At 47.0% G+C, this 60,948-nt stretch overlaps 3 protein-coding genes across 3 annotated transcripts in view; 1 reads left to right on the top strand and 2 right to left on the bottom strand.

Annotated features, from left to right (window-relative positions):
• The first annotated feature begins 5,671 nt into the window (after positions 1-5,671).
• Positions 5,672-36,208, top strand: LOC119433118 (uncharacterized). The gene is made up of 6 exons (XM_037700260.2): positions 5,672-5,785; positions 28,332-28,735; positions 29,720-29,791; positions 32,008-32,111; positions 35,185-35,405; positions 36,052-36,208. The coding sequence occupies exons 2-6, from the start codon at positions 28,549-28,551 to the stop codon at positions 36,161-36,163; spliced, it is 696 nt and encodes a 231-aa protein (XP_037556188.1). The 5' UTR covers positions 5,672-5,785; positions 28,332-28,548; the 3' UTR covers positions 36,164-36,208.
• Positions 36,209-46,130: 9,922 nt separating this feature from the next.
• Positions 46,131-55,367, bottom strand: LOC125941365 (uncharacterized). Its single transcript, XM_049658461.1, has 4 exons — positions 54,914-55,367; positions 50,238-50,580; positions 47,469-47,676; positions 46,131-46,574 (listed from the first exon to the last, which is right to left on the bottom strand). Exons 1-4 carry the CDS (start codon positions 55,136-55,138, stop codon positions 46,280-46,282), a joined length of 1,071 nt encoding a protein of 356 aa, XP_049514418.1. The 5' UTR covers positions 55,139-55,367; the 3' UTR covers positions 46,131-46,279.
• Positions 55,368-59,784: 4,417 nt separating this feature from the next.
• Positions 59,785-60,948, bottom strand: part of LOC125941366 (uncharacterized) — an 8,711-nt gene continuing 7,547 nt past the window's right edge. Inside the window, exon 4 of the mRNA XM_049658462.1 lies at positions 59,785-60,245. Coding sequence (XP_049514419.1) covers positions 59,957-60,245 — 289 coding nt within the window. The 3' untranslated portion in view covers positions 59,785-59,956. The remainder of the gene's footprint in view (positions 60,246-60,948) is intronic.

The raw sequence follows: 60,948 nt of genomic DNA, 5'->3' as shown, positions 1-60,948 counted from the left end.
ACCTGCGGCGCCTTGAAACAGTTCTTCAAGCAATCAAAACCTCCGGACTCACGTTAAAGCCAGAAAAGTGCCGCTTCGCATATGAGGAGCTCTTGTTTTTGGGCCACGTCATCAACAAGTCTGGAGTGCGCCCCGACCCTCAGAAAACTGCGGCCATCTCTAACTTTCCTCCGCCCGATGACAAGAAGGCAGTGCGTAGATTTCTTGGACTGTGCGCCTATTACAGGCGCTTCGTCAAGAATTTTTCACGGATCGCCGAGCCACTGACGTACCTCACGAAGGCCGACGTCGAGTTCAAGTGGGAGACGCCGCAAATCGAAGCATTTGAAGAACTGAAGCGACGCCTGCAATCGCCGCCCATTCTTGCGCATTTCGACGAAAACGCCGACACCGAAGTCCACACCGACGCAAGCAGCGTAGGACTCGGCGCCGTGCTTGTGCAGAGGACTGACGGACTAGAAAGGGTTGTAAGTTACGCTAGCCGGTCGCTATCGAAGGCGGAATCAAATTATTCCACAACAGAAAAGGAGTGCCTCGCCATCATCTGGGCTACATCAAAGTTTCGCCCCTACCTCTATGGCAGGCCCTTCAAAGTCGTCAGCGACCACCACGCCTTGTGTTGGCTAGCTAACTTGAAGGATCCTTCAGGTCGCCTCGCACGATGGAGTCTGAGACTTCAAGCATTCGACATCACCGTCGTTTACAAGTCCGGCCGAAAGCACTCTGACGCCGACTGCTTGTCTCGCGCCCCCGTCGAACCGCCGCCACAGGACGACCAGGATGACGACACTTTCTTGGGACCCATCAGTGCCGACGATTTCGCCGAACAACAGCGAGCCGACCCGGACCTAAGGAGCCTTGTAGACTACCTGGAAGGCAAGACCATCACTGTGCCGAAGGTGTTCAGGCGAGGATTGGCGTCGTTTTTCTTGCAAAACGACATTCTCCTAAAGAAGAACTTTTCGCCTCTCCGAGCCAACTACCTCCTCGTGGTACCCTCAGCATTGCGTCCAGAGGTTCTGCAAGCTCTCCATGACGACCCAACGGCTGGACACCTCGGTTTTTCCCGCACGCTCTCGAGGATACAAGAAAAATACTACTGGCCTCACCTCTCTACCGACGTCGCCCATTACGTAAGGACATGCCGAGACTGTCAACGACGCAAAACACCGCCGACAAGGCCAGCCGGACTTCTACAGCCAATCGAACCACCTCGCCGACCGTTCCAGCAGATCGGGATGGACTTACTGGGGCCTTTTCCGACGTCGACGTCCGGAAATAAATGGATCGTCGTAGCTACTGACTACCTCACCCGCTACGCCGAAACAAAAGCCTTACCCAAAGGCAGTGCCGCCGAGGTAGCCCGATTCTTCGTTGAGAACATTCTCCTGCGTCACGGTGCTCCAGAAGTCCTCATCACCGACAGAGGCACGGCCTTTACGGCAGAACTAACTCAAGCCATCCTGCGATACAGCCACACAAGCCATCGCCGGACCACCGCCTACCACCCGCAGACGAATGGCCTCACCGAGCGGCTAAATAAGACCATCGCCGACATGCTGGCAATGTACGTCGACGTCGAACACAAGACTTGGGATGCCATCCTTCCGTACGTGACCTTCGCATACAACACGGCCGTGCAAGAAACGACGCACATGGCGCCGTTCAACCTGGTCTACGGAAGGAGCCCAGCAACGACGCTTGATGCCATGCTACCGGACGTCACCGACGAAGAAAATCTCGACGTTGCCACCTATTTGCAGCGTGCCGAAGAAGGTCGACAACTCGCCCGGCTGCGCATCAAGAACCAGCAGAGAACCGACAGCCGACACTACAATCTTCGACGACGCTACGTCGAGTACCAGCCCGGCGACCGTGTTTGGGTCTGGACTCCGATACGCCGGCGAGGACTTAGCGAGAAACTATTACGACGCTATTTCGGACCCTACAAGGTTATCCGACGGATTGGCGCACTGGCCTACGAGGTCGTGCCAGACGGCATTTCGCAATCACAGCGGCGCCGCGCACGACCCGAAGTCATCCACGTGGTGCGTCTTAAGCCTTTCTACGCCCGCTAACGAACTTAGGTACTTCGTTGCTTTGTTATTTTTTTGTCTTTATTACACGTGGTTTATGTTTTCGGACTCGTGTTTGTTAGTAGCATCGGGACGATGTTTTTTTAAGGGGAGGGTAATGCCACGTGTACTTGTTTATCTTTTACCGGTGACCGCTCTTCACCGGCTCACAAACGTTAAACGTTATCGCTCGGCGCAGGACGCGCCTGTTTCTAGAACGTTATCGATGCTTCTTTCCGTTGCCTGTCTTCACTGACGCTTATGTTATCTGATTGTATGACCGACGCGAATTGTCTAGAACTTTCTGGAAGACACGCGGGCGTCAGGGATTAATCTGGAACCTTCGATGACTCAGGTATAAAAGCCGACGCGTTTCGCCGCTAATCAGATTTCGACGATCGCCGACTGTGTTCGCCGCTATCGTTGTGCTTCGAGTGTAGCTTTCTTTTGTGGGCACAGGTTCGCCCAATAAAGAATCAGTTTCGTCACACACAGTTTTACGACTGTTTTCTTCACCGTCACTACTACGTGACAATATACTCCGGCTTTCTTTATGCAAGTATAAATATTATTTGAAAGTCTTCTATTTTATTGCGATAGCAGTTATATACTCCAGGCACATTTCTGCCATTGGGGTCGCCGTCGCCGTGAGGTTCCGTATAAAGTCCATGGGCGATAAAATCGTTGCCTCTCGCCGTGGGCTCTGTGTGCCAGTGAAAGCGTGCGAGGGACGCCGCGCGCCTCGGCCCGGCGGCTGTGTCTTGAAAGCCATCTGTGGCGGGGGCAGAGTCCTTCCTCCATGCGCTGTGTTCTCGCGGCTTAGTTCGTGTTGATTTGAGCGGCGGGCCGAAGGTCAATTCGCTCGCTGCTGTTGCGAACCAGATGTCGATGACTGGCGTTCGCTGAAAGGCCGATCTCACCGCGGCCATCCAGTTTGTTGAGACTCGGGTAGCGTTTGGGCCGCTGATCCCCCAGCCAAAGGGATGAGTACATCCGGGAGTAAGAGCGAGAGAAAAAAAAAGGGTTTATTTCACATATTTACAGTGGCTCCAAATATCGACGCCCACTCCATGGGGGAGCAATTTGAAAGTCTCAGCTCACTACATGTCTGAGCACATATCAGAACACGTCAGGGCACACCACTGCACTCAAGGTGTCTCCTTATAAAACATTGTCTTCCCTAGTTGACCCGACTAGGAAATCTGACGACCTTGGTGCGGCCAATCAGAGGGGTCGTATTGTTTACAGAACTCCGCCTCTAATGATGCAGCTTCGAAGCAAGGACGAGGCAATGTGGAAACAGGGGATTCACTCTCCTCCTACGAAAGTCGTCTCCTTGGTTTCTATCTCTCAGTGACGTTCGTCTTGCCAGGGTCGGGAGAGTGACCTTCGCGCTGGTCCCCGATTCCACGAAATCTGGCGGTTGTGGTCGCTTCGTGAACTTCTTTGTCATCGCGTCCCAGCCGGTGTCGCGCCGCGTCGCCGAGTAGGAGGCCGCTGATCAAGGGGGTGGCATCGGGGGAACACACAAACGATGCGCACTGCCGATTTGGGGCGCTTGTTTGCCTGTCAACGTCGGTGTCGGGCACTGTCGCCGTCTGGGTGACGCTGATGAAAGGGCCTGCCTCGATGAATGCGCCCGGTCGACTCGGGATGCAACACTGCTGCAGCCGCGCTTACTTACTACAGCGTTTTGACAGCCAGTTGCCGCGGTCATCGAGTGAGATGTGTTCATGTTTGCTTGTGTGGGCGCGACACCAACCTTTTTAATTTTGTTAGTATGCCTATGTTTACAAGTTTATACGGCCGATAAAGGTATTATCTTTACTTCGTATAGCTGTCGACTAGTTTGCTATCGCAATCGATGCTTCGCCTCTAGGGCGAAGCTGTGACTTTTTTTTTCAGCAACTGCTCAATCAATTTCAACGACCTAAGTTTACCTTTCCACAAAGATGTGCTGTTCCAACGCTCATGTTGAATTCTATGTGTAGCGAAGCTTAGTGAAGGTGGTCGTTAACTGCTACATAAGAAACTTCGATGCGTACAATCGTCAACATTCTAATCATATGCAATGCATCCTCTACGGAATGTTTTCGTTTAAGAACTGTCCAGGGGTGAGAACCTTAATTTCGTGCAAACAAATGTTTTTTGTTTATGCGTGGCACCACTGGAAAGCTGAGCCGGAACGTAAACGCCGAGTCAGGCTGGTGCACAGTGTAGGACGTGTACGAGTGCCCGAACACTGGAAATACGCGATCCATGTTCGACCCCTCCCCACCAATATGTCCCATGAGTCACACACTGGTCGCCGGGAGGCGCGGGCTCTTGCCCTCCGACGCCACTACGGCTCCAAACAAAGCGTATTTTACACGGACATCGCCGGCCCTTACCATGGGGGTTGGTATACGGCCGCCGTAGTCCACCAAGACAGGCAGGTGGATGGTCTCTCCTTCCGTGCACCCAATGCTACCCATGCTGAAGAGGTGGCCATAGCCCTAGCTATCTCACATGACGCTTCCAAAACCATCATATCTGACTCCAGAGGAGCCTGTCGAAATTTCCAGCTGGGATGGATCTCACCCCTAGCTGCTCAAATTCTTCGACCTTGCCCGCGGGTAGGTGACCCCTCTCCCCGCTCACTAATCTGGACCCCCGGCCATCAGGAACTCACAGGCAATGAGGCAGCCCATGCTGCCGCCCGCGCACTCATTCCCCGGGCAACTGCCTCCTCCACCGATGACCACTCTGATCCAGAATATAATCCTCCTCTTCTCACTTTTAAAGACATAAGTACCCATTATCGGGACTCTCACCGCCGCTTTCCTGCTTTATGCGTGGCACCACTGGAAAGCTGAGCCGGAACGTAAACGCCGAGTCAGGCTGGTGCACAGTGTAGGACGTGGACGCCGCATTGTCAGGAGGACGAAGTCGATGTGTGATGCTTGCCGAGGGGGGAAAAATAAATAAATGATGAGGAGAGGTGATCAGGTGCAAGGAAGTGTGACACACGTGCAAACATATCCAGTCCCTCTATACCGATTGCTTCACCGTGTCACTGCCCAATGTTTCCAAAGAATGAGGCAACCAGAATATAGAAAATTTCCGAAAATAAAGGAAGCAATGTGAGCTACGCATACCGAGCAGACGCTGTAAAATGAAGTCAACCGCCGCACTGACGAAAGGAAATTCTGTTGTGAAAACGTTGGCTCCGGCGACTCTTCTCGTTTGACGGGTGTGATTACGAAGCCTCCAGTCATCCTGCAGTTGGCTCCTCCCTCTTGATTTTGTTCATCACTGAAGCTTCTATTCCCGCAGCAGTCGATAGCGATTGATCCTTGCTGATACTGAGCTCAAGCAGTATTCTAAAATCAATCCATGGAATGGCCTATATTTTATGGAAAAATGAGCTGTCATTACTTTGCTCTTTCATTTTGCATTGTCTTCGATTAAACCTTATTCGTCTGGAGATACCCCCAACAATGCTTGCTTGCTTCTAACTACCAATACCAGTTTTGGTTTTTTTTTAAGTCAGAGTTAACCACTTTTTTTTAGTGAACGTGAGGTCTTACTTCAAAGGGTCTTTTTTTTTCGTTCAGAATCCTCGAAACGCCAAAGCGCTGCGGCAACTAAGGTTTCAAGGCCGCAAAGTAGACAACAGAGAGCTCGAAATCAACAAACAAGTTCTCAAGGAACGCAGCAAGGACGTGTGGGTGAGTTTAACGAGCTTCTATTTAACGCTTAATTTATCGCTTAATGATTTAACTTTTCATCAAGAGTGATGCCACTTGCAGGGAAGTATACAGTGAGATCGCAACGACAACAATTAACAAAAATACCACAAGCTTCGTCGCGCATTTTCTTAATAGGGGCGTTCGAATCGCGTATAGTTTTCGATTGAATTCAACACGAAAACTTGAAAAACACTGACCGGAGATATAAAATTGAATGCCTAAGGTTTTCCTGCTTTCGAAAGCAAACCCAAAGAATATAAAACGCAACATCAATTTTTCCGCCAATGGTTTACTTTGAACCAATAACTTGTCGGCAACGTGTAGCTGCGTATTTGATCAATCTTTCTCGTCGCCTAGGAGGTTTTACTCAATAATTAGCATGCATGCATACCAACGTTCCTCAGAAGATATGCTGGCAGTCTGATCGCTTGCTCATCAACACTGTCAGTGCAACGACCTGTTACCTATTACTGCACAGTACTGCCCATTATTATACAGTACTTTATAAATACAGTAACTCGCGGTGAATGCTTAGTGGTTATGATCTTGGGCTGCTAAGCACGACGTCGCGGGATCGAATCCTGGCCACGGCGGCCGCATTTTGATGGTGGCGAGATGCAGAAAGCACCCGTGTATACGTAGATTTTGGTGCACGTTAAAAAACACCAGGTGGTGTAAGTTAATCCGGAGTCCCCCACTACGGCGTGCCTAATAATCAGATGGTGGTTTTGGCGCGTAAAACCCCATAATTAAATAATTTTAATTTCCAAATACAGCGCAATGCTCGCGAAGGCACCAGCGTCAATTCTGGTGCATGTCTAGGCCAGCTTTCCTTGAAGAAAGAAACCGATTCTGCATGATAATTCAGTCTCAGATGGCTAATGGGTGCTTCCCAACGTCACAAACACTGTTGCAAGAGCCTAAAGAATGCAAAAAGAAAGCAACAAGGCGCTCGCGGCAGTCAGTGAAAACAATCGCTCCCTACACATCAGGCGCATATCCGTTCTTACATTTGCAAGGGCACGGCTTTCCCTCATAACTTGGGCGTCACTAATATTCATGCCAACAAGTCTGCATATTATTTATCTTTTTTTTTCTGCCTCGTCTTACTTAGAAAAGTTGTACACCAGGAACAACGCATATAGTTTGCATGCTCCAGATTTTTATCTCTCGGCATACTTACAGTATAAAATTCTAATTATTGTTTTTATTTCGAGAGCATTACTCGCCTCAATGTGCGACCACGCCATCATCAGAACACCGTGGCAGAAAGCTGTAGCAAGAATGATACGGCACACAAATTGTGTCATCTTCATCCAAGTAAAAAAACAAAAAAGAAAGCCATGGTGAGGATTCGATCCTCTTCTCCACCGCCATTGCTAATTCGCCATTACCTAGCGCGCTAACCACTGCGCCATTATTGCTTTGCGCCACCGTTGCAACAGCTGACAGTGATGAATATCTTCGAGGCCACAGAGTTTCTCACTATATTACCTAGAGGGAAAACTGGCGCTGCTGCACTGTGGTGTCCATGGGAATGCCGGTATATTGTGACTTCGGATTGACATCGTTCTCGGAGAGCCAGAAAGCCTTGAAGACGCGCCTGCCTAGCACCGTTCCGTCTGTCACAATGATTCATTTGCTGCTAAAACAGCACGTAAAAAGCTGCTTTAGCTTTATTGTTACACAAAAACATGTTTTGCTTAATTTTGAGGACTTACTATTGGATGTACAATCATAGAAAACCTAAAAAGTATCAGCTGGCAGCTAAAGTTGGGGGGCAGGCGACAACATTATCGCTCGCTTTGGAACAACTTGTCGTCTGTTCTTGCTTTTCTTCGCTTGAAGCTGCATTGTAGGTGAGTGAACTTTATTGAGAGATGTAATATGGGTGAATGAAAGCCTTTTATGCAGATTTTATATTAGGAACACATTATTTGTGTAGCCATATCCACGTTTTAGACGAAGCCTCGTTCAACACCAGCCAACACAAGCCTCGCAGACACATATCCCATCATTCCCATGAGGGCACGGTGCCCTTTAAGAAACTCGCATAGACGGTGGCGCCAGTTTACCCTCTAGGTGGAATAATGAGAAACTCTATGTTCGAGGCTATGCACGTGTTGGGGCTCTGCCTGGTGGGCGATTTACTAGGGGCATCATAGGAGTAGTGAAAGGACTACACATCGGTGTAGTACTCCGATCGCAAGGCCCTGCTGTATACTGTCGATCAACTTGGACCCGCAGACGCCGTCGCCGGAGCCCATGGTTGACGACAAATAAGATGCAACGTGCTTCGGCTATCGTCGGCACACGACTACGACTTCGCGCCAGAGTATGAGGTGCAGTTCGCCTGCGACCCCGATGAAAGAATGTAGTGCCACCACTGTGGTGTCGCTCGGAAAAGTGCTGTCGTCACTCGGCGAACTGGTGTCATTGTGCTGAAAAGTGGTGTCATTGAGAAAGAACGCTGAATGCAATGTGCGTGAGACGCAACTTTAATGAGGACTAACATATAAAACGGAGCTGAGAGATCGCAGTATGGTCGCCTTGCGTTGTTGCGACCTCATAAGCAGCAACATTAGACTCGGGAATATAACGCAGCAGCACTAAACTCAGCAACATTTTGGCGCAACACTAAACTCAGCGACACACTCGGCGACAAGTAATGCTCTCGCATTTACACATCATAAGAATTGCTTACGTGCCCCCTATAGTGTTTTGTTCATGTTTATTGGTGTGCTTCTTTGAATTTTCACATATTAAGTTTACATAATTTATCTGAGCAGTTATTTCTGCCTTTACGTCCATTCAGTACAAAAGTTAATACGTTAGCAAGTTTCGATTAATATGCCATCAAATAAAAAAAACATTAAAATGTAAAAGCAACGAGAGCGGGGATATTTTTTTCTGTAAGGAAAGAGTAAAATATTCACAGCCTGTCTGAAATGACCAGGCGCACTTCACTGAAGAAGATAGATAGCAACGCAATTTCGTGGAGGTTCATATAAAACTAGCAGCGCGTCGAAGACGAGCAGCGACGCAAATTAGATGCAAACGAGCGCTGACAAGCTAACAGTGGTTCATTCCTTCAAACGTTTGCATGTGTGCACGTTACTGTGTGCATGTGTGCACGCAAGGCAACGAAGCGAACATAAAAACGAACATAAAAAAACACACACAATAATTGCACAAAAAAAGCAACAAAATATAGCGAATGAACATGTCATGCTTGCATCGTTGCTTTGCTGGCGCATACGCGCTATGATGTACATATGTACCCGCTCTCCAGAATAACGCTCTAGGTAACGGTGGTGTGTCGCTCTTCTTGTTGTGAGCGTATCACATCGTCAAACTGCAGTGGTGCCGGGAGCGAGTGTCCAGCTAGGCTGTGGGATGACGTAGGAACAAAAACAAAACCATGCCGCCACCACGGCTTACCCACCCGTTACCCAAATGGGCCCAGGCGTGCCCCAACCCTGAAATCGGCTGTCTTTTTGGGTGAACTATCCTTGGAAGCAGCGCGTGGCATGCAAATGCCGTGGAACCGTGCGGGCACCACATTACCCTGTAAATGGAGCTGGGGGACTCCCATGGTGGCAGTTTCCCTTGTGGCAACCATAAGCATTTTTTTAGGTTGTAAATTCCTCTGGTTGGTGAAATAAACCCATTTCGAAGCATTGAGGTCCCGTAATGGCCGAGCAGTCGTTCTGGAGTACACGTATACATATATTACCGCAAGGTACCCTGGGTAACTATATTACCGCAAGGTCAGCGGCCCCCAAGTTTAAAATGTTTTATAGGGCACCTGGGCTGATGAGGTTCCTCCGTTAAATGCACTAAACGCATCCGAGGTGCTGCCTCGCTATAAATGTGATAAGACCGGATGTAAAACGTACAAACTAGAATAACTTCATGCACGGAACATTTCCAGCGTGTCGAATCATGCAGAACTCCCGCGCATGTTTGCCACTACTGGTATATGTTTGAGAAGTTTGACATAATTCGCATTGAACAGTGTTGTGTGTACCGTATATTAACCAGTTTCCATTTCTGTGAAAAGAAAATTTGGTTTTTATAGCTTTAACTGGACACTCTCTGTATTCATCGAAAATGGCCTCCAAGTAAACATTCTTTTGTGCCCTCACAACTTTCTGCACCAGCCGCTGTCCGAAACCACAATGTGCAGGCAACATACAACTGCAGGGTTTATCCTTGCGAAGTCTGTCGCTACCACTTCGACGTCAGCCTAGAGCGACAGCAGGTACGGCAATATTGATATACACTTGAAAAGCATGAAAATGTTACTCTACAGAGCTAGATGACTCTTCCGAAAATGTTGTTGAAATTCTGAAACGTCATTTGATTGCAAACAAGCAGAATGAATAAAGGCCCAGCATATCCTTAAACTGTCTCCGACACGTAAATACTGAAGACATCTTTGTGACGTTATTGACATCATTATTATTTTTTTTCGGATGTTCGAATTACGTATGTTACCAAAAAAAGCTTACAATCAGAGTTACAATCTGTAGCAGCTTTCGTGTATCTTGAATTTCTTTGTAATCCTTCCTCATTAAGCCGCTATTCGCATACCATCTGCAGACGATGTCAATGTCAGGAATGTCCGGAAGAGCTGGTGCGCAAATTTCAATTGCACATCACCACCTTTCATGAGCTAACCAACGGTGACGTTAAGACTTAGCTGTCGCGTAATTTACATAAGCCTGTCTCCTTTTACCTCAGTTTTGCTCCGTGTGTTTGCAGACTAAGGCGTTTTGAAATAAATGACTGCGTTTATGGGCTAAAACTCGCTGATGCAGGAGTGAGTGCTTTCGAGAAGGGAAGCGCTTTTCTTTGCTTCTCTGATATGTATGATTACTTTTGATTGTGGTAATCAAACGTTTTTTGAGCCAGAAGGATAGAAGGATCCGAGGTGCTAAATTGTTGTCGGTAACAAGCGTACGAGGGAAGCTGACAAATGAAGCCAGGTAATATGAATGGGAAAGTAACTGTTATGTTTATTTGAGATGTAGAAGCAATAATCAAAAAAGAAATGCTAGTGAACGAAAACACAACTTGCCGCAGTTTGGAGCCGAACCCGACATTTTGCGCCTTACGCCTGCCATGCTTTGCCATTGAGCTACCAAGGCGGCCGCCATCTCGATCACATTCTTAGGTATTTGTGCATCTGTATACAAGCTTTGCCCTGGGAGTGTTAGCCGTGCCATTTACGGCCAGCTTTGATGCCATAACATAGCATAAAATGTTTATTAGCCGGTTGCGTCTTCCTAAGTTCACGTACTACCGCATAAACCGAAATATAGGCCAACCTATAGCTGAGTTGACCGGACGAAGACACAATGTTCTTAAGGCCGCTATGTAAGACAAAGTATGATTTCAGGTATTTTCTTTTTTCTTTCTGGGAAGAAATCTCAATCTGTATATCGGTTTAAATGACAGGTGACGCCTGCGCTCGGAAGGACGTTCCATATCCACCACCAACTCCGTAGATAGAGGTCGCTGACACTTCCAATGCTAATCTTGCGCACATTCACAAATAATGAAACAAGTGAAGGGAGGAATACAGTTACAGTAGCTAAAAATGTTAATTAAAGCACCGCATGCGTAATGTGAAATATGTAGGTTCGACTCCGATACATGGCAAGTTGTCTTCACGTATGCTTTCATTTTCCTTTTAATAGGTGTTCATACATTTCCGTTAAAAAAAGCCGGCAGATCCCACGGTGTGTGGGAATCGATGTTATGCGAAGCACTGTGTGGGAAGCCTGCCAAGTTAACGAAACGATTATGAGAGAACCAAGATGTAGGCGGCTCTTTCATGACCTACATGACACGTATGTTATGACATTCATGCCCTGAGTCCTCAGGAGTCCCTTTAGCTACAGCTAAGAGACCTTAAGGCCAAAGCCTTAGTTATGCTCATGACAATGATTTGGACCATCCACCTTTAGCCTTTTCCTTCACTTAGTACCACATCCAAACCAATTCAATTGGTTTTTGAGTGTTTCTTTTTCTGAGTGTTTTTTTTTAGTATATATTTTTTCGTTGCGTCATGCTCATGACTATGGCTTCTGCCATCATCCTTTAGTGTTTACTTCACTTAGTACCCACATCAGAACCCACTGCAGTGGTTTTTGGGTGCTGAGCTTCTTTCGCTGAGCCATTGTCATTTTTTCTGTGCCATGCTGATGACTATGCCTTCTACCACAATCCTTGCGTGTTTCCTTCACTTAGTACCCACGTCCGAATTCATTTCTGTGGTTATTGAGTCTTATTTTTTTTGTTGAGTTATTGTCATTTTTGCTGAGTCATGCTCATGACTATGACTTCTACCAGCATACTGCTGTGTTTCCTTCACTTAGTACCCATGTCCGAACCCATTTCAGTGGTTTTTGAGTGTTAATCTTTTAAATGCGAAGCATTTCCAGACGAAGATTTGCTACTTTGGCAGTATCTATCTATCTATCTATCTATCTATCTATCTATCTATCTATCTATCTATCTATCTCTCTATCCGCCTACGCATTTGTGCTCTCATGGTCGTTGCGTTAACTTGGTATGTACCAAAATTGGCATACTGTGACAAGAGTATATGACGAACATAGATAGATAGATAGATAGATAGATAGATAGATAGATAGATAGATAGATAGATAGATAGATAGATAGATAGATAGATAGATAGATAGATAGATAGATAGATAGATAGATAGATAGATAGATAGATAGATAGATAGATAGATAGATAGATAGATAGATAGATAGATAGATAGATAGATAATGTCAAAGTAGCAAATTTTTGGAAGAAATGCTTCGCATTTAAAAACACATAGACGCAAACACGCCCGTGTACCGTACATTCAGTGCAGGTTTAAGAACCACAGGGGGTCAATATAATCCGTAGTCCATCACTACGGCGTGCGTCGTAGTGAAATCATGATTTTGGCACGTAAAACTAGTGAATTTATTTTTTTAAGAAAATAGACACGAAACCTTTCTGCACATGATTATTAATGGCCGCGGTGCCTATTAAAGTTGACTACGCAAGCTCAAGAGAGGTAGCGCAAGCCTTCTATTGAGGTCACGCGTCGGTCTGCACGAAAGATAACTGTTTAGGCAGGACATTTCTTCCTTGTGTAAGATAAGATAATTGAAGGCCGGCTAGCCCACGCACTCCCACTATTGTTTATATGCCAAGCCTCGACCATAAGGCGCCGTCCTTCGTTCTTATACGTGATTTTATGCTGCCATCAAATTTTGGAGCGCATTTACAATCTCTATTGTGCGACGAAAGCTGAGACGGTGTTCCTCCGGTTAAGGACCTTTTACACACAAATTATCTTATTCGGTCTACATAAAAACGGCCGCAGGGGAGGGCATTCTGCAAACTTGTTGGTGTGTCCTGCATAACACCTGCCGGGCCTTTTTTGTGCCGTTCACCTATTTTTCTTTCTTTGCATGGTGGCACATAACCTCCCTAACCTATTGGCAGCCGTAAACATCGTAAACACAGCGTTAACACAGCGTAAACACAGCCGTAAACACAGTATTAACATCGTATATATCGCCTACTTTCTTTAGTCTGCGCGCCAAGGTATGTATGCAGGGAATATCCACGAACCTCTGAACAGTATTATCATTGCTTCTGCAACCGCTTGAGAACTCGAAGAAATGATGAACTTCTTCAAGCGTTCCGAAATAGCAACTATTGCAAATCAATGATAACCTGCGTATAATAAACGCACAAGCGTGTTAAGCCTGCCGCTCATATTGTGCACAAACGACTCCGTGAGAGTGTACTTAGGATAAGGCAGGTCATATTGCTTTTTTAGAAATTTAGAGTGTATGCATGGTTACCCATGTTTTCCGGGACGTCCAGGTAATGTCTGGAAATCGTATTATTTTATGCACAGACTATAGTTTAGTGAACCTGAACCCCTTACTATTACTATAAAATCTTCAGTTACCGAGGCAATAGCATTACCAAATTGATCTTTAGAAGAAAACACCAAGTAATCGACTGCAGATAAAATGCATAGAATAGTTTTGCGTCTTCCTTCTTTTCCGCCACTGTTCGAACTTCCAGTTGATATTCGGCATTTGGGTTGTGTGTTTACCTTGGCTTGTGCCCGTTTCAGCATGTGTACCCTTTTCTGGCATGAATTTCTGAGCTATACTAAGACATATTGGACCTGCCGCTATTTACCGCTTTATTTACTATTGTGTTGATTGGACACCAACATTGATAACGCTTTTTACGTTGCCAAATCTGGCCTCCCCTGATAATTATGTATCACCTATGTTGTGCCGTAGTACACTGACGTTACAGACTTCTGGATCTATACTTAGAAATTTATCATCCGATTATGATAAATGTCATTCATTCATTCATTCATTCACACAGGCCTTGGTGAACTGGTTCAGAGACAGCAATAACATAGAGCACCACCTCTCATTTCTGTGTGGCCTGATCTTCACCATCAGCCTGTCGATGTTGTTAACGTTCTTCTGGTTGGAATACGCCCGTCGTACAGCCAACGTGTCCTGGTTGCTGGCCATGCCATTGAGAATTGCTTTCGCCGTCCATAGCTTCGTGTGGGTGTCCACAGCTCTATTCTTCCTATGGTAGGTGATGAGGTGTCTAGGTCGAATCACTAAGTGTATAACGTGTAGTGAAGTGTAGGTTCGGGTTTCTGAGCACGATTTAAACGCATTTAACAAGGTTACGAACTTGTTTGAAAATGTCCTCATGTTTTGTTTGACAAATCTGTTTTTCGCGCTACCAAATAATATTTAGCCGAGCGCCACCGATTTCCATGCCATTTGCTCCCTCTGCTAACCAAAACAATATCATGAATCAATTTAGTAGTGAGTATTTCAAAACACAGGTATAGCATAAGAGGTGCCCTGTAACTTTTCAGTATAAGTTCGACATATTGCTCCGCATCAGTTCTGTAGTCTTCTTCATCACAAGGCCCTCAACTCAATATTAGCCAGTGCATATTCTTTGAACAAATATTTCTTACAGCACAATATAATACAATATAATATAATACAATATAATACAATGCAATACAATGCAATAGAACCTTTATTGTGCATAAAGCAAAACAAAGTACAGATAGCAGGCCTACCAAAACCTCAGAGGGCCTGACTTGCAGTGCCTGGCTGTCAGGTCACAGAAAATTACACAGGGTTATTAGCTTGTTCTAATGACACAACGCGTCATCTATAACAGGTCGCAATCCACAATGACAGAATCTTGAAGTTATGACCACCTGGCCAGATGTGGCCTAAATATTTATGCTACGGATTCAAAACTTTCTTCTGCGAAACTTGCGCCTTGTTTTAAAAGAAATATATAGAAGTATAGAGGACATAAGACCACTCATTCGCAATTCGCGACTAAAGAAGTTAGAGGCAGTGGCTAAAGTATACGCTGTCCTGTCGCCTTATCGATGCGCTTGTCACTGTTACCCAGGCTGTACCCGAAGGAGTTTTGGACATGGAAGAACCAGACGCTGCCTGACATATCACGGACTCTCATCCATTTAGCGACCGGATCAGATTCGGTGGCTGCCGAAGTGCCGTAGCAGCACGAAGCTCGTTACCATCGTCGCTAGCACCGTGGCCAAAGGATACGCATCAACTCTTTTAATAATATTTATCGCAAATTGACACTCGCATTCGTCGGTGCCTTTTCCTGCCTCCATTCGTCTTTCACAGATCTCTCCTTTACCCTTCAGACGCCAATGAGTTATGCGCAAAGAAAGTTTAGTTTCTTTTTACATCGTAAGAATCTTGAAAGGCTCACTGCTGCAGAATCAATTAACAGTTTTGAAATTATTCAGTGGGTATTGTCAAGTTTACAGAATGTAGGCTCGGAGCGACATGTTTTGACAGAAACATCCAGCTATGTGGACATCGACTATTCGGTGTACAGTTCACTAGGAAAACAACCATCCAGCCAGTAGAAACAGCTGTCCCTGTGAAAAAAAATGGTAAAGGAATCAATGCACGGAATCATTACATACTGATTGATACCTAGAGAAAACCCCGAGAAGCCTAACGCCCAAATAGTTTTACATAAAAACGTTGCCTAATTGTTGCAGCTTGCAGCGCAGGTACACTCAGAAGCTTTTTTTTAGAAATGTCAGTGACACATTTTAAACATAATTGTTTTAATCAGTGCTTTTGCGTTTGATGCGCTATTGTGGCGTGCACAATTGTGCGTATAGCACTGGAAGGGACTATTATCAATTGAACTGGTATCTTATTTTAGCAAAGAGCGTGAATTCAGGAAGTAGAACGACATACCATTGAAAGGACAAAGGCAAACGCTATTCTTACAAGCTATGTTTACTCCACGCCTGCGAGTTTCCATACGTCACCGTATTATAAAAAAAATCTTTAAAAAGTGAGATAAAAGATACGACAGAGAAAGTACAATGAAACTACTCAGAAATGCCCGTGTCACATCGTCGGGGTGGGTTTGTGGCCTGATTGTTTCTTTCAGGGGCTTGCTCAAAAGTTAAACAATCGGACCACAAGCAAATCGGAAAGATTTACGCAGGTGAACGATTTCCGTGAAAATTACTGCATACAGTGAAGCTTTACATGTGGCTGCAGATTGTGAATTGACTCCGTCTTCATTCCTATATAAAGTAGCACGTCTATAAACTGTAAATATTTTCTTTAAGATTTTTCCAAGCGTTGTCATACAGTGTAGTAGAAATGCCTGTACATAATATACGTCTGTCCGCGACGACTCGGTTCACGCAGTTTGAAACACAGTTTGCCTTGTCCCAAAACAAACTGTGTCTCAAAATTCGGAAACAAAACTAACTTGTGCGAAGCGAAGACATGGTTCCAGCCTCACCGCTAAACACAGACCCGTTTATAGTGTGAATACCAAGTGGCCCCTCGACCATGTATCCGGCTTTCCATGGATGCGTTGCATGAGACAGGGTCGCCCAGACCACTGTGCTTGCTCTGCAAGAACTGAGCCCAGCAAGAAGCCAGTCAACTTTTGCACCACGCAGCAACATTTCACTGTTCTCGCCACAGAACAGTGCTGTCAGGACGCCCACTGTTCAGCACTGTCAGAACTGACCCTAATTTGTCGTTTCCCATACGCCAACAGCATGATTGCATCACTTGTTCTCGTGGCTCTTGGAGTTTCAGCTTTGTTACGAATTTGCCGTGCCACAAATGTAGTTTGCATAGGTGTAGCGCTTAAGCCACAAGCAACGAGTGAATTCACCAACTGTCAAGAGCACCGGCGTGACAGTTGGACAGTTATACAATGCCACTCGCGAAACACGGGATTTAGTGAGCGTTCAGCAATCAACACGCACATGCTGGAGATGCCAGTAACAGCTCTTTTGACACACTCCTACGCCTAGAGCGGTACTATCTGCCGCTCCCCCTCCGTGAAGCTCGCAAGTAAAACAACGTTATTAAGTCGCGCCAGTGAATTCGCCCTTTGGCTACCCGCAAACACGTGCTAATAAGCCTTCGTGGGCTCTGAAGTTGAAAAGCCTCCGGCAACTCAATGGTCTCACTTTTGTAACCCAGTTCGGTTTGTTCCCTACCCGGCTGAATGAGACGTATAAGACAACAAATTTTGTCGGGGCACTGTGCAAGTCCGCATTGCGCCAACAGATGAGTACAAAGGCGGCTACAACCAATGCATCCCGGCTCGGTCTCAGCTCTTGTCTCGTTTTGTTCACACTAAGTGTGCTTTGCACTGACGTAGGGCAACCCGAAGCGGCGAATTTCAGTTACGGTCATGTTTTTCATGACGACTAAACTAATTAGTCTGAATTCGAATTCTTCTTGAGTTTTCTGTAAGCGCCCACACGTTATATAAAACAACGAATTGTGAAGGTGGTGGTGGTGGCGGTGCATGCAGATGCGTTGAGCCTGACGATCGAGGCCCACGTTTACTTCACCGCCAGGCCACTTACAATGCCACGAGGCATGTCTCAAACGTTGAACAAAGTGGTGTTTCACTTTATAGTGGAAGCGGGAGACAGGACGTTTCTTTGTAGAATGTGATGGGTTAGTTTCGAAAATACTGTGAGCTCGCGTTTCGTAGGGCCTTTATTTGGCCAATAAGAAGCGCTTTCATTGAGCACCCCAGGGCGAATACGTCAAAAAAAATTTTTTTTTTCGTATCCAGCCTTGTTAAACAAAGAAACTTGCTTTTCTTACGCTAGTCTTCTTTGTTTTATTGATGTGGAATAATACGGGCTAAAGTTCACCCAATTTGTAACTATTGAGATAACAGTCATTGTGTCAAGAGCCTTTCAAAGCGTGCACTTATTTCATGATGAACCCTACTTCAATGCACCAATGCAAGCAAATGGCTGCAATTCCTCTGCTTCGTGAAATTCTGAGCAATTTTCAGTTTTCTGGCGTGCATAAGTGCACGTGCTCTGGTACAGCTGTATACGTAGACGCTGGGAGTTGATGCCCTCTGAAAAGCAGACAATATGCAAACACTGCAGAAAGAGGAGTGGCGCGTTGGCTTTATTCGCATGACAACCAGGATTTTATCCTTTATTTGAACCAGACTGTAGCTCTTGTAAGAACAAGAAAAATAAAAAGAATGTGCACGTCGTGATGTCATCGCCAATGATGCTCATGTTTACTAAAACGAAATTGAGGAGAAGGCGGAAACGGGAATAGAAAGGACCTTGTGCAAGGGACAGCAACGAGGGCTGCATATAGTTCTTGGTTTCTACGCATCGTTCTGTTGTAACACATTAAATACCTTTCAGAGACAGGGTAAACTCAAGAAAACAAACTCTAGTGGAGCAGACAGGAGCGCCTGTAAAAAGAAGCCCAGTATCCGTGTGCCACACAGATTCACAGGCAGACTGTGTTTCCGAAAAAAAGAAGACACAGCATCCGAGTCTCCAAGTTCCAGAGTGAAACTTTGAGCTAGAAGAGAAAGGGCTGTGCCCCAGCGTTTGAAGGAAAAGCCCAAGGTCATGCCGTATATTGGCATCAGATTTCGCACAACCTAATGAAGTTTGGCGGCAAGCACGACGGTCCCTCTCATACTCTCAGCCCTTAACAAATTGTTAAAGCTCTGTCTTCACATTTATGCTGAAAAAGGAGGGTCGCAAAAGAATTAAAGCTCCATCGGAGTTTCCTCTTTACCCACGACGGGTGGGAAAGTTGAAATCGACTACACGAAAGGACGCGTAAACGGCCACCTCGGGGAGCCTAATCTAAATGTGAAAGAGAAAGAAGATAAGAACGCGCGTTTGGCTGTGTACGTTACGGAATGTGGTTGCGAGCGGACAGTTTCCTACAAAAATTACCGGAGGGAACCCTGGTCTTACGTGCTTAAGCTGGGCACTACGGGACCTGCAACTATGGCGGTTTAGCCGGCGTGAGAATAATGGGAAGTACGTGGGTTGTTCAAACTTGGACCTTTTGTCTTCAAACGGCTTCTGACTTTGAAAATTGATAATGTTAAACAAAATTGGAGCGCGCTTAAGCTTCGCCTTTAGGAGTGAAACGTGATAGCGTGATCGGGCTCCGTTCGTATCGCATTTTAGATGCGAAGCATCTTATGCTCGGGGCTATGCCACTCTCTCCCTACCTCCCTCCATCCATCCAACCGCCGTGCGTCCACACCCCTACTGCGCATGCGCATCCTTCTCCCTCCCTCTCCTTATCTCATCTCCTCTCCTCTCGGGATTCATGCACATCCTCCTCCCCCTCCTCGCCTTTCCTTGTCTCATCCCCTCTCCTCTCGGCATTCCTCCTCTCCTCTCAGACGCTCCTCTCCTCTCCGGATTGCGCAACGAATGGCAACACGTGCGGCTCCGCGCGCGATTATGCGAAGCAGCTCAGGTTAGAGACGCAACGGTAGGCGCCCCAGAGGCACCGGCAACAGTCACCAACGCCGCGCGCGTTCGGTGCGAACGCGGGCAAAACGCCGACGGCGTCGACAACAGTTCTGCGCGTTACTGGTGCTGCTCCATGTCCAAGTTTATACAGCTGATAAAACTACCTTGAGTCGACCCCATGGCTGCTTCGCATACTACTCAGGGTTCCCCTACGGGAAGATGGTGTAATTTTTTCATTATGAGTAGGCTTCACTGCAACACAAAACGTGGGAAAAGCCAGCTGACAAAGACCAAGCTTACACCGTTCCCCTTAATGTCGGCTTCACTTTTAAACAAGAATGCATTGATGGGAAGACATTTTTTCAGGGGCAATACGTATAAGCCGTCTTATATCAAAATGTGAAGGCCGTAGGGCCTTTTTTATTATTTTGATAATTGTTTCCTGTTAGTCCGAGGCGCGCGCGTGTCCACAACGCATCGACAGGCTAAGTCCCAGTTTGAGCTGCCGTAGGGAGCCTACATGCAACAGCGCTTGCATGTCGGCTCCCTAAGCTGCCGAGGACGCGAGCGCCTGCTGGATGGCGTTTCAGCAAGTAACCTACCCGGGCGTGCCACTGTTGCATGGTAGAAATGCTGGGAAAAAGGGGTTTGTGTTTGAGTTTCCTCGTAACAGAGTTACGTTTTCTCGTACATTTAAATTACAGTCGGACGCTATCATGTCGGCAGGTTGTGGTGAAGTCGTACTTTACGATTTTCTGACGGATATTACTTTGAGAAATTCAATTTTTGTTCAGTAACACATTGCGCCACACGGAGGGACTGCGCGGTCGGGGTGGTTCGGAATGATTTTCTTGGCCGGGCAACGCCCCCGTCACCAACACCAGATTTTCTGCGACGCGGGGCCCTTAAAGCTGTCGCGTTAAAATATGCCGCTATAAATGAAACAATTGGCAATGATCGCGCATGCGGGCAGAGACTAACCCTCGTATTCCGCAGCGTTTCTCCCCTCTATCTACACTTCCACCTCGATTCGGGAAAGTGGGTGGCAGCGCCATCCCTCGACAGCAGCGGTCACTGCGTTTCAATGAAACTCCACAGTAATTCTTGAGAAGCGTAGCGTTTTCGTCAGTAGAGGGGTTGCGCTTTGGTCAACTCGGTGGAGTGAACGAAGAGCTTCGAGTCGAGGATCGTTTGAGAACACGGAGGTAATTCTCTTGCTGCGTTTAGAATACCATGAGTGCATCAGAAGTTAGAAATATAAAGCGTAAAAAGATAACGTCACTAGAACGTGGGAAGCCCGAATAAAGATTAGACAAATCGATGAAGAAGCCATCATTCCCAAGGTGACAAGAGTGATCGCAGCTGCAGAGTTTCCTCTAGTGATTTTTGTAGGGAACACTATAGTTGCGAGGCGCGACATCAGCTGGCAAAGGTTCTAGGCAAGAGCAACAGGAACACAACTCGATTGGCTATGGGGCATTTCTTAAATAAGTTGTCAGTCACTTAAGTATGCTTACGCGATGTAAGACGAAAGCATGAGGACTTGTCTAAGTTATCACCTTAAAGTAAAGCTCCACATTAATCCACGTTGCTCTAATTTTTACCAACGTTAATATTCCTTAATCCTCTTTATTCCACCTTAATCCGCTTTTTTGCGACCTAATTCACTTTATTCCACCTCAATTCAATTTTGGGAGTGAGCCAGGTCGTTTTCTTGGGTGTGGGTCACGGCGTCCGGCCGATGCCGTGGTTGTTCATTGTGGGATTTCGCAGCGCGAGCCGCAGCAGGTCCAGCGGAGGAAAGCGTGACGTCATCACTTGGTCACGTGAGTTTTTTTGTCGTCCGATGTTAACGCCGGACGCCGGATTTTTCGCTTCATGGGGCATACAAGGCTTTGGCCATTGAAGAAATCCATCTGTATCAGCGGGGCATCGACAAGCTTGCGCACTTCTCACTATGAATTTACGAATGCAGCTATTTGAGTAGCGTGATCTTTATGAGGTAGTTATTGCGCGGTCACGCCAAGTTGAGAGGCGGAGCATTGCTACAGATACTACGTAAATGTAAATATTACGGCGGGGTGTGTGCTATTATTAAACAAATGATTGGCAGCGCTCGTGCTTATCTGTTTTGTGTTTGTGCCCGTCCAACGTTTTCCGCTGCCATACTCTGTTATAGCGCAAGTTCAACAAGCCAAACAGTCAGTCCTGAACCATAATTTGACTCGAAGACAACAGGCGGAATTCACTAAAGGCTTGACCCCCCTTTGCCAGTGTTCGAGTAAAGCTGAAGCTGCCGAGACATAAAGCAGGTTAGGCTAAGAGGGATAACTGATTCTTGTTAGGCGCAGACGGGACGTTGTAATATTGGGTGGACTAAGACAGTAATAAGCTTTAATAGACGTTAGAAAGTAACGAAGTTCTGTGCGATATGTTCCGAGAAGCGGTATGCATGACCGCTATACAATAGCTATGTTTGTATTTCTTTTCTGTGCGAAAGGCTTCTGGTTCGCCTGTGAAAAGATTTGCGATGTACGTGCGTGTTTGTGTCGGTACTGTTTGTGCTCATGGTGTCTGTCACCTCAACTTTCGCCCGACATCTGGAGTAGCAAACTTTGGCGCCAGCCACGCTGTCACTTGCAATTTCTCGTTAATATATATATATATATATATATATATATATATATATATATATACAGTAGGATGTTTCTTAGTAATCATCGAATGCAGGCATGGTGTTGCAAGTGAATAGACAGAATAGCTCATTCTTTAGTACCCGTCAGTGGTCGCTAGGTGCGGACGCAGGCAGAAGTGACAAACAAGAGCTTGTCTCCAACTCTCGTGCAAGCACAAGTACAGGTGGCACGATGACGTTGGGCAAACAAGAGCACTTTCTTCTTGCACTTTTTCATGTACGTAGGGACAAAAAGAGAGCCTGACAGATACGACAAATGGGGTGTGGCACAGGAAAGGATAGCAGAAAGACATGTGCAGTAAAAGGTAAGGCAAGTGTGCAAAGCAAACAAATACGGGAAAGGAAAACGACAGAGCAAGCGTCACGCTAGAATACAATGTACCCGTTCAGTAATGCGTTCGCGGGAGTCTGGTCGAACAAGTTGAGCGTGCGCAGACACGGAAAGAGAAAGGTCAAATGTCAATCGACGAGATGGTAACGGGCCTTTCGCACTCCTTGACAAGTGCTCGTGCGTTGTACAGGGCGTGATCACTTTTTTTTTTTTTTTTGTATGGGCACTTGTCAATTCTACATCTCTTCTGTCTTTGTCTTTCTTGCTGCACGTGTGATTTTTACCATCGGATTATGCGACCCGCTGCGTAGTGTTACTCCGGACTAATTTTCCTTACCTGGGGCTCTTTAACAGACACCGAAATCGAAGTACAGGGGTCTATGGAAATTCGTTCGGCATAGACGAGACTCGAACTCACGACTTCGATCTCGGCAAAACTATGCCATAGTCACTGAGCTGGCGTGGCGGATAGACAGTACGTAAGCTGAGGTGTGGGCTTGTGGATGATTTATATACTGCCTTTTAAATGGATTTACAAAATGGGTGCCAATGAAAATGAAACGCAGTCGAAGATTGCAGGGAATTAAACGGAGTGATGAAATTAGGAAATTTGCAGGCATAAGATGGTGTCAGCTGGTTCAAGAAAGGGCTAATTGGAGGTCGTTAGGAGAGGCTTTCGTCTTGCAGGGAACATAATATAGGATGCTGAAGATTATAATGATGATGAAGATAATAATGGTCTTCTCTGGACTTCTGCGGCCTCGGCCATAGGAAACAAGTAGGTGCCGTCTAAAACATGGCATCCATGAGGAGTACCATGCTCGGCAATCACTTCTGGCGAATGCAGCCCGAAAAAGCATAAACCTTGAGTTCTCTTTCTGTTAACAGTGATTTCCCCTGCACACTCCCTAAGGGCAGGGGGGGGGGGGAGAGGGAATGAACAAACCCTCTAGTTTTTCTGAAGGCACCCTCTTAATGTGTACGGATTTCTTTCAGACGAGGTGAAATTGCGTTAAATAGCGTCGGAAGAAGTGCATGTACGCGAAGGGACACATATTCTTCAGCTGGCTTGTGGTGGAAGAAACCACGAAATCGCGAAAGAAAGGTATGGCGAATACGACGACCGCCCGGGATTCAAATCGCCAGGGATAGGACACAAACACGAGTACCTGGTAAATTCATTTCTAGATGTGTCAGTGTCTGGAAATCATCGTGGCTGATACCAAAGCTCCGACATAAACCTTCAGCGTGTATGAAAATTGTTTATCATGGATTCTACTTCCTTGTGGTTATGCGGGGGACTCATTTTATGTAGGCCTTGCTCGTTAGTTTTGTCCGTTCATAACTAGAAGTTCGTCCCAGTGTAAAGTGAATTGCTCACAATTTGTGTCATGAATGTTGGAGTAATTAACGTGGCTAGTCCTGCTTGACACATCAACGAGACTAATCAAAGATTAATGATGACTACCGCATAATAAATGACTTAAGTCGATAGAATGGCTACCCTTAACAGCCCCCTCCCCCCCCCCTCCGCCCGTAGAAATTAAGACACCCACTTATCTTCAATTCCTGAGGAAACCCCTATCTGTTACTCAGAAGCATCCATGCCTGGGGCGTGGATTTTTACGCCACCTATAATCGTCCTTGGGCTTAACGCCAGGACGCCATTGAGCCATCGCGTCTGGATCAATAAAAGAACTCGAAAGCGAAATAAAATTGTTGTTTCGCCCATGATGCGAAGCCGTAACACGATAGTTCGTATTATATGATGTGCAATATTATAGTCGTGCATTGTTTACGACAGCATCACTTGGAGTAGACATGCGCTGATGCCTGCCACCAGTCTCTATTCTTGTTTCTTAATGAAATGGCACAATCCACTTTGAAGGATAGGCCATCAATCGGGCGGTGAAACGACTGTTATTATCGTGTTTTAAGGAAAGTAAAGTGAAATAAGTACCTTGTAAATCTTAAATAAAATATCTGCTGTTACAAATACGAAGGCTTAAATAGGAATTGGCTAGCACAAGACAGGGGTAATTGGACATCGTAGGGAGAGGCCTTCATCGTGCAGTGGATATAAATATAGGCTAATGATGATGATAATGAAACGGAGTATTAGAAACAGGGGGCCCAATGTCACTGGACCAAGTGCACAAAAGATCCCAATGAGGGTACAAAAAAACTCGCAGTTTCGCCCGAAAGGCCAAGCATCGATTGTGATAGCAAATTAGTAGAGAGCTATCCGAAGCAAGGATAGTAGTTTAATGGGCCGTATAAAGTTCTAAACATTCGCTTACTAACTAAATAGACAAGCACGGTGTCACGCGCGCACAAGTAAACATGAACACATCTCGCTTGATGACCCGGAAACTCGGTGTGAAAACACCGCAGTGAGAAAGCGCGCCAGCAGCCGGGGCACATTGACCTTCGCGCAGTCTCTCGTCTCGCTTCAACGCGAAATAAACGCCAAAAGCACAGCGCATACGACGCTACCGGCACTAGGCGCATGCACTTTGTCCCCATCGCGGATCGCCTTGAAGATGAGGCCCGCGCGGCCGCGCTGAGAGCAGCAGCAGCAGTCGACCGAGCAGAGCGCACCCCCGCTCCCTCTCCGTCGCCTAGCCCCCGTGCCTCGCGCGCGAAAGAAGACCGCGCGCTTCCGGCCTACCTTCCTCCCTCGCGTGCACTACACTGAGCCGCGATTGCCAGCTCAACTTCGTAAGCTTTCACTCTCACACACAGCGCATGGTGGGCGGCGGCGATTGTATCGCCGTTGGACTTCATACGGAACCTCACGGCGACGGCGACGACGGTGGCGCAGCCGATGGCCGGAATGCGCTTGTAGTGTCCATATATCGCAATAAAAAATCAGTAGCCCCTCCCCTGTCGAGGAGATGGGGGTAAGCGAAGCTTGTCGTGTGTTTCTCCGGTGTTCCTCCGAACCAAATGCACTGATGAGTACCACGTTGTGCTCGAACCACAGCCGGTCAAACGCACTGCAGCTGGCTTCGATGTTCCGGTTGAGAAACTCACTGAAACCTGGCCGTCGCACCGAGGAAGTCGGCGCGAGCGTTGCCGAGGCATGCACCACCGTTGTCGGGTTCCTGGAGGGCAAGACGACGCTGACGTTTGACCTCAACATCGCGCTCCCACAACTTGGGGTCCGCGGCTCTTCGCTGACTTTTCGCCTTGGCTTCGGAAGCCCTCACGCTAGAATCGGCACGTCGACGACGAGCCCTTTCTCGAGCGCGTTCAATCTTTAATGGATTTCCATAAAATTTCTTCAAAATTAAATCTGTCCGTTATGTAAGACAATGAATGGCTCATACCCCCGTTAACTCGGCTTTCCCATTACGACGGCAGAAGAAAAGTGAAATCCTACGCTAGAATGATTAGCGACAACGCAGCCAGCAGTGGAAGCAGACGATGCCGACGAACGTGGGAGCAGTGGCACGAGCGCGTGCCGAGCACGAGCCACCTGTGCAGCTCTGAGAGCAGGTGGTTTTTTTAGCGTTGCATCGCCGGCGTAGGACAGCGCATACAAGCTTCGCTTGAAAAATTGCAACAGGCGTACAGAGGAATTTGAGCCTTTCGGTATACAACGGCGCTTGGTGGCGCTATTTCTAAACTTCCCTATGGTGCACTTCCCAATCGGGATCGATCGTGATCGAAAGCGCCCCGTGTGGCACCTGTATAAGAGGCAGCGACATCGCGCTCGGTGCATTTGGCTTCATTTCTGTTTCCTACTACATGCTGATCAATTTGCACTTACATCTGAGCTGTTAAGGGGAGTTCCACAGCGGTTCTCAGGGGCGGTGACAACAGCTGACCAAAGAGTGCCGCGGCGTAGTCGCTATCCAATGTAAATCAAAGGACAGCTAGCACACAGCCTGCGTCGAAGTCCCGAAGTGGCCGTATATGGTCAGGGCACTGGCGAGAAAGTGCAACAGGACACTCGCGTCACCATAGAGGTGACACAGCTGCACACGGTAATGAGACACGAGTGACCTAAAAGCCAGAGCAAAAGAAAGTATTTCGTAATTCCATTCCGACAATCAGTTGCTTTTTCTGCAAATGCTCAGGATATTCTCTCCTTCAAGGCCTCTGCGTTGGGCTTCAGCCACAGGAACGTATTCACGACCTTTTGCGAATGCTTCTGTGACACGAGGAGAATGGCTGGTTAATTTCAAGAATATGTGGATGTTTCACAATATTTACAGTCGAATTTGTAAATCATACGTTTCCTTCCACACAATAAAAGAGACCCTCTAAATTTAGCTTATATTATTATTAGTAGTAAATGCTTTCAACCTACCCCGCTTTACTGTCTCTTCTATGTTTTACCTCTTCTCTTTTGCTTAACCACCAGTTTCTTGGCCAATCACCCATAGCGGGTAAGTGCCATAATATAAGGAAAGAAAAAGCATGTAAGAAGATTGAATATGTAAAACTTTAACACACTAAGTAAAGTTCAGGCACACAATGCTGGGCCAATCCCCCAGCGCGGGCTACAAGCCATAGTATGAGCCCATCATCATCAGCAGCCCCAACGAATTCACGCAGTCGCACGCGCAGTCGCACGCGTTACTGATTGAAGAGAAGAAAGACGTAATAATCATACTGTAGTCATCGGGAGCCCTGTACCTGTAAGTCGTTTCGACTCACGCTTTAATCGCGGTGTAACGCTTAATATCATGTTTCGACCCGAAAGGTTCTTTGTTATAGGAACGGGCTGGTCCTTCGATATTGTAGAACACGTCCCTGCATTTACTTAATTGATATGGCGCTGTGGCGGCATGCTTTCGAGTGCAAGGTCACTGTCTCAGTTCTCGACCGTTCCGATTAGAGCGGACGACAAAGACGCTTGTAAGCTTATCACACACCTGCACATCAAAGACAACCACAAGTAGCCAAAGCTAGCCCCACTGAAGGCAGCAGCGATTTCAAACAGTTGATTGTTTCGGGTGCTTTAAACCCATATAGCTCAAACTCCCACTTTGTTAATTTCTCGTGGCGCACTGTTGCCTACATTTCTGAGTTTATGTGCGAGTGCACGTGCGTGTGTGAGTGCGTGCGTGCGTATCGACGTGTGTTTTCTTTGTTACTTTGATCGCTTGTTATGCATTAAACCCTACAGAACCATGCTTTTCTCTCCTATTGCCCGGCTACCCGCTGCACTTCTCATTAAATTTTCTCCTAATAGCGTGCAGGCATTTTCGGACGTTGGTATTGTACACGGTTTCCTTACGATACCTTCTTGCAATATGCAAGTTGTGCTTACGACGGGTGTGCTATGCAGTGCGAATAGTGGGGGCAATTCGTGTTCAAGCGCCTAGTATCTGAGACTATAGCGACCTTGCATGTAACGCAGCGCCAATTTTCTTAGCGGTTTAGCTCAGAAGACAAGATGGGTAAAACGTCATATTTCCTTGTCTGCTACTGTACATATGATCTAACTTAAAGTGCGCTAAATAAGGTACTTCCATTCTTCGCTCACTAGGTGAAGGTGAATATTTTGCTGTGTTCGTCAGTTCACCTATCGAGGCTATTATTTATCACGACGCTCCTTGCTTAATGTGGCAATTTTTTTTCTGGCTTGTGCAGATGAACATGAACCAGAACAACGCCGAGAACACGACGTCGCCGACAGCCAGCGGCCTTAGTGATCAGCCCACGTCGCCTCCCGGTTTGACTCGAAACCCGTCTATGGCCTCGACTACTCCTTTGTTGGCTGCTCCTTTTGATTCGGAATCGGCTACGGCTGCGTACATGGCCTCGACAATGGCTCCGGCTCCGCATCCAGCTCCGATGGCGGCCGTGAATGCGAATCCGGCGTCGCATTCATTTGCGGTTATGGCTGCAACTGACGGATTCGGCAGCGCACGTGGCTTCGTCTACTGCGGCTGAAGAAGTTGGGGCTGTGTCATCAACCACTGCCACTGCTGCTGCTGCTGCAGAACCTCACAACGGAAATTCTCGTACGACCTTCAGATGGAACACAAGCTGGGGTAAGGTGGAAGGTCGACAATGTATCTAGTACCTTCCCGGAACATTATCGTAATTACAGAGGCACAGAAAGTAGCACGATACAAGTTAATCTTATAAACGTTATTTCAAACCTATTCTTTCGTTAACTTAGCGGAAAAGGCTTAATATTACTATATAAAATGAAGGTCAAACTATTTTTTTTTACTACTGGACTGGAACCTGAGCGCCGATACGTTAGTGTGACGTCACAGATTCCAAATCACTTCCTCGTATACAGGATATTGTTCAGTAAAAATTCACAAAGCTTGTTAAATTCTGTCATCGGCTCTCCTTGAATGTAATGTAGTCCAGCTTTATTGATAACAAAAGGTAACTATAAACTCACGCAGACGGCAGCAAAATCTGTGACGTCACGTCACGTTCTTGTGGGAACTTCAAGGTTGCCTCGCAACCCTTCGTTCGTGTTTGCACATTTGCTGGCTTGCCAAGCCTTTTCTCACAGTATGAGAAGCTTGTTTCATGTCGTGGAATGCAATTTACCAATACAGCTCGAACAATGTTTACTTTTGTTTCCCTTTGCATATTGCAAACAATGTAGAAACAAGCCAGTCTACCTAATAAAGAAAGCCTGATTTATACATACTCTACCGCACGTGTGCGACATTTGGAGCCGTCACACCAGTTCACCCAACCGGCGCATACGCGATGTCACTAGCAGTTATCATTTGAGAATGTATGCGCAAAATCTGACTGATAATGATCTCAACCAATTCTGCAAAATTTATTCCATTACAAAATAAGCTGCCTTTTTCTGTTTTTCTGCTCATTGGGTTCTCGTGGCTGCCTATTAGCCCTATTAGTTATCTGAAATACTTTCGGTGAGAATGTTCAGGTTTGCGCCAATGCAGCAGGAATACTAACTGGGGGTGTATATAGGGGAAAGTAACAGCTTGCTGAACGAACTCTTATTCCAAGGGTGTTTATTAAAGCTTTATTTGCCTCAGCACACTTGGAGCGCCAAGAAGCGGCTACGAGGCAAGCGCCAAGAAGACAGCGTCCTGCACACAGGCCTCTGGGTAAGCCGAACATTTAACCAGTATACTGTGCAACGGAGGCAAGACAGTTACACCCTACACGTAACGTGAGATTATAACGACAACAGTATATACGGCGTCGCTCACCACTAGCACCATCATACATGCTTATCGTAGGATTGTTAAAAGAGAGGAAGTTTTAAGCGGTGCTGGGACGAAACAAATAAAGCATTCATTCAATAACTCCATCAACCAATACGGATATCTGAAGGACACTGACTCGATATGCAAGTTTGAGTACACAACAATCTTCTGCTTTCAAAAGTAAGCACGAAACATGTAAAATGGCTCGTAGTAAATATTGTCACGTTGTGGTCATCGTCAAGAAAAGAAGAGGCAGTACCAAAACTGTGAATTAAGAATCTCTTTATTGGGCGTATACTTGCCCCTTGAAAGACGAGCAGAAGTTAAATCACAGCGATAGCGGCGAGCGTGGTCGTCTGTGGTCGAAATATGCACTGACGTGTCAAGTCTACCCGCTGAGGGTATAGACCAGTGACTAAGGCATTGTGCTGCTGACCTTGAGGTTGCGAGTTCGACCCATGCAAAAAAACATCGTGTAGTTATATTTCTGTGAAAGTTAAAAAAAAACAGGGGGTAACATTTATTCCAATGTGCGCATGACTATAATATTTATGGCCTTCAACACGCCCAATGTCTGTGGAGTGTTAGTTCAAACGAACACAGCGTGTAACTTAGCGCAAAGTGAAAGCTTCCCACTGTACGTGCGGTCGGCGTCAAAAGTTAATGGGCCGTAATATCTCAGGAAAGGTTTAATTTTTGGGCAATTTGTGACCGTAGCCAGCAAATACTCTACGACACTATGTTAATCACAGATACTCTAGTACGGGCTGGAACTCCGAATACCTGCAGGCTTTGTGCCCGAACTGCGGAAATCGTTACCCTTTTCTCGGATACCGCCGTCTGTAAACTTTTGAGCCCGACTGTAACTAGTTTCTTTACGTACGATACATGAAGCAGCTAATAAACCATACGCATACATCCTGTAAGCTATTTCCTTGTTTTTTTTTTCTTTGTTGAAAGATAGTTTCTGTTAATCATGGTACCCCCGTGCATATAGCTGTAACCGAGTAATCGTAGCATTAAATCGAGTTCTTGAATCAAAATCATTTGCTTCGACTTGAAGTATTCGATTCGTATTCGGAAATATAAAATTTCATGCTCACCGATTCGTGAAGTGAATTGTGTACAGTGCCGGACCGCAGTGATATTTCAACAAATGGGCGATAAGATGTTTCTACTGTAAAAAAAAGTAAGTTGCTGGTAAATTTCTAAATTGTTGTGACTAGAAGCTCATAATTAGTCATTATCGTGTCTGAATATGCATACAAAATGCAGCGTGTACCGCACGTCAAATGAACCATAATGAAGCTTCCAGATTGCCCGTTTACTTGTAGATGGTTAGTAAGGCTTAGTTATCAGCCATCGCAAGAAAAATAACCTAAATGAATGCATCTTTTCCGTCAGCATCAACAGCGCTTGTATCTCCAATGAACATGCTGTCTTGACATGAGGGCCGATATAGGTTAACACCAATGCAAAGGACAAACCTGATGTTGGAACTATAATCATAGTTGACACATGCCGCATTCTCCGAAAATAGACTTGTAAAAATTTGGCTGAGGTTTTACTCTTGTAAACCTTGTTATCACGAGCGAAAGGTCTGTTTTGCTTGGCTTTGCAAACACTATACACAGAGCGTTTCAATGATGCACGCTTCCACGCTTCGCAAGCTTCTCTATAACGTGCTAATCTGGCCTCCCTTTGCTCCGATGTTTCAGCAGCCAACTTTGCCTTTTTGTGAAATTTCGCACCATGCAGTCTAGCTATATCTACGGGATGACTGTATTCAGCCTGTCGCTTTGCGCTGAAGCGCGCGCACAAACGGCTCAGCCGACGCGCCATCAATGGCGAAACTGAGCGACCAAGCGCCGGCGAAGCAGCCGTTAAATCCTCGCGTAGTCACGTGGTGCCGCAGCGGTGGGGCTCCTGCAGCGAGCGGAGCTGCGACGCCTCTCCGCAGCGGATCACGTGGCGTGACGTCACACCTCCACACTTGCGCTCCGGTGGCTCAAGGTCATTGCGACGCGATGAATGACCTTACGAGACATGGCGTAGTATAGCTTTGGCTATAAATATAGGCATTCATTTTGCACCCTAACCCCCTTCCACACCAGGCGATGACCGAAACGCCAGTGTCGTACGAGGAACATACTGCGCCAGGGCTTACCCTTGTGACACCTGCCGCTACCACTTCGACGTCCGCCTAGACCGACGCGAGGTATGGATACATCGATCATCACCATCGTCATCATCGTCGTGATCGTCATTTTTTTTCATCAGCCTATTTTTGTGTCCACTGGCTGGAGAATGCCTCTCCGAGCGATTTCCGATTAAGTAACGCAGATAATCATTGTCATCACCATCAGCCTATTTTTCTGTATGTCCACTTTGCAGGAGGAAGCCCTCAACCAGCGATATCCAATTACCCCTGTCTTGCGCTAGCAACATAGATAAACACTTGAAAAAAAAATAGAAATACCAAATCCTTCCTGACTGCGAGATTATACTGCAATCACACGTTCACTTTCAATCACTACTTACACCAAGTGCCATTGGAATTCGCATCCCTAACTGCCTCCTTTGGGCGATCTGGCGGAGTGGAGCCAATGCGGCTCGCAGATTCCAATAGTCCTTGACATCAGTGGTCATAGAATTTGAGCGTGCGACTGCGCTATATATATTTTCGAAAGTCCCTTTGAATTGCTGAAAAGAACACCCTAAATGAGCAGAGAAAATGCGGGTCAAACTTGTTTTCTTGATTTTCAAAGCCACACCGGAGAACTGATCACGTCGCATCGACGTCACCAAAATCATGTTTTCATCGCGTATTCGGTTCGTGTATATTACCGGAACATACGGCAAGTCAATGACTACAGTGAGTCAATTTTTGATTCACTGTAATCCCCCGCACGCTCGCGCCGTGGCATATCTTACTCCCAGTTTTCACACGAATGGCCAGGGACTGGAACGGTCTTCCTAAGCAGGTAGTCCAGCGCAGAAATCGCGTGCAATTCAAGACCACCATTGAATCATTATCGTACTAACCTTATATTACCCCCCCCCCCCTGACTTACAACACCATCCTATGGGGCCCTAGATGTGGTCCCTATACCGTAAAAATAAAATCATTTTCTATTAATGCCAATGAGCTAACCCAGTGCATTACTGTCAAGAGCTGGTACGCCAATTTCTAAATAACATTGCCACCTGTTTGTCACTTTCTTTCTTCCATTCTTTCTTTCTTTCTTTCTTTATTTCTTTCAGTTCTTTTTTTCTAGCGTAGGATATGTCGCGTACGTTGAGATTGACTTAACAATCTCGTATAGTTTGTCCAAGCCTACTTTTATTTTTCTCAATCTGCGGCGTGGGTTTGCAGGCCAATGTGTACTAAAAAAAAAAAAAAGACGATGCGTTAACCCTCCATTCATTTAGGAACTGCGTTGAGAAATGACTTTTTCGTTTCATTTGCCCTATTAATCCCGTTTTCCTCGCAAGAAGGGTTGGCCTTATCATAATGAACAATCTGCTTAGTTTGTTTCACTTTCTTTTTTTTTTTGATGCAATGTTGGCACAATGATAGCTCCAGTATGCTGTCCTGTATATGCCCTCATGGTAATTGTATGTATATCACCTGTTGGGCCTTGGACACGTTCAAGTTACTCTGATTGTCCTGCGTTACCTTTGGTGGGTTTATCGTGTTTACGGGAATCTATGCCGTACTCGCATCTAAGCCGACTCGACTCCCCAAATTGGGTACATCAGAAAAATAATAATAAAGAAAGCTCTCTTCGAATCCAAGTCGACTAAGATGATCGTAAACGACAACAGCCTCAAAAACCAAATGACATTTATCACCAACGTCCAGCGCCAGCCGATCACTTGCACCGGCTTGTACTGTAGGCACGTAGGCACCATTTTGCCGACATTGTGTGCTCGGTGGCAGCGTCTAGCGGAAAGTTCACTCTTAAAAGCAAAAACAAAAAGCACATGCACAAAAAAAGCTAAAAAAAATGCTGGCAGCTTCACACTTAGTGGTGCGAAGATTGGGCAAACCGCGAAGCTGATGCCCCTCCCAAGCTTTAACTTTGCTTTCCTTTGCTTAATCTGGTTTGGCTTGGCTGGTTCTTAGCTTTAAGTTTGCTTAACTTGGCTTGAATTGGCTGGTTCTTAGTTTTGTCTTGCTTTCCTTTGCTTAACTTGGTTTGGCTTGGACTAGTTCTTAGCCAAACTTAGCCGACGCCGAGTTCCCAGATGGTACTCGGGGTCGGCGCGCAGTCTTCTAAAGGTCACTTTATAGTCCAAGTAGCGTTGCCGCTTGTGCGCGCTTTGTACGGGGACGCCACGCAAGCGAAAGCACAGCACTGTAAAGTCCGGCGCGAGGCGTGGCCGACATAACCGGCGTTCGTCGGCGTGCCCCGGCTGCAGCCGGCCTCGTGATGCGACATGCTGTATTTCGCGCCGACCTCATCACCCAGAATGGACCACATCCGCGTCTCGTCGAACAAGGTGGGCTGGTGGATAGCCAATCTTGGGCTACTGGATAGGTGGGGGCACGCCGACGAACGCCGGATACGTCGGCCGCGCCTCGCGCTGTGGCGAGGGTAACCTGGGAGATGATCGTAACCGCGCCGAGCGATGACGTCACGTGCGTCGCCTAGCAACGCCTCGCATCAGCTGTGCGAGGCATTACTAGGCAACGCGCACTGACATCATCGCCAGGCGCAGTTTTTTTATTTGCACTGCGCGGCCTAACCGAGTGCGTAAACAGTTCCGTTGTGAAAAAATAAATAATAAAACAATGACAGGACCCGCACCGCAAGTATTCACTGGGGTCAAAATGGCGTGTCATTACAGTTAGCTGTAGTACTGCGCCAATGCGGTCCCGGATAGTAATGGGTACAGAACTGTCTATTGATGTTGGTGTTAGCGGCGTGCCATTTCTCTAGTTCCGATGGCCCCTCCAGAAATCTTTGAATTTACGCTGACCTAGCAGTCTTGTATTTCATGTCTGAAAAAGAAACACTATCGGGCTATATTCGTCTAAATACGGTATTTATTGACCCCGATAAATAACATTTTGATTCATTCTGTAATGACGAAGAGAGCCCAAGTGTCGTTGCAACTACTTGGCTCCCGATTGAGGAAGGCCGTAACACCGATCCTTGGGACTTTGTCTTCCTCACTTCAGGATCAAAGCGGGCGCAGCGACACTTATGGTCTCTTCATCATTACAATTCATTCATTCATTCATTCATTCATTCATTCATTCATTCATTCATTCATTGGCACAGGCCTTACTGAACTGGTTCAGGGACAGCGACAACCTGGACAACCACGTGTTGTTTCTGTTAAGCGTGTTGTTCGCCAGTGGGCTGGCGATGTCCCTCACGTTCGCCTGGCTGGAAGCCTCCCATCGGATGGCCAACAGGTCCTTGTGGCTGAATGTGCCGCTGGGGATCGCCTTTGCCGTCCACAGCTGCCTGTGGGCATCCGTGGCTCTCTACTGCCTATGGTAGGTAATGAGGGTGGCGACGTTGGGCGTTCTGAAGTTCTTGAAGGTAAATCGAAATGCTCGCTGATGCTCGTTAGCAACAACGTGAATGCAATTAACATGGTGGCGAAGATCATATTTGTACAGCGTAATATTCGCTTTTGTTCCGCATCTTCTATTTATTTATGAGCGTGAGTAATTATCAACATGAAGAGCACCGCAACTAGTCATGTAATTTTATTAGGTCCGACAACATTCCTGCCGTCTCATTTAAACGCAGACAATGAAAAGGTAATGAAACACAGGCAATGAAAAGCCAATGCCATAGTCTCGGTCACAAAATGCGATTCGATGAAACGATCAGCCTGGTACCTGTGCTCGTAAAACAAGGAAGTTGTTAATCAGGCGTAGAAATGGGTAACGCAAACTGGTGACTACAGGGGGCTACGACGTTGAAATATGTCGGCACGAAGGCGCGAGTTTTCTAGCTGGCCGCTTGTGCCTCTGTGAAGGACATCCTCTGTAGTACATTCCCCCAACCATAGCAGCATACCCATCGTCACTTCACTACGAACGGCTTGCGTGTTATCCAATCTATATAGAAGATATCATGTACAGCATCTTCTCAGTCACCGTTACACTCCGTTCACCATCACTGCCCACGCAGGCAGTACCCCAAGGCATTCTGGAGATGGAAAAACCAGACGCTGCCGCTGGTCGCCCAGCATTTCATCCGCATGACCACGACTTCCGATCCGGCGGCTGACCAAATGCCGTAGCAGCCCGAGATCGGACTCCACCGAAAGGCGCATGGCCGGAGAATACGCAATAACGCCCGCGTATCTAATAAATGTTTACTGTAAAATTACGCTCGTTTTAGTCGGTGCTTTTTCTTCACGATTAGTTTTTCACGGATCTGTTCTATATTGATTTGAATTGCTGTCACATGGGAAGAAAGATCATGAATTCAGAGCACACGACTTGTCGATGAGATAATATCCATACTTTTAACTGCAGTTTATCCAGAATCGAACATGTTTGGCGCGGAAGACACACCGCAAATCCTGCGCTAAACATCATCAATTTTGATGATCATCGACTAGTCGGCACCACGTCATTTAAAAGTTCATTTGCGTATGCAAGTTTATGCGTCATACTATATATGTATACGTCTTAATGCTACAAAAAAAAGAAGCTTACGCATAGTGTGCGACAAAGCGTCCACTGAAATCGTGCAGTGGTAGCCGTATCATAACTAAATTTCCTTAAAAGTGAACAAATATGTCAATCTGTCTAACTCTCACCTTTACAACAGTTTTGAGTGTAAGGGTGTCGGTTATAGACGGATTCACACCCGTATTCATTTTTAAGGGTGTAAATTGTTGTACAGTGAACGCAGTGCAGTGTTAGCGGATTCGCAGCCTGATTTTTCACTCGAGCTCTTGCAAAGTTACCAATGTAGTCTTGCAGATCAGCAAATCGACGCGTCCACTTGTTGAAACCTTGTCGCCAGAAACATCTCTTGGTGGGCAAAAGTTGATTACAAATTCTCCAACTTCTTACATGAGCCTCTGTCTTCCATCAAGTCTACAGACATTTGATAGAGCATTCGGTGCACCGCGTACCAGGGACCGCCATAGGCACGCTGTCATTGAAGGCCTTCTCAATTAGGAGGAAGCAGGCATGACCGCAGCCACCGGCTCCTCCAGCAACATGCCAGCTATAGAGACCGGGGATCACTTAGTACTACTCACTTATTATATGAAAGAGGAGAGGGAATATCTGCTCTGTCGCGATCTGCAAGAACTGCGACAAAGGCATAAACGTACGGGATGATATGTGTCCGAGTTTCATCCGCCGCAGCTACACAAGACGTGCCCGTGTTTACGACCGCTCCTCATGCACACATTTCCGCAAGGTCAGTGCAACAAGCTATGCCACCAGCGCTGAATAGCCAATTAGCCAATTACCGGCAATGACCAGAAACCGACTGCCAGGCTAACAGCACTTGCGGCAGGGTGACTGACCCACTTGACCAACTTTCTATAGCAGGGAAGTCAAACGTGGAATTATAGCCGGTCGGCGCGAGTTTTCTTTTTGTGGCGAAAGTCAAACGGGCGAGTGGTCGCTCTTCCACTTGCGATGTTTTAGAGCATAGCTCTTAGGTGCCCGTTCCTTTGTTGAGCATCGGCGTCACTGGGCGTAACTGTGCGGACGCGCTCGTGCAACTGCTCGCGCGTTCGTCGTCGTCTTCTACAGCTGACTCCGATGCTGCTCATCATTCCAACGTACAATTCCATCGTCACAGCGTAGTCCGGTTCAGTACTTTACGTTTAGGCAGTATACACCCTTATGTTCACCGTTGAACGAATGATTTGTTCGCGAGTATCTCTGTAGAAAAACCGGTAAGCCCCATATGAACGGGTGGAGGTTCCATATAAAAGCCCATATTTTCCCATGTGTTGTGGCAAAATACGGGTCATGGACATCTTCATATGATGTGTAGGAATATACTCATTTTTATATGGTATCTCCATAGGTTCATGTCATGATATGGTACTTTCCCCATATGATATGGGAGCCCATAGGTTTTGATACGGATCCCGGTTAACCATTATTCTGGTTAACCTCCCTGTCCTCTGCCTTTCTCTTTCCTCCTCCTCCTCCCATATGCTCATATGGGGATCGTATGTGACCATGGCTATTGCGTAATTTCAAATTCTAGGTCTGTCTAAGAAATTGGCTGAGGTTTAACTCTTGTAAACTTAGTTATCACGAGCGAAAGGTAGCGCGATTAAAAGACAGGACAAAAAAAGACACACAGGGACACTCACGGCGCTAACTTCCGACAATGTTTATTATCGAAGACCAGTTTGTACTTATACACTAAGCTATCATGAGTCACAGCCACGTAAACAGTCAAACATTCAAAGCAAAACATTATTCTATGCAGTGATATCCTAAAGCATGCGCAAAAATTTCAATTCTTTATCAGAGAGAACCAATGACGGTTTACTGATACAGGATTCCCCCAATGCAGCAATCTGTTCAGCTTCGATTATAAGTCTGGTAATTTCACACTTCTACCAGTAATGGTTGTTCAACCATGGAGGGGGGGGCTTCAGTCGCGCTTCAATCGCTGCTTCCATAACTACACTTGCTGATGTCGCTGGCAATTTGTTCTGAACCGCTTGTCACCCGAAGCTTCGCGACCTAATTTGGACCGACCTGATGATGATGATAAGTGGTTCTTGAGGGAAAGGGAAAGGTTGGCGCTATCTTCTGCAGCCCTTGAGGGAGCACGGCTCAGCGCCAGTTGGACCGACCTTGATCAAGTGCCGGCGAAGCAGCTCTTAAACCCTCACCTAGTCACGTGGTACCGCAGCCGCGAGGCTCCGAGCGAGCGCGCCTCTCCGCTGCGGATCACGTGGCGTGACGTCATACCTGCCAAACTTCCGCTCCGGCGGCTCGGGGGCTCCGGCGGCCCAAGATCAGTTGGACGCGATGAATGACCTTGCGAGGCATGGCGTTGTAGAGCTTTCGCTCTAAAACTGCTTTTCATACACCTCTAAAGGCGCGGATACAGTCCGGCGTGACGCAGACGCACGCCACGCGCGGCGAAGTTACACTGGGCCGGCGAAAAGTGCAGACTGTACACGGCGAGTTTCACGGCGCAGTCGGCGTGACCGGCGGCGTTCGGGGTGCTTTGGTCCGGGAATAGAACTTGTCCTATCTCACGCCGAAGCCATAGAGGTAAGCATTAAACTTCCCAAGCCAGTAGACCAGAGTGCTTCGCGCTAGTTTGGCTCTATGGGGCGCCGGAAACGCCGGAAACGCCGACCTGTGTTCGCGCCGCAAGCTTTGCGGCTTCTTGTGTGGAACGCCGCAATTGCGGTAATGTGAAAGGCGAATATCTACCAGCGATGTTTATACATATTTATTTGGCGCATGCGTGAAAAGTTGATATATATTAAACAGTTGAGTGTAGCCCTTTGTCGTCTCTTCCCGTGTGAGTTGTCTTTTTGTTCGCGCTCATTTACCTCGTCAGCAATGTAAGACAAATTAGCACAGCAATTAATTTTTCGAGAATACCGCAGTTTCTCCGTATCGCCCGGTGTCACTACTATCGACACCATTGCTAAAGAGAGCAAGCAATGCGCATGCCAAGCAGCCTCGTCTGCCGCAGGGTGAGCGGAGGCGCGACGAGATGGAAAAACAAAAGGTGGGAACGGCCTGGTTTTTCCTTGCACCCTCGTACCGAAAGTTATCTCATCTTATTCTTTCCCGTGACAAGCCCGCGAACAAGAACTATTTGCTTCAAACTTGTTATGGACAGCGCCTTATCTATCACTGCTACGGTAGCAATCGCATGCTGAGCATGATAGGTGGCATAATCGCCCAATTGGATTATTTCGCTCTTCTTCGCTGGCGTACAGTGTATCAATCGTACCAACACAGAAAGAAGGAAACGTGCATGAAGGAACGGTACCACTCACTCCTTTCTCGCAGCTGCATCGCGCACCAAGTGGACGACGAGGTTGTTTGCTACAGTAACGGCCCTTTGATTAGATGACTGATAGTACGCCGAAATGCAACATATGCTCCTGCTGAAACAACAGCGGTGACGGTGTTTTGAAGCTCGCTCCAAGGATGCCATCTTGGATTAGCAAAACACCGAAGTGTGCAGCTGCCACGCTAGATAAGCTCGTCAAAATGCTTAACGCCGTCACTAAGCGAGTGCTTCGAGTGCGTATCGAAAATTATGCAGCGATTTGGCTTCATCGTGCACCAAGCGCTGGCGGGAACTACCCTGCTTGATGAAAGCAAGGAAATAGTAGCTTCCAATGATTTGAATTTACTATTCGTCGATATTGTCGGTGGCTTCGCGAGGGACAAAGATCCAAGTGCCTCGCGTACCGGACCGAACGGTGAACGCCAGCTGGAGATGGTTACCCCAGCACCGGACAGTGGCTACCGTGCCAACAGCGCACGCCCTACTCTGTGTCGACCAAGGTCCGTGGTGACTCAACCTTCCTCGACTTCTACGTGAATGACCTCACTTTTCTCACGCATCGCCATCGATCAAACCATGGCATCGGCGTAAGTAACTGCGATCGACTCTGTCGTCGTCAGGCGTGTAGAATGCAACACTTCGTTTCTGCCTCTGTTTAGCCCACAAGTAAAGTGCGAGCAAACTATTGCAGTGCTTTGCGCAGTTCGTTGCATGAGATTCCATATAGTGCACTGATCAGAGTATCAAGTGCGATAGCTATGAATCTTTTCATATGCTTTCCTTAGCTGATGGATGCAGCAAAAATAATTAGGACAGCGTATGGCCGGCTGACTGTAACGTATGGCATTGTTTGCGTCATGAAAACAAAAGGTAACAGAAAAATCGATAAGCTAGGTAAAACGCTCGCTGCCTTTAGTTTCACAACGTCAGCAAATTTTGCTCTCTTTTGAAGTCAGGGAAATGTCACGCCGCGGGTATGAAAACACGCATGTTTCCAGACCTTCAAGTTCGCCAGGGTCACCCTTTTACGTATGAAAAACTTGTTCTAGACTCTCTACAGCTTCTGAAATACGTGCAAGCGTTCTTTTAATGGAAATGAGGCACGTAAGGAAGCATCAAAGCAAGATTCCAGCTTTCAAGTGCTTTCGCAGTAACAAGTTCCCTCCGATGTGTGTGCGCAGCATGCAACGTACGGAGAGCAACGTACAGCATGCAACGTACGCAGCATGCAACGTACCTTTTTAAACACCTAGAGTGCCTAGACCCCGTTCTTTCCACGAAGTGATGTAACAGGACGCCGTGCACAAAGCGCTACGGTTTTTGTTTTAGCGAATAACGCCAACGTGGCAGCGTTACGCTCAAGCGTTAACGACGTCGACAACTCCGAAGGCGCCACAGGGTGTTTGGGCTAAAAGCCTCCAATGGCATACGATGAGGCAGCTGCAATATTGACTTCTTCGTATCATCCTTTCTTCGTGCATTACGCGTCAGAGTGTGCCGGAAAGCTGTGAAGTGCTGCGTTATCCACCGCGTTTTCTGGGCACATTTGCGAAATAGGGGAGCGAGGCTTTTTATCAAAATTCCGAGAAAGTTTCAACATTCGTTCCATTAGTAATTTTTTGCAGGTTCAGTGCTTCCTATTCTAAGTGAAGAAAGCTATTGGAGCAACCAACGTCATTGTACAGATCAAACATGACCGCTCATTTGTTTTTTTGAATATATGAAAAGTGAAGTGTAGTTTTCCCAGACAGATGCTGCAAACCAGACGTTCAGAAGGAGCTTCGAATAGGATGTCTCTTGCTCACGTATGCTTCCATGGGTTAGGCGGATATCGCGGTGTCTTTATTTCGAGGAATATGCAAATAAGTTACCTTTCTGGAATCGTCTTTCGCCATGACTATACCGGTGAAAACGAGACAGAGATCGCTTGACTTAATATGGTAGGCACAAATTGAACTTAAATGGGAATGGAAGTTCAGCGAAAGACCCATTCGCAGGAAATCGTTTAAAGCTAACAGAGAAGAGCAATAAGTTCTAACTGAACATCCGTTTACCAAACGTTTCTTTTCTTCAATGTTACAACGTGCTCTCCTGCTTGTGAACCTTCCTACGACGTCTTGATAGTTCATCCGACCCTCGACCATTCTCGAACATTCTGGTAGCTTATTTAGCTACGTTCCCTATATTAAACGTTTAAGCACGAAGACTCCTTTATTGCTTTCATTATTGTTTGCCTTGCTTTCCTTTTTTTTTCTCAGTGATCCTCTTCTGGCAACACCTGCCATTCTGAACATTCAAGCGAGCCTGAAAGTTATCGCGCGATCAGCCCGACTGGAAAGTCTGATGCCTTTCTTTCGGTAATCTTCGTTTACGCATAAGTGTGCTTCGTTTATACCTGATGGGAAACACGTACCGTCCGCAGGTAATCCCATGTCATCCACTCAAGCCTCCGCTGTGCTCTGCTTTTAGACGCGCTTCATTACAAGGGGCTTTGTCGTTCATTGTACCGTGAACTCCTTCACCGACGTCTGTGCTCTTTCTTTAATAGCTGCGCAGGATCGTTACCGTTGAACAAAAACCAGCGGACACTGTTCTGCGTAACACGTGTCCGCACGCCACCCAGCCCAGTGTTAATGAAACTTACCCTGTGCAAGCACTCTATGGGTAAACGGTGAAAACGATTTTATTTGCCGAGATCTACATATAGAGCAGCATCTGAACAGCACCCTGCGCTCTTCAGAAGGCGCTGGATTCAGCGTTTTGTTAACAAATTTATTATAGACCTTAATATTTCAAACATGCGGGATACATGCACTTCCCATATTAATAAACTAAAGCTGGCTGATGCGTCACTGGCTCCGACCATCAATGTAGTAGTTTTAATTATCTGTTGTTGTGGGTCAGTGGGCTCTTGTTTTATGGACAGTCAACCGCAAACATTCATGGGATGCGGTTTTCCCTGCAAGTGTGAATTACTGCGCTGTTAAGGCACCGAATTTCTGATTTAATGAATTATGTGTAGGTGACGAATGCTATACTACAGGCTAAAACATTAATTTGAGGCTGTGTGACCACGCTTCGCGAGAGTTCAGCTTCATGGCAGATTCTGCGTGGGAGATACGGAGAGGTGAGCAGCGACTTGGCACTTATCGTTGCCGATGTGCGGGGCTTTGCAGGTGTATCCGTCACCCAGTAAATGGTCACGTGGTCAGTTTGGTTTTACGTTGAAATTGCTGATTCGCAATGGATGTTTGGGGGCCAAACGTCACGGCGCATGACGTTTGACGTCCAGTGCAATTGTTTTGTGGTAGTGTGCCCAAGCAGCGCTTTTACGAGAGGTTCTTTGGTAACACACCCGTCCTTAGTTTTGTCTCTTTCAACACTCAACGTTGCTTCCTGGTTTTATTCCGTTTTTGATGTTTTGACTATCTTTCTCTTTAACACTGATAGCTATGTTACCTACTTTTAGTAAAATGTTTGCTAATGTGAAAGCTAGGGTGAGACACAAACCTCCTTCTGTGTCTTTCTTCGTCTGCTTTCCCGTCATGTCGCGCTGTTTTAAAATCCTAAGTGTATCGATATTGTTTTATTGCGATAGCAATTATATGGACACTTCAACGGGATTTCTGCCGTCGGCGTCGCCGTCGCCGTGAGGTTCCGTATAGATTCCAAGGGCGATAATATCGTCGCCGCGCGCCGTATGCGCGAGTAAAAGCGCGCGGGGGACGCGCGCTATCACGGAGAGCCAACGCACGGCGGAAAGCAAACGCGATTGTCGCCCAAAAGGCCGTGGGGGTATGGGGGGGCGGGAGGCGGGGCGACGCTGTGCTACGGCACCAAATGCTTATCTTGCAACCCAGCGCAAGGAGAACTGGCAACGCAATCTCCCACACGAAAGCAAAAAAAAAAAAAAAAAAAGCGGGGAGGGACGGGGGGTGCAGCTTCTACTCTGCCAACAAATACGCTTGCACTGGCTGTGGTGGCCGTCGCCCGCACCATCTCTTTATCTCCACCACGGCCGGGCTCGACTGGCGCGCGCACTCGCTTCTTAAGAAGCGAGCGAGCGCGCGCGCCAGTCGAGCCCGGCCGTGTCTCCACACGGCTCTGACCTTTATGCGCTGTCCATTCGCCGCTCAGTTTCCGTTGAAGCGATAGACCGCACGATTCTTCGCCCGCTGCAGCGGCCGCGCCAGCGTTTTGTCAGTCGTTGTCTGCGGTCATTCAGTGTGATCTATTCATGTTTGTTTGTGCGCGGTGACACCACGCTTGTCAATTCAGTTAGAAAGCGAATGTGTCCAAGTTTATGCGGCCGATAAAACTACTCTACTATCCCTACTCCGAATAGCTCTCTACCAATTAGCTATCGCAATTGATGCTTCGCCTTTCGGGCGAAACTGCGACATTTTTTTATAGCCTCCGTGCAGAAAATAAAGTGGAGGTTTACGTCTACAAACCATGCCTTGGCTCTGAGGAACACCCTATAGTCAGGGATTGAGGATTTATTATGCACACCTGGGCTCCTTTATCGTACACCTAAATCTACGTAAGTATACAAGCACTTTTTCATCCCCCCCTCTCAATTTAGATAACCATGCCTTAGACTGAATCCTCGAGCTCAGCAATTGAACGTCATGGCCAATGGGCCACCAAGCCGACCAGCTTCCATGCCTAACTGATATCGTCTGTAGGCAATCTCGTATCTCTTTGAGGCCTTCTTGGGAAACTGAGTATGTGCCTCTGCGCATGTAGCTCCCTCCAGTGGCAAAAAAAAAGATGCTTTTGAAATTTCTTCGGTGCTCTGTGTAATCGTATCTACGCCACTCGCAGACTTCAGGCGGTGCTGCTAGATGGCCAGCGTATGCAGTAGGAAGAGCGAGAGAGGACCCCAGTTGCATACACGTTTCAGTATTGGCCATATGGTGAATCACTATATTGCTTCAATGCTGATCGCATTAACATCGACATCCATCGAGAGATAGGTTCTGCCGGAAGTTTTTTTTTTTTTTTGCGAGATAAGTAATATAAGCGTTGTAAGACTATTCCACTTCTGCACCTCGTTTTGCAGCCTGAAGATTAAATCCCAGCTGGGCAAGACCGCAAGGCTCCCGGGACCCCCGCCGCTCGAGCCACGTCACTGACGCGGTCGCGCAAAACATTGCCTCCGTGATCGGTCCAGTATTGTTTTACCATCTCTGGGTTCCGTCCGCTTTGCTATTGCATGATTTCTATCAGCCCAGCCCACTTGGCGAGAAATTGAGCAAGCAGACGTGCCAAACCATCTGGAGAGAAGTACGTTTGACATAATACAAATTACTCGGACTATTCGAGTGGCGAGTGACACGCACAACCACCAACACAACTAAACCCGTAGGCGCTCAGGCCTCGTACTTATAACCTAGCAAACCAGGGGTGCGCAAGCGCCGTAACATAATTTGGCATTCCGAATCCGTAGGGCGGCCATGAGGCGATGCCTTACAATATAAGCCGATTCGTTATAGGCAGTGTGCATTGTGACTGCCCTAAGTACGTGGAAGAGCTTCAAAAGTTGATCAATGACCTCACGAGCCTCGGCAGTCCACCGGTGTCGGAGGACGTTATTTTAGGCCCTTAGCCAGATGTTCAATCGAGTTTTACCGCCGTCCAGGCGTCACTGTACTTTTTGAGAAGTACGGGCCTGGAATGTAGGCTTTTATTATACCAAATTGCTTGCCTTATGTTATTTTTGTGCTTCAATGCATAAAACGACGTTTTGTTAAGAAAGTAACTGGAACGCCAATGCATTTTTCGGCAAAGTTCGAGAATTAATATTTCGATACTGGTGTCATCTTCAAAATTTGTTCCAAGTGGATCCGCGTTTAGAAACTCGACGACTGGAATTTGTAAATTGCAATATCGGCCCTTAAGTATTTAGCTAAAAACTTAATTAGAGAATTTTTGGTAATTAGTTGATTATGCATTTAAATTTTTTGTGCAAGTATACCAGCTCAGCAACTGGAATTGTGCTATCTGCCAAAGGAAACCCTTAAAAATGTTTGAAAATGTTCGCTGAAACACCCTGTAGATTGGGAACACAAACGTCTTGCACCCGTAGAGCAGATACGTGTCGATAAAACTTTCGGCAAGACAATACCCACAGTTACTCCCTGATTCTTGTTAGAGTTGTTAACGTTTACACCAAAGTTACCTGTCGCATTTCACGAAAAGATCATTTCACGAAAAGGTCAGATGGGAAACCAGAATTTTATTTTGTACCACTTTCTTGCCGGCGTGTCACCAATTCTATCTTCATCAAGAGAAAGCTACTGAGTGTTTGAGTCATCTGCTCTGTCAAACGAAATCGCACATCCCCGAAGAATTCGACTCGCCATCTCCGGGTTCTCCTCTAGGCCCGCCACGGACCCGTGATGCGTGTCACGGGCAGCTGCTTGGACACGTCCTCCGATGCACCGCGCAGGCGCAGTAGCTTCCCACTCTTGGTCGCCCACACCGAAGGCGTATGCGCGCTGCGACCGCGGTTCTTCAGCGCGGAGCTCCGGGTGCGGTCGAGTGAGCAGGATATGCTGCAGGCAACGGGCATGAGCAGCATCACAAGGATCATCACGGTGAAGGCTCTACTGAAGTTGAGCTCGAGTCTCTCGATTCTCTCGATGAGGACACTCTCGACAGCAGCTGGCGATCTGCGTGAAAGTTACGCGAGTGACAGGTGTTTCTGCATCTGCGGAAGGAGCCTGTTCGCTCTCGTTTCCGTGCTTGTCAAGTAACAGTGCTCAGTGATTGAAACGCGATATTCGCACGTCGCGCCACCTGACGACCGACGCTTTCGCTGAGAGAGGCCGAATGCAGTGACAATGGATCACAAAGGCTCTCGCTTTTATCCGATACAGAAATCGGTATCCCTAGCGCACACCTGTTGCGCAAGAAGTGCCGGCAGCCATGCGCTCCGAGTATCGCGTTTCAATTGCTTAGCACTGTTCGTTTGTGTACCAGGTTTTCATGGTTTCTTGTTCAATGGGAACAGTTTTTAAGGGCCGGTTGCACGAAAGTTATGCGACCCGAAGTAGACTACTCGAGAAAACGGATATAGAATAAAGGGAAGTCACCGTAAAAAAACTAATTAGCAAAATTAATACTGCAGTCGACGACTTCGCAAGGACGTCAATTTGCAACAAATTTTAAGTCTAGCAAGCGTTTTCAGGTAAGCACACTGAGTCATGTGGTAAAGTGCGCGTGTTGTTCTGCTAACATTAAAAAAAAAACCTCTTCTTGAAGAGTGTGCGAAATGTTAACTGAGACATTTCTTCACCGATTTTGGGAACTATCGCGCACATCCAAATTCGTGCAAACCCCACAGTTCCTCTTAAGTGGCTGTGCTGGGTTTGCCCACTGACTCCAATTCGCAAATTACAATATGTAAATTACAATTCTACAATTTCATTAGCAAATATTAGTTACGCATATAATAATAAACTTATGTCGGCGTCCAAGTGAACTACTGCATGCGCATTTGCATGCCGCCAATCAGCTGCCTCCGCGAGCCCGAATAACCCACAGCTTTGTCAACTGCAACGTACTGTGCGGGAAACGCTTCGACAACCGAGTATGCACTGCGGTTTCGTGGAAGATCCGGAAACGGCTTCATCCCAGGGGACAGTCGTGACAGCAGGCCACCTCTAGCGGCTTCCGTGGCATTCGTCTTGGAGACGGTCTTCACGAAAATGCGGAGGACCTCTTGCTCAGGCTTGCTCACAGTAGCGTTGCTTCCCTCTTTCTTCTGCAGCCCTAAACACGGTATAATAAACGGTAAAATATCGCTTTAGCAAAGTTTCATTACGGTTATAGCAACGCTCAAATGTGTATTGACAAAAATGTTCTCTGTCCGGCTGTCTTCTCTTAGCTGAAATCACGCATGTTTGACGTATCTGGGAATCTTGTAACCACTTCAAAAAAAAAACTGCCCTTTCTCGCCTCCAGAGTGTCGTAGCGAGTCGCAAATGTTAGCAAAATGTAGGTCTCAACAAGGAGAGAAGCGACAATTTGTCGCAGAGAAGGTAAAATGACCGTTACGGGCGTTAGTAAGAGCCAATACACCCGAAAATCAAACACACTGCACTGAACGCCTGTAAAGGGTGCACCACCACAAAGAGTGGCGTGCTGAGGCAAAGCTGCCGTACGGCACACTTTGGGGAAATGGAGTGAGTTCACTTTGGCTAAGCACAGCTTGCGCGTGGCCATGCTGTCTGGAAGGTGGCGTCACCGGTGCCTTCAAGGACCGCGGATTAGTGGCAGAGAATGTCAAATTAACGGTACGGGAATAATAACCGCCAATATAGTCGAACACTTGCCACATTGCGCCAGATACTACATCATCTACGGGATCGGCCCACTTGTGTTATTGGTAAAAAAAAAAAGGGTTCAACCAAGCGTCGATGCTAAGCAAGACAAGGTCAACATACTTGAGCATAAGATACGATACGAATAAGACAGGAAATGAGTGAATAATAAACATCAGAAAAAGTCACAAGGAAACAGCATAGGAAGGTACCATCATCGAATCATTTGAACCACCATGTACACCGACCTTCCCTTGTTTAGCGTCGGTACTTGGTTGATTAGGAAGTATTAATAAGTATTCAAGCTCTTAGACTGGGAAGGCTTAGGAGTTAGGATAAACGGCGAATATCTCGGCAACCTTCGGTTTGTAGATGACATTGTCCTATTCAGCAGCAATGGGGACGAATTACACAAAATGATTGAGAACCTTAACCGAGAAAGTGTAAGAGTGGGGTTGAAGATTAATATGCAGAAGACAAACGTTCAATAGCCTGGCAAGGCAACAAGCCTTCAGTATCGCCAGTCAGCCTCTAGAGTCTGTAAAGGAGTACGTTTATCTAGTTCAATTACTGACAGGGGACCCTCATCATGAGAAAGAAATTTACAGAAGACTAAAATTTGGTTGGAGTGCATACGGCAGGCATTGCCAAATTCCGACTGGGAGCTTACCACTGTCGTTGAAAAGAAACGTGTACAATCATTGCATTCTACCGGTGCTAACATATGGGGCAGAATCTTGGAGGTTAACAAAGAAGCTCGAGAACAAGTTAAGGACCGCACAAAGAGCGATAGAACGAAAATTGTTAGGCCTAACGTTAAGAGACGGAAAGAGAGCGGTGTTGATCAGAGAACAAACGGGAATAGCCGATATTCTAGTTGACATTAGGCGGAAGAAATGGAGCGTAGGATGGATAACCGGTGTACCATCAGAGTTACAGAATGGATACCAAGAGAAGGGAACCGTAGTCTAGGACCGCAGAAAACTAGGTGTGGTGATGAATTTAGCAAATTTTGCAGGCGCAAGTTGAAATCCGCTAGCGCAAGACAGAGGTAATAAAAGATCGCAGGGAGAGGCCTTCGTCCTGCACTGGATATAAGTATAGGCTGATTACGATGATGATTACTTGTTTGAAGATTTTGGTTGCTCCGAGTCACTTGTTCAGAGTCGAATGTTGTCTTTCCGCCACCAAATGCTCACAAAGCTATGTAAGATCACCAAGCAAAGTGGCACTCACAAATAGTGTGACATAAAGTACAAAAATTATTTCTTGAGTGTGTCGAGCACGCCCTCTACCACATACCACTGTCATGCGGTAGATTTTAAATACGCCAAAAGAGACATTGCCTAAAATGACCGGCTGCGGGAACATAACATTGACATGAAAAAATCTTATTGATTGGCTTGCGTTCAATTGTATCGAGTAAACGAGCGCATCTTTGTTTCATCAGCGCAGTGTCATTGGTGGAACTGGTGAAACGGCTAGCACCTGAGTGAATCGAAGCGGCTAATATCTGAATTTATTCGACAAGTGTGTCGGCCCTTCTTTCCTATCAATCACTGTGTGTAAGCCCGTATCCTCAAAAATGTCTTACGCTAGAATTGTTCCTAAGAGAACCTTTCAGCCAATCCCAATGCTGAACATATCCCCAGAGGCGCGGGCTGGCCAATGGCGAAGATCACTTACTATCCTAAAGCTTTGTGAATTCGGCCGCTGACTTTCTTGAATGGTCATGTACGAGCGCCATCTTTTGAAATGATTTCAAGCCTCCGTCTACATGCAGGACAGGCCCACAGAAAGCTTTGCACATCTCTCGAAACAAACATTTGGAAGTTGGCACCGTACGTATATTGCCTTTATTACGACTGTCCTTGCCTTTAACGGGTTACTTAGGATGCCAGTATAATGGAACAACTACTCGGAATGCTAGCCACGGCAGATTATGCATCTCCTCTCAATTAAGCATGTACATTCTGACCCCTCTGAGAAAATTCAAGAAGCGAAGTATACCTGTCCTCACGACGCCGTCCTCGTTCCTGCCGACGACCGGCTTCTGAGGCAGTGGCTCGGGTGGCGTGGCCATGAATTTGTTCCAGAAGTACTGCATCAGATCCACGTGACGGGGATCTCCGCCGAAACGCGAGGGAGGAGACGGGGGCTCGGCGAGGCCCGAAGAAGAGGAGGGAACGCTGTTGACTTTCTTCGACTCGGCATTCGTTTCGTGGCCGCCGGCGCTATTATGGCCGCCGTCCTGCTCCTTGACTTTCTCCGTACCGCCGGCTCCTTTCTCGGCCACGGCAGGCAGACCGAAGCCCTCGACGACGAGGGGTTCAATGATAGGTTCCATCTTGAGCTGCAACGGAGCAAGGACAAGTGTGCTTACGGATAGGTGTGGGCACTGCAAAAAAAAATTAAATTGTGGGGTTTTACGTGCCAAAACCACGATCTGATTATGAGGCACGCCGTAGTGGGGGACTCCGGAAATTTCGACCACCTGGGGTTCTTTAACGTGCACCTAAATCTAAGTACACGGGTGTTTTCGCATTTCGCCCCCATCGAAATGCGGCCGCCGGGGCCGGGATTCGATCCCGCGACCTCGTGCTCAGCAGCCCAACACCATAGCCACTGAGCAACCACGGCGGGTGTGGGCACTGCACTGATGCCAGCCGCAACCTGTATGTGGCACTGCACTGACGCCAGCCGCAACCTGTATGTGGGCTCAGAATCGTCGCCCCGCCTTTGCTGCGGCCTGTCCCTTGAGCCATCGTCCAGCTGCTCTCCCAGATTTACCGCACATATTAAGGAATTGTCCCGGAATGCGCTCATGAAGGCGTCAGCAACTGTCAATAGTTGGGCTACACTGAAGCCGACCGTCTGACCACCAGCTGTGTATCTGTGGTCCACACACAGGTCCCTGTTAGACTTCATTAAAGATGAATAAATATGCGTGTACATATAACTTGCATGCATCACACATTTTTATGCCGTAGGGAAAACATTTGGATTGAAATACAGTGTGTGCTTGCTGTGGTTATTTCTCATTATACCTCACAATAGTGACATGGTTTTTTTTAAATTTTTTTATTGGAATTCTCAAGCTAACTTTTGTGCATTTGTTACATGACAATAATTATTTAGCGTGTAACCTAGGACTGTACTACTATGAAAAAAAGAATTTAAATTTCTTTTTTGACAACTGAAATTATTTGTCTAGGGAGAGTGTTGTCCAAATACCATGCCGATTAGCAACATATTCATTAACTGTTGTTTATCCACTACGCATCGTATTATCAGATGAAGTATTCGAAAGTGTTTGAAGCTTGCATGCTCTGAGGAGAAGTAGGGGTGAGCCAGTTCTTCCTTTGCGTAAGTGGTGTCCTCCCTCTGGGTTGTACAAGTTGAGTCGGTGCATTCGAAGAACGTACATTCTTTTGACAAAGCTTCAAAGCCACCGCTGGCATGAAATCGCCTGTCGTCTGCCCTCCCAGTGATACCCCTGTGAAACTTACGCAGCTAAACAGTTTTCAGAGTGACCTGTCCTCCATAATCAATTTCGCAAAAACAGCTGCACCCCAGCAGCCTGACAACGGAACCTGATAACAGATTATATTGCTTGCGCAGTGGTTTAACATTTGGGGATAGCTATACGTGTACGGAGGGGGACAAACACCGCGCTCTATTCAGGCGATCTGTTGCTCCAAGTCGACGCAGGGTGAAACTGTGATCTCGGGCTGCCATTATTGCGAGGTCGTGTATACGTTGGTGGGTCGGCCTGTCTCGTCTCTGCTTCCGATTCGACGCGCTCAATTCAAGTGTATATAAACCAACCTAACGAGTAATTCACATTTCTGCTTTCGAACACTGTAATGGTGTGTTCCCGAATGTTCTCTTTTGAGTGCCCGGATAACGGCTCTGGCTTTTGGATCAAGGTCACTTGAAGGTCGCCGACAGCTCATGCTTGACCTCTAACTTTTTTCTAGTAGAACTCACAGCACATGGTGCCACGGTTATGCGTAATAATGATGCAACTAAGCGTACTCATATTTTATCCAAAGATAGTATAGTACTAAACAATACCCATTTCCGAATCTCATGTCTGAAAAAAAATTGAACGCAAGTGATCGCCATTTAGCATGCAAACCAACAACGCTCCCGGGGTTAAGGAGCGTTCTTTACAAATCTATGTGCACCATAGGGCTGGGTTGAAAATTTATCGCATATTTATTCAGGTTGATGTTTGATAGTGCACAGTTTACGAAGTATTCGAACAATTATCGTAAATATTCAGACTCGCGAATAGTGACGTCGGGGACCGAATTCAATGACCACTATTCGCAAACCCAAATCGAATATTATCCTATTTGATTCGGAGATGGAGTCGAATAGGCCGGTATTCGATTTCATATAAAAAAGTTTAAAATATTTGCGCACTCGCTATTCATTCCTTTTAAAACAGTATTCTGTCCTTCATTAGTGCTCTGTTTTCTATTAAATGACCAAGTTCCAATTATAGGACCACCGCCTCCCGCCGCGGGCTCAGTGGCTATGGCGTCGCTCTGCTAAGCACAAGGTTTCGGGTTCGATTCCCATCCATGGAGGTCGCATTTCGTTGGTAAAAGCATTACGAAAACTCCTGTGTACCACGCATTGAGAGCACGTTGAAGATCCCCAGGTGGTCAAAACTGTTCCGGAGTCCCCTAACTACGGCACGACTCAATCATATCCGTGTCTCGGAAAGTAAAGCTCAATATTTATTGCTTTTAATTAGGCCGAAAGCGCTCTCTTGAATCTAATTCTCTTCCCGACATTACGTGGGCCCGTAGTATCCGTCGTGCGAATTTCCCCAATAAAGACGATTGTCGGTGTCGGGCTAATGCTATAGCGCCATATTCTGTAACACTTCCAAGTGTGTATTAAACATTTTTTTCTTATCCGGCCGTGGTCGCCGCATTTCGACAGAAGCAAAGTGAAAAAAAAAATTGGCAACCATCCCGCCCTGCGAACGTTAAAGTCCAGCGAAGCTGTATCAAACACTACACATAGTCGAGCCTTGTATTCACGCTGTTTTTCTGGTGTTTAAGTTCCGTAGTCTACCCATGGCAGTCTTAGAAGGTACTGAATCAATTGCTCGATGGGTCTCCCTTTTATTTATGAAAGCGTGGTGACGCGTCCCTAAGTATACTATATATACGCTGTATAGCTGATTGCACAGCGATATGCCGCTTGCCTTTAATTGTTTACCTGGCGTTTTGTGTTTACGCCACTAAATTTTCCCAACAACGATAGGCATGCAGCTTCCTTGCAAAAATTGTGCGTTGCTCTGTTACTATAAACACCAGAGACCAGAGGACCTGAGGAAAGCCTAGTAAAGTAGTAGCAAACCACACACTTAGTTTCTTTGCAATGTTCTGTGTAGTATCACGATGAATTGAACCGGCCACGTTCGCAAGCCTCCGGATCTTCATTTCTTCGCCTACGCGATCTCTCGGCTTCCCTCAATCTAAACTCCGGATGTTCTCTTCCGCTACGCTTGCTTTCAGCATCCCTAGCTCTCGCTTCAGCCTTTCGGAAGCGACTAGTATTCTATCGGCGTGGCGGCCATGGATGCCACGCCGGGCATGCGGGAAACGCGGAGGCACGCCAGGGACGGCGGCCGAGCAACCCAAGCAGACGCAGATGGCTACCGAGGCGAAGAACTCCCTTATTGGCGTAAGCGGTTCCTTATATAGTAGGGCGCAGGTACGAGCAGCGCCCCGTGCGTGTAGAAATTGTGGGTTTCTAAACCGAAACCTCTATACAACATCTAGTGTCCAGTTCTCTGGTCTAAACCTACCGAGCCGCTGCCAGAGGCATCGGCTGCAGTCACAGACACCACATGCGTTCGCCGCGAACGCGGGGAAATGCGACCGGCGTCGGCAGCAGCTCTACGCGTCCCACTACGACATGCCTTCACTCCTACTCTCCACCTCTCATCCGCTATGCTGCGCCATGGTACTTTTATGCTCTTGTTAGCATATCACTAGCACCCTCGCTCAGGAAGCACTCTTTACGTAGTGCGTTAGTGGGTCTAAGTGAAATGGGGACCAACGTAGCAGTTGTCGGCTGGCCGGTGAAGTGAGAAGACGTGTGTCTACGCTCCTGTGAGTTCGCTTGTGTGGCGTAGTCAGCCTGTGTGGCCATGTAACATTTTATTCTCCCAAAAAATCACCACTCTTCTACAACGATTTGCAGACAACACACTGCTTTCGCTCTCTCCCAGTTCTCTCTCCGCCAGCCCGGCGAAGCTATCGCACAGGTGGTATGGGGAATTTAGTTCTGTGTTTACGCCACGAAATATTCCGACCAATGAGAAGTATACAGCTTCGCTGTCAAGCTTCTCGTTCGTAGAGCTTTGGGAGCACGTTGAAGAAACAAAAGTGGATGAAGTTAATCCCGAAACTCCCGCCATGAGGTGTCTCCTAGCCCCAGTATTGCTCTGGGATGCTAGTCCCCAAGAATCAACGAATGACGTAAGTAATCACTTTCGCCATTTGAGAGAGCAAGAGAGAATGATTGACAGTAGAGCCTGCTGACCGCGCAGTAACTGTCTAGCACGTGGCTGACACCCGTACATCGGTCAGCAGTGTATGGGAGTAGGAGCAGAGACGAAACGACGATAACAAATAGGAAAAAATCGCGCATGATACCTTGTTCATCACCTCACTGCGGTCGTCTCGGAAGGACCGCTTCGCTGGTCCGCCCAGCTGAGAGAGCTCCACCTCGCGCACGATGGGTCCCATGATCTTCTCGATGATTTTGGGTTGATGTGGCTTCACTCCGTCGGCGCAGACGACCGCCTGGTAGGTCGCGATGGCCAGGGCGACCGCGATCCGTAGAACGGTCCTTCTGGTGGAAACCTTGGGAGCCGCCATCGCAGGCTTCGAAATCAGATTCTCGTTCTTGCGTCTGTCGGTGCCGCCGCAAGCCCCTGGTGCTTGGTGGACCGCCTCTCGCGCCGCCGAAATTTTGGCAACTCGAAGCTCTTCATGCGAGAGCTCGGTTTGTTCAGACTCAGTGAAGAGCCACAGGGTGCGCAGGGGGCTTAAAACATGGCGGCGCGTCGAGCTCTACGCGGCCACGAGCTAACGTTTTCTTGCTTACTTGATCCTCATCCGTGGCGCTTACCCACTACGGGGGATTGAAGCCGGCCGTTAAAGGTTAAAGGGAAGGGGGAGACGCAAAAAGAAAACCACACGATAAGTAAATCAGGGTGAAGTATAGCGTTTATGATAATTTGGAAATAGATTTACAGGGCAGAGACAGAATTAAAATCATTGTAATTGTATATAAACAGCAAAAAAAATTAGTGGTATTAGAATAATTTCGAAACAACAATTATCGATTTAATGAGTTATCCAATTATTTATTTCGAGAATTAACTGGGTGGTCTTTTTGTGTCACAGATAGAGTCACAGAGGGTCACGCAGAAGTTCCTGTGGCTAAAGCCCATTAAAAAAGCCCCGAAGGAGAGGATATTTAGAGTAGTTAGAGAAATACCCAATTTACGGAATGAAAATTCGAATTTCTTCCTCTGGTTCCTAAAGCGACGACAAAGTAATCAACAGTGATCAATGTTTTCGGGTTCCTGGCAGGTAGGGCACAGAGGAGACGGTTGCAGACCGGACCTGTGTAGGCAAAAATTTAATGGTGGGATTCGGCAGCGTAATTTTGTTATGGAGATTTCTAATTTACGTGTGGGGCACCATTTATTGTCCCACGAAAAGGACAAATGATTAAATTCCGACGTTTGGATTTTCAGTTTCGTAGAATCTTGTAATAGGGAAAATTTTCTAAACCTAGCCGCAGTGACATAAGCCGAACTAGGTATGACAGACATAACTGGTCCGTCAAGAGATATCCGCGCAAGTGTGTCAGCGATTTCATTTAAGAATATACCACGATATCCTGGAACCCATCCCAATCGTAGCAGGCTTAAGTTAACGTTGTTGTCGTTGTTGTTGTTGTTGCCTCAAAACATGGTTCGCACGTACGAGGGGGATTGGCCACACTGGATAAAATAAAACCCAACAAACCCAAACATTTAATTTGAGGCTGTGTGACCACGCTTCGCAAGAATCCAGCTTCATGGCAGATTCTCCGTCGCGTAAACTTTTGCGGTTGACTGTACAGTATGTGTTGTAATGTGACATACGAGAGGCGAACAGGGACTTCGCGCTTAGCAGTTGCTGATTATTTTTGGCAATGTGGAAGCTAGGGTGAGACACAGCCCTCCGCCGGGGTCTTTCTTCGTCTGTTGTCCCGTCGTGTCGCGCTGTTTTAGAATCCTAAGTGTGTCGATATTGTTTTATAGGCTCCGTGAAGAAAATAAAATGGAGGTTTACGTTTCCAAACTATGCCCTGGCTTGGAGGAACACCCTATCGTCAGAAACCCCACCTGGGCTCCTTTATCGTACACCTAAATCTAAGTGCACAAGTACTTCTTCATCCCTCCCCGCCCCCCTCTCAATATCGATAACCACGGCTCAGACGGAATCCACGCGCTCAGCAGCTGAACGTCATGGCCAATGGGCAACCGAGCCGGCCAGCTTCAATGCCTAACTGATATCGTCAGTAGGCAATCTCATATCTCTTTGAGGCCTGCTTGGAAACTGAGCGTGTGCCTCTGCGTATGTAGCTCCCTATAGTGGCAAAAAAGATACTTTTGAAATTTCTTCGGTGCTCTGTGTAACCATATCTACGCCACTCACAGACTTCAGGCGGTGCTGCTAGATGGCCAGCGTATGCAGTAGGAAGTGCGAGAGAGGACCCCAGTTGCATATACGTTTCGGCATTGGCCATGCAGTGTATCACTATATTACTCCAATGCTACTAGCATTAACGTCGACTTCCATCGTGAGATGGTTTCTGCCAGAATTTTTGGGGGGAATGCATAATTACACGTTGTGGGACTACTCCTCTTCTGCACCTCCTTTTGCAGCCTGGAGGTTACGTCCCTGCTGGGCAAGACCGCAAGGCCTGAAGACCCCCGCCGCTCGAGCCACGTCACTCACGCGGTCGCGCAAAACATTGCCTCCGTGATCGGTCCAGTATTCTTTTACTCTCTATGGGTTCCGTCCGTTGTCCGTTTGATATTGCATGGTTTCTATAAACCCAGCCCACTTGGCGAGAAATTGAGCAAGCAGATGTACCAAGCCGTCGGGAAAGAAGCACGTTTGACATAATACAAATTACTCTGGCTAGTCGAGTGGCGAGTGACACGCACAACTGTCAACACAACTAAACCTGTAGGCGATCAGGCCTCGTACTCATAATCTAGCAAACTAGGGGTGTGCAAGCGCCAAAACTTAATTTGGCATTCCGAGTGCGTAGGACGGCCATGAGGCGCGCCTTACAATATAAGTCGATTCGTTATGGGCGATGTGCTTTGTGACTGCCCTAAGTACGTGGAAGAGCGTCAAAAGTTGAGCTATGGCCTCGCACTTCCTCGACAGTCCATCGTTGTTGGAGGACGTTATTTCAGGACCCTTGGCCAGACAGTCAATCGAGTTTTAAGGCCGTCCAGTCGTTACTGGACTTTTAAAAAAGTACGGGTTTGGGCCTGTCGGCTTTGAGTATACCAAGTTGCTTGCCTTGTGTTTTACACTCTCCTTCTCTCGTCATTGTCATGCATAATGCGCCTCTTTCTTCCCTCTTTCTTCCCTCTTTCTTTCTCTCTTCTCTTCCCCCAATGCGGAGTAGCTGGCTAGAGGAATATACCTGAGGCCGACCTCCCTGCATCTCGTATCATTTAATTTCCTTTTTGTGTGAGCTATACTTGAAGGCATAAGCAGCAGCAGGGCATCCAGCAACCATGGTCAGCAGCGTCCAGGAGAGTTCTAAGAGAAAGCTTCGATTTAATATATATTTTAGTCATGCTTGGTACTTTTCCATGCTTCGTACTTCTATGTCCTTCGTCTCGTACTCTCGGGTTCTTATCTAAACGAGTTCTACATCGAAGATTATCGTTTTATGGCTGACTGTCCCGTATATCGAATGCAAAGTCGTGCTTTGTAAGTACTCCAGTACGCTCCCACCATGTCCATTTTTTCTTCCCCTTCACTCCTCCATCCTCGCCAATCAGTCCTCCGCAGTTTCATTCCTGAGGTAAGGGTTGAGAAAAACGTTGTCACAAAGCCACAAACCTTTATGGCAAAATTTATTCACGCACATCGATCCATGCGCGCCAAGTCTCGCGGTGGCATGTGGACGTCGAAGCGAATACAAGCAGGCATGTGCGATGGACGGCTAAGTCTGAATAATCTAGTCCTCAAGAAAGCATATAGAGCATCTTTGCAGGGGAATCTGAGATACGAGTGCTGCGATACCACGAGCTTCATTTCGACTACAGTTGAATGGTTCTAGTGGGAAAAGGGTGGGCATGGTTTAGTAGCCGGGGTTGCACTTGATTCTGAACAGCACAGCATCCCGGAGTTATCTGCATTAAGGGCAGTTAGTTTCTGCTGTGCTCCGTGCATTTCGCGCAGGCATGTTTCCAGCAAGTCCTAGCGAGAAGTATGATCATAAATTTTCAAGGTGAGGGCGTTTTGCGAGGCTTTCTTTGCAAGGCTTTCTGTGCAAGGTGCAAGAATGTTTATTTTTATGCACAGTTTTTTTTACGCGAAGCTTCTTATGGAATTTTAGTTACACAAGGCTTTCTAAGCGAACATTTTACACAGGCGCCTGGTTCCTTGTCCAGACGGGGAAATTTTCGCTCCACTTAATTTCTCCAGTACTAGCTTTATGTGCCCTTGTAAATCTGATGCGAACAATTAAAAAGTCCCTGTCTAGGTGGAAGCGTTTCCTACCAGCACACGTCTCATTTCAGATGTATGGACAATACCAAAACCACTGTTGGCATACTCGTTCAGCCTGCTGTCACGCGCGACAGCACACACCGTCGAATGGTTGAGATTCTGAGGCTCACACGCGGTTACAAGACACACGATGTGCGTACGACTCCGCTGTTTCCACCTATTGACCAATCTAAGATTTTTGTTCTATTTGGATTCTAATGTCGGCTCGAATTTCCCAGCAAACACCAGCTTGAAAACGAGACATCGCCCTACTGTGGTAAGCTTCAGAAGACGCAGCCTGAACGGAGAGTCCTGCAATTCCTTATTCTGTTGTGCTTCCAGGTCTATTCTTTTCTTCCTGTCATGCTCCAAGGCATTCGAAGCGTCTTGCGTACCACGGTAACGTCATACGCCAATTCAACAAATGATACTGATGTAAAAGTTTCCCTTTTTTTCTGCCGCAAATATAGCACTCCTGTCGACACAGCTGTACATTTTAGATTCAATAGTTTCTATGACTTTTCGCAGAAATGCATTCAACACTGAAATTTTATATATTTTTTTCATGGGAAGACAGTCCATAGTTTTTCGTAGAAATGCTATAGATTTCGAACGGAAATGTATTGCACCCGGAGAGCAGTTAAGTGTCGATATGACTTTCTGCAAGGCATTACCCACAGTTACTCTCACTTTTGTTAAATTTTACACCAACGTTATCTGTGGCATTTCATGAAAAGATCAGAAGGGAAACCAGAATTTTATTTTGTACCACTGTCTTGCCGGTACGTCGCCAATTCCATCTTCATCAAGAAAGCTACCAAGTGTTTCAGCCATCTGTTCTGTAAAACCAAATCACACATCCCCGAAGAACTCGATTCACCGTGTCCGGGTTCTCCTCTAGGCCCGCCACGGACCCGTGATGCGTGTCACGGGCTGCTGCTTGGACACGTCCTGCGATGTACCGCGCAGGCGCAGTAGCTTCCCAGTCTTTGTCACCCACACCGAAGGCGTACGAGCGCTGCGACCGTGGTTCTTCAGCACGAAGGGCAGCGTGTTGCCGAGGACGCAGGATATGCAGCAGGCGATGGCCATGAGCAGCATCAGAAGGATCATCTTGGTGTAGGCGTTGCCGGGGTAGCTGTCACGCGAGCTCTCGGTGATGATGCTCTCGACAGTAGCTGGCGATCTGCGTGATGTTACGCGAGTGACAGGTGTGCGTGATTCGGCGGAAGGAGCCTTTTTGTTCTCGTTTCCGTGCTTCTCAAGTAACAGCAGCACTCAGTGATTGAAACTTGATATTCCCACGTGACGCCACCTGACGACCGACGCTTTTTGCCGGCACCGTTGAGCGCCAGGTGATCGCTGAGACAGGCCGAATGCAGTGACAATGGATCACAAAAGGCTCTCGCTTTTATCTGATACAGAAATCGGTATCCCTAGCGCGCACCAGTTGCGCAAAATCTGACGGCAGCCATGCGCTCAGAGTGTCGCGTTTGAATTGCTTAGCACTGTTCATTTGTGCACCAGCTTTTCATGTATTCTTGGTTAATAGGAACGTTGTTTTAGGCGCCTGTTGCACGAAAGTTCTGGGACCCGAAGTAGAGTACTCGAGGAGAAAGATATTGAATAAAGGGAAGTCACTGTAAACAACTAATTAACAAAATAAATACTGCAGTCGACGACTTCGCGAGGCTCATCCAGCGGCACCGAATTTTAAATCTAGCAAAATTTTTGAGGTGAGCCCAGTGAATTTAGCGGTAATGTACGTCTGTTGTTCAACTGACACTCAAAAAACGTCTTCTCGAAGAGTGTGCGAAATTTTACCTGAGAAATTTCGTCACCCATTATGGGAACCATCGCACACATCGAAAGTGACGCAAACACTACAG

This window comes from Dermacentor silvarum, chromosome 11, assembly GCF_013339745.2.
Source record: "Dermacentor silvarum isolate Dsil-2018 chromosome 11, BIME_Dsil_1.4, whole genome shotgun sequence".
In the NCBI taxonomy this organism is placed as follows: domain Eukaryota; kingdom Metazoa; phylum Arthropoda; class Arachnida; order Ixodida; family Ixodidae; genus Dermacentor; species Dermacentor silvarum.
The sequence above is the reverse complement of the archived record's forward strand: the minus strand, read 5'-3'. Positions and strand labels throughout refer to the sequence as shown.

Coding starts and splice junctions, on each gene's coding strand:
- LOC119433118 (XM_037700260.2), top strand. CDS start 28,549: ATGCGAATCCGGCGTCGCATTCATTTGCGGTTATGGCTGCAACTGACG. Junction 28,736..29,719: donor CAGATGGAACACAAGCTGGG/GTAAGGTGGAAG, acceptor TATTTGCCTCAG/CACACTTGGAGCGCCAAGAA. Junction 29,792..32,007: donor TCCTGCACACAGGCCTCTGG/GTAAGCCGAACA, acceptor CTTCCACACCAG/GCGATGACCGAAACGCCAGT.
- LOC125941365 (XM_049658461.1), bottom strand. CDS start 55,138: ATGGCGGCTCCCAAGGTTTCCACCAGAAGGACCGTTCTACGGATCGCG. Junction 47,677..50,237: donor GGACGGCGTCGTGAGGACAG/GTATACTTCGCT, acceptor TACCGTGTTTAG/GGCTGCAGAAGAAAGAGGGA. Junction 46,575..47,468: donor GTCGAAGCGTTTCCCGCACA/GTACGTTGCAGT, acceptor ACTTTCACGCAG/ATCGCCAGCTGCTGTCGAGA.